Source organism: Epinephelus lanceolatus, chromosome 10, assembly GCF_041903045.1.
Source record: "Epinephelus lanceolatus isolate andai-2023 chromosome 10, ASM4190304v1, whole genome shotgun sequence".
Lineage (NCBI taxonomy): Eukaryota > Metazoa > Chordata > Actinopteri > Perciformes > Serranidae > Epinephelus > Epinephelus lanceolatus.
Window position 1 is genome coordinate 13314494 of NC_135743.1, and position 60948 is coordinate 13375441.

The 60948-nt window shown below is 42.1% G+C and overlaps 4 protein-coding genes and 3 long non-coding RNA genes across 9 annotated transcripts; 2 read left to right on the forward strand and 5 right to left on the reverse strand.

The window, feature by feature from the left end:
• Nucleotides 1-3852: 3852 nt before the first annotated feature.
• LOC117265791 (protein S100-A5) lies at nucleotides 3853-5044 on the forward strand. The gene is made up of 3 exons (XM_033640497.2): nucleotides 3853-4006; nucleotides 4339-4490; nucleotides 4601-5044. The coding sequence occupies exons 2-3, from the start codon at nucleotides 4347-4349 to the stop codon at nucleotides 4787-4789; spliced, it is 333 nt and encodes a 110-aa protein (XP_033496388.2). The 5' UTR covers nucleotides 3853-4006; nucleotides 4339-4346; the 3' UTR covers nucleotides 4790-5044.
• A 6749-nt stretch (nucleotides 5045-11793) lies between these two features.
• On the reverse strand, nucleotides 11794-12348 carry LOC144464415 (uncharacterized). The gene is made up of 2 exons (XR_013492117.1): nucleotides 12218-12348; nucleotides 11794-12080 (listed from the first exon to the last, which is right to left on the reverse strand). It is a non-coding gene; the product is annotated as an uncharacterized LOC144464415 (long non-coding RNA).
• Nucleotides 12349-20385: 8037 nt separating this feature from the next.
• LOC117265794 (uncharacterized) lies at nucleotides 20386-21627 on the reverse strand. Of its 3 annotated transcripts, none has more exons than XR_013492116.1 (4): nucleotides 21523-21541; nucleotides 21335-21412; nucleotides 20824-20984; nucleotides 20386-20693 (listed from the first exon to the last, which is right to left on the reverse strand). It is a non-coding gene; the product is annotated as an uncharacterized LOC117265794 (long non-coding RNA). The 3 variants fall into 3 exon arrangements; XR_013492115.1 differs by having other exon boundaries at nucleotides 21335-21429; nucleotides 21523-21537; XR_004502448.2 differs by having other exon boundaries at nucleotides 21335-21627.
• Nucleotides 21628-22977: 1350 nt separating this feature from the next.
• LOC117265795 (uncharacterized) lies at nucleotides 22978-24058 on the reverse strand. The gene is made up of 3 exons (XR_004502449.2): nucleotides 23940-24058; nucleotides 23426-23553; nucleotides 22978-23293 (listed from the first exon to the last, which is right to left on the reverse strand). It is a non-coding gene; the product is annotated as an uncharacterized LOC117265795 (long non-coding RNA).
• A 4608-nt stretch (nucleotides 24059-28666) lies between these two features.
• On the forward strand, nucleotides 28667-30142 carry LOC117265793 (protein S100-A6-like). Its single transcript, XM_033640500.2, has 3 exons — nucleotides 28667-28798; nucleotides 29581-29714; nucleotides 29800-30142. The coding sequence occupies exons 2-3, from the start codon at nucleotides 29583-29585 to the stop codon at nucleotides 29956-29958; spliced, it is 291 nt and encodes a 96-aa protein (XP_033496391.1). The 5' UTR covers nucleotides 28667-28798; nucleotides 29581-29582; the 3' UTR covers nucleotides 29959-30142.
• Nucleotides 30143-51279: 21137 nt separating this feature from the next.
• Nucleotides 51280-52473, reverse strand: LOC144464413 (uncharacterized protein F54H12.2-like). Its single transcript, XM_078171209.1, has one exon. It carries the CDS (start codon nucleotides 52471-52473, stop codon nucleotides 51280-51282), a length of 1194 nt encoding a protein of 397 aa, XP_078027335.1.
• Nucleotides 52474-58991: 6518 nt separating this feature from the next.
• LOC117266272 (protein S100-A6-like) lies at nucleotides 58992-60507 on the reverse strand. The gene is made up of 3 exons (XM_033641374.2): nucleotides 60350-60507; nucleotides 59467-59606; nucleotides 58992-59333 (listed from the first exon to the last, which is right to left on the reverse strand). Exons 2-3 carry the CDS (start codon nucleotides 59599-59601, stop codon nucleotides 59205-59207), a joined length of 264 nt encoding a protein of 87 aa, XP_033497265.1. The 5' UTR covers nucleotides 59602-59606; nucleotides 60350-60507; the 3' UTR covers nucleotides 58992-59204.
• Nucleotides 60508-60948: the final 441 nt, after the last annotated feature.

A 60948-nucleotide genomic window follows, 5' to 3' on the forward strand; every position in this document is an offset into this window, starting at 1 on the left:
AATCTAGTGTATTTATCAAATAAATACGATATCAGAAAGATTGTCACACTTAAATGTACTCAAAATATTATAGATATAATTTTGGAGGATGATAAGTAGGCCACTGAAGATAGCTATAACACTGAAAAGCAGTGATTTGGTCCTTTAAGCAGGCGCTTATGCATTGTCTTCAATTCACCACTAGATGGCACAACACTCTTAAAAAACAGTTTTCAGTCTGGTGGTTCTCTCAGGAATGCCTTCATGGCTTCACTCCAGTTCCACCACTACAGTGAGAGGAAACACTGGTTTATAGAAGTAAACGTTGGTTTCAGTGACTGTGCCAGTTCTGTTGTATGGTGCCATCTGCTTCTTCCCCATGCTCACGGTTGTTAATAGAAACAAACTCTTGAAAGTAACCCATCTGGCAAGCAAAATCATTCCTAACCTATCTGACAGTGTCACCTCATCTCTGACCCGTAAAGCACTTAGAATCACACAGGACCCAGACCATCTGCTCCACCAATACTTCATTCCCCGCCCTCCGGCCGTAGGTGCAGACTACCTCTGTGCAAAAAAGCCAAGTTCAGCAAGAGTTTCATTCCTGCAGCTATACGTGCCCTGAATGAATGAATAACATCTGTCTGACAATGTTCCAGCCTGCTTGTATGTCTATGTAATTGCTAACGTCATGTAACCCCCGATTGTCTGTTAATGTTTTGCACTGACTGTAAAAAGAATTTCCTTGCCTAAATGAGCTAAACTAAACTAAACTAAACACCAAGCAACAGATGGCGCCAAATCTACTCTCAACACATGTGTTACAGTGGCTATGCTCTAATGAATTGTGACGTTTCATCAGGATTGTCTTCCAGGTTAAACTGATCTATTTTTTGTCACTAGATAACAATGATCTATGTCGGCTATTTAAATTTAGTTTTACATAAAAAAGGCACACAAATGGTTTTGAGAAAAAATAATCCTCCTTTGAAGTACAAATGTAAAGTTAAACCTTCAGAAAGTGGGTGAAAACCTTCATTGGCATCCTGCCTCAAAACATTATTTAGTCAGTGGTGTTGTGTAGTTGAAGAAGTGGATGTACTACTAGGTAGATGGGTATGTTTCGAGGAGGAAGTGGGACCTTATTTTGGTTGGGTATGCTGTAAACAGTCAAAAAATTACCCCATATACCTGTGCATACCCTCCACTGGTGTGCCATGATGCAAATCCAGGTGTGCAGTGGGATTTTGTGGTAATCACACATTATTACTGCAATAATCAACTGGGCCTGTACAAAAGATTCTGAATGAATTTTTAACTGACTGTATCAGTATGTTGTGCACACACATTTCCTAATAAAGAGGCAAACTCTACCTAAAAAATGTAATTTAATTTAATTTAATTTAATTTAAAAAACCTTAACTGGGAACCTTTTTGTCACTGTTCGTGCGTGGGAATTATAAGTGTGTGACACATCATATTATTTTATATTATTTCCCGTTTAAATTGATGTATTATTCATGCTTTGATGCATTTTTAAAAAGTTTAAAATTAACTCTTGAATCATTTTGTTAAATATTTCATGAGTAGTAGCTGGCTGTCAATTGTTATTTGATATTGGTAAATAAAAACAAACATATATGGGGCATTATAGAGGCTATTGTGCACAGATATAAATACAGGTGTGCCTTTAGATTTTGGCTTTCCCTTTGGTGTGTCTTGGGCACAAAAAGTTTGAAAGCCACTGCCAGCTTGCCAGTGTTATGAGCTAGCATTGATAGCCCGAGTATCAGCCAAGTTGTGCAACCAGACGCTGCTCAAATAAATTCTTCCTGCCGATTTCCAGCTAAGGCAACAAGGCTTCAGATAATCTAGGGTTGTTATAGTTAGATATATAGTTTGGCCCCTGAGCCTCAATAGCGAGCAAAATCAAGTGTCAGCCTCCAGGGCTGAAAAATGAAGCCAATGGGGAAGTGCCCAAAACTGCAGTTCTTCTAATGGCCACTTGAGACTGGCTCCAGAAGCAAGTCAATCCTCACAGACCCCCATCTTAAAATGCCCAGCTTTATAGCAGAAATACATATGTTTACAGCCTAGTACAAAAAAATCATCTTGGTCCTTATAGCCAATTTCCCCATACATAACAGCTGTACGGGGACGGGTGTGAATTGTTACGTAACTCACCTGTTTACATTTTAGTAAGGCTTAAAGTTATGCATAGTAAGCGCGAGTTGCTTTGAGTTACACCCTGTCTGCAAGCAGTGTCATCTGCTTGTCAGTCAGATTTTGTTGGTTTATGCATCCTGTACGTGCTAAACTCATGTAAAATATTTTCTAATTTTTCAGTTAACTGACTTTGTCCTTAAAGGAGCAGTCTTGATGTACCCCACACCCAAACACTGTCAGAAAAAAATCATGCACCTGTTATGTGATGGGAATTCACTTTTTCTTGCTGCTGTTTACACTTTGACAGGTGATGTCATACTGATCATGAAGATATTGCAGCCACAACAGCATGCATCTGCTGAATTATATTAGAAAATGTAATATGCATGATGCATCTTTAAAAAACTGTCTTTTTAAACACTGACTTCTGAGACTGGACAGTAAAACAAAGAGTTTAGCTCATGTTCATGGCGCAGACTGCAGAGATACAGAAGCTCTCCAGCAGTGAATGAAACTGTAACTCACACCCCAGCCAGCAGACTGCGGAAAGATGAACTTTTTTTTTGTAATTAACACCACATGATCCTCCGTCTCTATTTTCTCCCCCCCACCCTGCAAGGAGAATCTGATCGTATTCAATAAGTGAAAGTAATATGGCCAAAGTGAAGAGAGGCTGGAGCTGAGCAGAGTGAACTGACCTATAAAAGGGGACTTGGCAGGGGGCAAGCAAGGGGAGGAGAGGAAGAAAATGCTTCCTTTCTGCTGCCTTGGAACAGACGAGTGGAAAATGGAGGTTGGGTTACATAACCCTAGAGCGGGGTGAATGGGGAGTGAAGAATGTGTGAGAACAGTCAGGACACTCACACTGACACACTTTGAGGCTCATACCCAGCAGACTTGTGACTTTTATTTAGTTTAGTTGAACTAAAGTTAAACATTTACTGCTGTAAAATGAGGCATTCAGTTGGTTTCTACTCTGATTTTTGATGACAGCAGGAGTGCAGTAACTATTCAGCCATCACAGATCAATTCAAGTGAGAAACATGCATTCATTTAAATACTAGTTTGAAATGGCATGAAAATACCCACTTTTCTTGGATGTTCAGAGTCTTTTGAATAAAATAAATCGCTTTTAGATTTGCTAGAGTTGCATGAAGCATTGTTTTGGTTGTCTTATCATGGCCAATGTTTTCAAAGCGTTTAAGGGGTTGCCAATATTAGATTGAATATAATCTTATTAATATAGAACGTTAGCAAAACTCTAGGATAGATGAGACAAACATGCAGGCATGCAGACAAATGACTTCAAACACAAACAGAGAGACAGTTACACAGACAGAGAGACAGACGGATAGACACACACACACACACACACACACACTTACACAGCTATGAGTCATTGCTTTAAATTCACCACTTTGGGCTGGGCTGAAACCCACTCACTGTAACTTTCCATTTGCCCTGACATATTTTCTCCAGACAGCGGCACTAAGCAGCTCCTCAATGAAGAGCCACGCCTTAGATGGTCTTAACCAGCTATTCACCAACACGCACATGCAATGTCAACAAAGGCAACCCTTTGCGTTATTGTAACACAAATATAAAGATGGTCTACGTCTTTTGGCTCAGTTTTGACACAAAACTGGTGAAGCGAGTTTGGGAGTGGATCACATGTCCTCAGCATGAATCACTGCTGCTGCTGTGGTGTATAAGCCCCTGCGTGTGTGTGTGTGTGGGGGTGTGGGTGTGTGTCGAACCTTTAAGAGGAGGCTTTCCCCCACAGTCTGACAACAGTCTCACCTGGGTTAGCCATTGACACAGACGTGATCTCTCTTCACTCGGGGGAAACGTGAACTCTGAGGTGAGTACTGATGGAAAGCTAGATGTCGCTGATGGTGGGGGAAAGAAAGAAAACAGCAGCATACAGGTCAGAAGCTGAGTGTGAGAGATGCAGTTGAAATGCTGGAATGTAAACTGACATGATTGCTGAAGCTAAAGCTTGAGAGTTATGTAATTTATTATAGCTTTATTCAATGCTCTGGGGATTTTTCAACCATGTGGTGTTAATTTTGAACCTCTGACTTTTACATCCTGAATGCTGTTAGTCTTACATGTTATCTGACAATACAGTTTCTGTTAATCCAACGTGTTCTAGGGGTATTTCCTCACTATAAATAACTTTTTTTTCTCCAGCTACAGCCATGGATGCTCGCCTGGAAACAGCCATTAGAAACATTGTGGATATATTTACGGAGTATGCTGATGATGTGGGCAAGAAAAACCAGTTAAGTCAAGAAGAGCTGAAGAAGTTGCTGGACTCAGAAATAAAAAGCGAAGAGTTCAAAGTAAGAGACTCAGCACACTCACTTTACATGATGCTATTCTTAAAATACATGCTGCTTTTTATTCGTCGCTCAGGTGTTCTGTTGTTTAACTCTATCATTGTGTTTTCCAGGAAAAAATCAATACAGTTGACATCGAGGAGGCCATTAAGTTGCTGGATAAAAACCACGATGGCATGGTCAACTTCCGCGAGTTCTGTCGGTGTGTGTCTATGCTCGCTAAATGCTACTTCCACGCGAAGACAGGCAGGGGTGGCAAGAAAGGCAAGGGCAAAGGGCAAGACGATGAAGCAGAGGACTAAAGAAGATTGACTGCAAAGCCTTAAAATGTTTGTAGCACCTTAATAGATTCATATGTCTTTTATACATATGACATTTACAGTATATATATGTTACATGTGACACAGCCGACCCTGAAAACAGATGCTGCAGGTATAAGGCCAGTGGAACATCCATTCATTTAAACATGAATGTAAAATGTGTTATTGTATCTCTGTAACTGGTTTTCAAAGATCAATTCAGTGCTTCCTGTAAATAAATTAAAACAGTGAAGTTGCTCTGGGCTTCCTTGTCTGTTTATGGCAGTTATTGCAGGTGTAGTTGATACAGTAGGTATCTGGTGTCACTGCTGTGGAGGGAAACAAGCATGGGCTTATTAAACATTCATCAGACATCACCTGCTGTGTTCTCCAGTGCACATATCCCTGTCAACGCTTCCTCAATGGAAATGTCTCTGTTCTTTCCAATACTAGTGACTAAAGGCACTGTAGGCTTATCCGTGCATGAATTAAACTCCACCTTTATATTGTTTTATTTGTTGTTGCCCAGTAATCCATTCATAAGTTTGATTAGCACACTTGACCTGCTCAGGAACACTTAGGTGCAATAATGGGAATGTGTCCACACTATTTTTAATATCATTATATATATATATACATCATGCTGGAAATCTTGCCCACTCGCAACACTGCAGGACTCCTTGCAGAAAAAAATATTATTTATTGCACCGTGATGTACGTTTCGAGCTGTGTGCTCTCATTCACCCTTTTTCATCTACGACTAACGACTCAGCACCTGCCCTCCCACGGTGAGATGTGCGTGCCTTTGGTTTGATGTTTTAATCTCCCCATAAACCAGCTCCACAGGTCCTTGAATGATCCAGTGTTTAAAGCCTGATTTATGGTCCTGTGTTAAATCAACGGCGTGCCTACGTCGTTGCCGTGACGCCGTCGTAAACCCTTCGAACTTCTCCGTCACTCCATTTCGTTGTGGTGCAATTCACCGCCAGAGCGGTAGGGGGCTGCGTTCCTTTCCTGAAAGGTTATCGTCATTTCTAGTTGATTCTTTGTTTAGCTTCCGGCTTTTCCGGTCACAGTGAACAATGGCGACCGAGAGAGAGAGAATCTTGCTGGAGTTGGAGTTGTTGGTGCTCATATTTTCTGACTTCCTCAATGAGTCACTCCTCGACTTGATCCATGCTCCGTCCGTGTACAACAACATGTTTAAAGATGGCGGGGATGGCGCAATCTGGAAATACAGAACCGGAAATGCGTTGCTACCAAGCAAACCAATCACTGCCCTCTCGGTCTGCGTTGGGTCTGTGTTGCCTCGACGACGTGTAGTTACATTTTTTGGGAGGTGCACGTCAGGCTATGCCGGGGGCTACGGCGAGCCTCCTGCGTAGCCACGTACCCTACGACGTAGGTACGTCGTTGATTTAACGCAGGACCATAAATCAGGCTTAACCCTATAGACCCAAACGATGCAAAGTGTGTCCAAACTCACACCTGTTTTTCTCTATGGATTTTCTCCGCAACCATACGTCATAGCGAGAAGCCACTCATATCACATGAAACAGCGAAAGAATTATAAAGTTACACTAAAATTATGTATAACAAAGCTTTCATACAGCTTTGCACACACATTACTCTTGTATGGATTACTCGCGAATGCAGGGTCGCACAGAAATGCCATGCATATCACATGATCAACTGTCTACAAAATAAAAACCTGATGAATTTCTTCACAATCCATTATACAGATCTTGTTATCAGTGACTTCATATAGTGAGGAATAATATCATTACTATTTTTCTATGATCTTAGATGTAAATATTGCATGTTTCTTTCAGATAAAACACATTTTTGACTTGTGAATGCGTCAATGGAATTTCTTGCAATAATGAAAAAATACTGGCAATCATGTCCGCCTGGCACAAACCACATGTTTTGGACAGCTGTGAAGTGACAGAATGTCCTACCATCATGGTTCTTATATTTAGTGTTGTGACGTTCACGAACGAACCGATTCTATTGAACGGCTCGTTAACATGAACGATGGGAACCGAGTCGCAGCTGGGAACCGTTCTTTTTTTTTTTTTTTTTTTTTTTTCAATATCACTGTGTGCTCCTCCTTTGCTCCTCCCCTGAGCAAAATTCATTGTAGCCTGCTTTGTTTTTTAATGTTTATTTGTAAGTGTTAAGGTCACGGTGTTGCATGAATAACAAGTCATGGTAGCTTTACACACATACAAACAGTTTGTATAAAGGGTAAATCCAAAATAGTGATGTCACTGTCAAAGCAGAGTGATATGGCGCAACCTTGTGGAATATTTACAATGAATCCAGATCAGACTTTAAAATCTAGTCCACACATGTCAAATGAGGTTATAATCAATATTTCAGAATAATTCAAACTCAGATATTGGTGGGATATCTTATTTTGTATTATTTGTTCCAAATCTTACCCCATCATACCTCCCAGTGATTATTTCCAAGATAAAATGAGTTACCACCAGGCTGGCTTCTTAAAACTTAATAAATATAAAAATCAGTCAAATGAGCCAGTTTTTTGAACGGCTCTTTGAAAGGAACAGCTCACCAAGATCCGGCTCCCCTCAAAGAGCCATAAATCCCATCTCTACTTATATTGCCAGATTCCAGAGAGTCTTCCCTATTCATATATGGCAGAATATGTCAACTTCCAACTTGCTATGGTGAGATACATGTAAAAATGTAAGAATTTAGTAACACAGATTTTTTTTTCATTGATATAAAAATTGATATAAAGTATACCCCAGCCACTCCCTCTGGTGGCTGCATTAGAACAGGAGGTGCAGGTTTACCATTCGGGTCCAGCTGTTGGCAACAACAGCCTAAAGCAGTGCAGGTAACATTAGGATGTACATTTAGTGTTAAATTTGTTCCAAGATTGATTTTCTAGCATGTCCAGAACTAAGATTACTGTCATCTGACTCCACCCAAGTGCACGGGTGTATTTGATGAGGTGTCTATAAGCCAATCACAGTGTCATCTAAAGTGGACTGCAGTGGAACCGCGTGCTCTTTTTCAACAAGCATGGCCAACTGTGAGGCAAGGAGGAAGTGCAAGGTACATTTTAGTCTATTAATCATATTGTTAAAGTACATAATTTGTGTTTATACTGTGTTTAAAGTTAACATGAAATGTTCTATTACTAACATATGTCAAAAATCATATGAAACATGAAAAACTATGGAAATACTGTTCTGATTTGATTTTCTAGAGAAACAATTATCTTATAATGCATTTTATTGATTATGTGCACACAATATTCATCTCAGGACAACACTTACAACATACTGTTTCTTGGAATACTTCAAAAAATAAGGAACCAGGTGCCACTCCTGTCAGCTAACAACAGGAAACTGAGGCTACAGTTCACACAGGCTCACCAAAACTGGACAATAGAAGATTGGAAAAACGTTGCCTGGTCTGATGAGTCTGGATTTCTGCTGCCACATTCAGATGGTAGGGTCAGAATTTGGTGTAAACATTATGAAAGCATGGATCCATCCTGCCTTGTATCAACGGTTCAGGCTGGTGGTGGTGGTGTAATGGTGTGGGGGATATTTTCTTGGCACACTTTGGGCCCCTTAGTACCAACTGAGCATGGTTTAAACACCACAGCCTACCTGAGTATTGTTGCTGACCGTGTCCATCCCTTTATGACCACAGTGTACCCATCTTCTGATGGCTACTTCCAGCAGGATAACGCACCATGTCACAAAGCTCAAATCATCTCAAACTGGTTTCTTGAACATGACAATGAGTTCACTGTACTCCAATGGCCTCCACAGTCACCAGATCTCAGGCCAACAGAGCACCTTTGGGATGTGGTGGAACGGGAGATTCTCATCATGGATGTGCAGCCTACAAATCTGCAGCAACTGTGTGATGTCATCATGTCAATATGGACCAAAATCTCTGGGGAATGTTTCCAGCACCTTGTTGAATCTATGACACCAAGAATTAAGGCAGTTCTGAAGGCAAAAGGGGTCCAACCTGGTACTAGCAAGGTGTTCCTAATAAAGTGGCTTGTGAGTGTATTTATGCAGTGTGTTTTAAAGCATCACATTATTCATTTATGTGAGTTAACCATTCATGACAAATAAATAATCTTGTGTTTTTCTGTCGACCAAAGGTCTATTCAGACAATTTGTTGTCATTTTTCATCAATTGGAATGGACAAGAAAAAAAAACACATAATTAAGTATCCTAATAAAAAAATTGCCAATGATTTATGAGTGCATTTAGAGTAGACACTGTATGTGTACACTGCTAGGAATATATTCTAAACCTGTGTACTAAAGTTTGTATTTAGAGGCTTTGAAAAGTCAGTGTAATTTAACACTGGAGAAAAGAGATTATATTTTTATGGAGAAAAACCATTAAATTGTCTCCTCACCACATCCTAAATCAGAATTACACCCTTTGCTCGCCCATGTTATATGTACTGCATTCTCCCGACTGCCTGCCAGGTGGAGCAAGTGTATTAAAATACTGTACATCCTGCAACAAGGTGAGCGTTTGCCAGCACACTGTTGGCCATATACAAGCATGTCCTGTTCTCTCATGCTCTCTCATGTAAGTGAGTCTAAATGTACTCAAGACAACTTGTTTTGAAGTTTCCATAGAATAATTACCTTATTTTTGACATATTCTTGGCTGTGAAAGCAAAGATATTTCTTGTGTGTGTTTCTAAAATGTGTAAGAATAAACTAACCCTAATCCCTCAATTCTAAAAGGCAGCACTTTCAAACATGTCGCTGCCAAACATTCATAAGACATTTGGTTCGCTTTTTTTAAAGGGAATTTTCATCCTCGCCACCAAGTGTTAAGTCACTCACATCCTGGCTTGTGTTGAAAAAAACACCCCAAACCTTCCTATTGGTTCTCCTTTGCCTCCCTGTGAGGCGCGTGTGATTGGCTGAGCGGCCTGTTTGTTGACAAAGAAAAAAAAAAATTGTGCTGCAGGCAGTGATGTGAAAAAAATAGACTCTGTTTAAATGGAAACAGCTGTGCAGTCAAACCAGGTCAAGCAGGTTTACCATTGGTGTTATGTAAGAAAGACAAACAGCCTAAAGCAGCACAGGTACCAAATAAATTGAATATTGAATTTGGTTCAAGATTGATTTCTTAGTGCACCACCTCCTGTTCCTTTACAGTATGTGGTTAGCTAACAGAAGGATGGATGTCTGCACGGCTATTGCATGTTCACTTCTTTCCGAGACGTTTCTTTTTTGCTTTTTTGGCATACGTGTTTACTGATAAGAATACATTCAAACCTGTACACAAAAGCAGAATGTATCGTAACACTGGAGGAAATTCAGTCATTCAGTGATGATATACTCTTTTAGAGGAGGAGCGGTGAATGGATTCTAATTTGTGCCCTTCTCACCACTTCCTGTATCAGAGACACACCCATTGCTCATCCTCGTATTACATAATGCATTCTCCCTACTGCCTGCCAGGTGGAGCAAGTGTAATAAAATAGTGTATATCTTCCAAGAGGTGAGCATCTGCCAGCAAACTGTTGGTCACACAAGCGTGTCATGTTCTCTCACATAGTTCATTTGTTTTAAAAAAGACATGTGGAGGGATTCTACAAACTTTCAGACAGCGGTGAGCAGAGTACTGAAAATCTTTACTCAAGTAAAAGTACATTTACCCCCATAAAAAATGACTCAAGTAAAATTTGAGGAAGCTACTAAAGTGATACAGTCGCTGGTTAATAAATAACTCATCATCTATTCTTGACTTTTTTTTAGATTTTGGTGTAAAAAGTTTGGCCAGATAAGGTCGGGAATCGTCTCTTGAAGCTGCCTCTTGTTGTGGATTTTGCTTTGTCATCATTGCATTGCAGTTAAAAGATAGGTGGTGCTTTTTTGTCTCCAGGCAGGTGCAATCTTGCAGTACAGGTGCTCCTTGCATGCTCTGCAGCCGACACCCAATCCTCACATTCAAAGCAGACTCATTGTGACGGTCTGAACAGCAAATGTAGTGATGTAAAAAGTAGGTAACTGGCTCAAAAGTATACTCGAGTAGAGACTATATTTCAAAAAGGAACATGAAAAGTACTCGTTCTTTAAAAACAAACAAAAAACCTTTAACTTGTGCGTTACTTGTAACATGTTACCACCCACCCCTGCATTCAGATACAGAATACTGAAATTGTTTTGACATAGTGCCAGTGAACAAGCATGTCCTGTTCTCTCAAGAGCTGTAAGTGAGTTTAAATGTACTCACCTGAAATTGAGATGACAGTGGTGGGCAGACTGAACATATCCACTCAAGTAAAACTACATTTACTCCTATAAAAAAAAAATGACTCAAGTAAAGGGGAAAAATACCATTTGAAAAAGCTGCTCAAGGATAAGTGATAAAGTCACTGGTTAATAAATTACTCATCATCTCTTCTTGACTTTTTTAGATTTTGGTGTAAAAACTTTGGCCAGATGTGGTCAGGAATTGTCTCTTGAAGCTGCAGCTTGTTGTGGGTTTTGCTTCGTCATCATCGCATTGTGGTAAAAAAACAGATTTGTTGTAAGAAAGTTTTTAAACAGCAAATATAGTAAAGAAAAAAGTAGATCACTGCCTGAAAAATATACTCAAGTAGAGACTAGAAGTGCTGTTAAAAAGGGAACACTAAAAGTACTCGTTCCTTTTTGGAAAAACATTTTTTGACCCATGTGCGTTACTTGTAACATGTTACTACCCATTACTTGTTTTCACATACAGAACCATTTGTTCTGTCACAAATTTTTGGCTGTGGAAGCAAAGATATTTTTTGTATGAAGCTCTAAATTGTGTATGAATAAATTAACCCAATTCCCTAAATGCATAAAGGCGGTGCTTTCAAACAAACTGATGCAAATAGGAGGTTTTATACAAATGGATAGTAAGGGAAAGAGGAAAAGCAGATTCCTCTACACATGCAGTGATTGCCAAAAAAGACAAAGAAGCCCACATACAATTAAACATCACAATTTTTATTTTTTTTTGTCTCTAAACAAGTATTGAATGGACACTTTTTTGAAAACCAATTTTTAGTCTAGAGTGGATTTAGCAGTAGGCAGTGCCACATATGCCATTCATCAAAGTTTTACATGCAAACTTAGAAGCCGTGTCACTGGCCCTTGTGTGCCACCCTCTTGTAGTGGAATCTGAGCATCCTACAGACACACACAGTGAACTCTTGGAAGTTCATCTGTCCATCAGCGTTCGCATCCAGCACCCGTGGCATCGTGTCACTGTGAGCTGCAGCGATGTTTTGCTGGAGAAGATATAATTACAACATGAAATGCATCTGAATGATGAATAAGAAGCATGACAACAAGTGAATGTGTTACGTATAGATTTCAGTGTGAATTGTAACTGTGTCATGTAGAGTGAATGTGTTGAGTTTCTTACTAGGAATAAAGAGTTTTCAATTTCTTTCTGAAACAGCCTCCCTCTTTCCTTGTTGTTTATATAGATTTGTCAGCGTAGTCGGAAAATACATCCACAATGGTTGCAATGGCCTGCTCCAGTCGAGCCATAACTGAAGCGGGACAAAAAGACTGATACTGATTTTGAGTAAAACCAAAAGAAACACATGAGTTAATGCTTCTGAAACACAAAGTGTGTAAAATCCCCTGCTAGAGGATGAGCAACATCAATGCACGCCACTCCTACTCTGCCTGAGAGACGTGTGTGTGCACGCAACTTGTGCAATTAAAAACTATTCGATCGAGTCAACAGCTCATCACCCTCACTCAGCTTCTCAGTTCTGCAATGATTGTTTCCTTTGTTGCAGCAGTATGCGTTGGTGACAGTATCACAAACCACACATTCATTCATTCATTCATCTTCTAACCGCTTCATCCTCTTGAGGGTCGCGGGGGGGGCTGGAGCCTATCCCAGCTGACATTGGGCGAGAGGCAGGGTACACCCCGGACAGGTCGCCAGACTATCGCAGACAAACAACCATTCACACTCACATTCACACCTATGGACAATTTAGAGTCACCAATTAACCTGCATGTCTTTGGACTGTGGGAGGAAGCTGGAGTGCCCGGAGGAAACCCACGCTGACACGGGGAGAACATGCAAACTCCGCAGAGAAGGGCTCCCACACCTGGGATCGAACTGGCAACACGCTTGCTGTGAGGCGACAGTGCTAACCACCACACCACCATGCCACCCCAAACCACACATATACAGGCTTATTATGTTTGCAATAAACAGTTCATCTGAAGGAGAGAAGTTGCTGCGTTTTCTCTGACCGGAAAATTAGGCCAGTTGTGCACAGCCAGACTACATTCAACCACACTGTTGTCTACACAGAGGATAAACAGAAAGTAAAGTTGTGGCAAAGAGTTTTGCAGACACTGTGGTGTCAGGTCTTATGAAATCTCTTGATATTGGCATGTGCTGAAGTTTAAAAGTAAAAGCTAACAATGTAAACGTCAGAAGTTTAGACTCAACACTGAAGGAGGATGGCAAATATTCAGAGCAACATGTGTTTACAGTAGCATGGAATAAAGCTTGTGTAAATGAGAGGAACTACTCTCAAGTTTTAGACTAACAATGCTGCCAGTTTACAGACAATATTTTGTCATGTCCGTTGCATGTGTCAGGCTGTTTAGCACTCGTCATGCTCAGTATCTGAACATATTGCAGATATTTTCTTTCCTCCCACACACATAACTCACTCCCGCAAAGTTGCTTTCTATCAAGACTCACTTCAGAGTTCAGGTTAACCAGGTGAACAGAGATCACGTCTGCTTGGTCCCAGAGGAGACTGAGAGTCAGACTGATGGGAAAGCCTCCTTTTATCAGGACACACAATATCGTACACATGTAGATACTTGTGCATAAAAAAGAACACAACTGTGGTGATTCATGGGAATTTGGTCTGCTCCCAACAAACCAGCTACAACTGACCTGTTTGTGCCGTACTCTATAATCATGGCATTTTTTATTGATGAAATGTGTATTTGTGCCCTTGCACTGATTAGTAATTAGCCTAAGCTGCCAGGACCCTATTGTTATCCTGCATCTTCTTCTTCTTCTTCTTCTTCTTCTTCGTCTTCTGAGAAAATCCTACTTCCCATGCGCAAAAAATCACCAAACTTTGCACAAAGGCAAAGGCAATGCCAGATTGCCTCAGCTGCAAAAACAGGCCAATAGTCCTGATGGTGGCGCTACAGCAAGCCTCTAAAGTTCAAAATTTTGAAAATTCACAACAAATCAACCATATGTGCTACAGATTTGCAACTTTCACCAGAATGTAGCCCCACTTTTGTACATTTAAACCTATTGCAAATTATGAAGTCCATCACTCTGTTTTTTTTTTTTTTCAAAAACTGTAAAACTTATTAAACCTATTTCCCCCCACTATTTTTGCTCAGTTGACACCAAACTTGCTACAGAGCATATAGGAGCCAAATATGTTATTGGGAGGTTTGCTTCTAACTGTGTAATTCACTGTGTTGGCATTGGGGGCGCTGTACTGTCACCTGGTGAGTTCAGGTATTCTAGGATGTGACCTCACTATGGTCATCAGGTGTTTGGCCCGGAAGGGCAAATGGTTTTTGACCGCAATGGCGCGGACCACTACAGTTTTGTTTGTTTGTTTTGTACTGAGCGTCAAATGTGGATGTAACAGATGGACTTTGCTATGCACACACAAAATAAATGGTACGGTGATGCAACGCAAGAAGCTTCATGGACTCTGATTCAACATTTGGATAACGAAGGTAGCGTAGCGTGTCCAGCAACAGGCGCGTCAACCCTGGTCAAATACCTCAGTAGCTAGTAATAGACTTAGCTCCTTTAACAGAGCATCTTCAGACTGTCCTACACAAACAATCCACACAGATTTTTGATTTATCGAAAATTGAGCCTACAGTGCATCAAAATGTTTGACTGTAAACGGTATTGTAAACATATATTTGCAAATTCTTGCTAAATACATTTTCAATGTTCATTAAAAAAAATTACAAAATTTTGGAGTCATGGTGATGATGTTTGGAAAATATCAGAATTTTATCTCAAAAACTAAATTTTTTACAGCATTTTGAATTTCGCTGTCATGCAAACAATTGGAGTCAATGCAAAAATGGCATTTTTAAACATCAGTTTTTCACTTATGGAGCCAATAAACCATTGTTAAAAACAAATTACCAACATCTCCATGCTGTCTAGATGCAATTTGTGTATTTTCGGCTCAGTGAGATAGAGGATGGTTCTTGGGGCTCTAGTTTCCCGGAGCAGCGCAGGGTAGTGCAGGGTGGCGCAGGGTGGCAAACCCCGCGCAGAGCTAGTTTCGAGCAGCGCAACCCGAGGCGCGCTCAGTTTGGTAGTTTGGCAGACCTAGGTGCGCTGAGATGGGTGTGGTGATGCAGCAGGGAGAGGTGTCGACAGATCCAGCTTAGCGCAGTGACAGTTTCGTGCCAAAAGGCTTCACCGAAGGTGCACTAAAAGCTCGCCAGCTGAAACCAGGTCAACTGTCAGCGCAGGGGGAGCGCAGCCGGTGTAAGCCGAAGTTTGGCTGACCGGCGGACAGTGCGCACACGTCACCAAAACCTCACAGGCAGGTTTCCAGAATATCAGGCACATTAACAATGCAATAAATATCCACAAAACCACTATTCAATGCAGCTATCTGCAATCAGCACATAAATGTATCTCTATATCAATTGTCCCGTCACATCTGATGTCAGATCAAAGGGGATTGGCACTGTTTGGCACCATTTGGCACCATTTGGCACGTTGGCACGCGTAATGGAAACCCAACCTGATTTGATTAACACAGCTGCAAACTAATGAGTTCACATCCCTCTCAGCCAACAACAAACAGCCACAGCATCAGATAGGGAGTATATATTCAGCATCTGTCATCTTAGAAAAGTCAAAAGAAAAGAAACAGAGTGAGAGTGCGAGAGAGAAAGAGAGAGCGCACACACGCACGAGAGAAATGCAACACTGATTTACAATTGTGGTGACCTCCTCCCAGGCTACCTTTGCATCATCAGCCCGTGGAGGTCTGCTCACAGTTCCGTATATTCGGGCACTGCAAGCTTGGACCTCCCCGACCAAAACAACAGTTTCCTCCTGGGAGAAGTTTGGCCGTCTGACGCTGCTGCTCTCTTGTGCCATGGCGAATTGAGTAAACTCTCATTACGCCTTCGCGCGGCGCATTTTAGGGCGAGGATTTTGCTTTTAATAAGAAAAAAACACTTGTTCCACTGGCAGATTTTTCTACTTATTTCAAGTGAAAATTTGGCGAGAAATGAAACATTTTGGTTAGAAATAAGACAAATATTCTTGGTAAGACTTTGAGTTTTTGCAGTGTAAACAGTGTTACCTCATGTAAACAAAAAATAAAGTGCAAATGAACATAAAATATGGGACCTTTAAACAAAAACATCCAAGCTAAGATTTGTTTGTAACCACTGTGTAATCTGAAAAAGCTTACACAGCTGTTTAGGTAGGTTGTGAAATTTGTATACATGTTTTTGTTTGCCTGAGTCTCCTTGCGAATTTCTTCCAGCCTCTAGAGTAGTGCAGTGTCAACTGGATTTGGTTCCTGGCTTCGCTTCCTCTTTTTTTCTCATGTGATGATGTCCCAAGTGGACTAGGAGCAGGAGGGAGGCTTGTGACATCAGAGGAAGATAGTGTATCTGAGCTTGATGCAGGTGAAGGAGGATGATTGACAGTGTGCAAACTTGAAGTACTGGCCTCTCCATCATCTTCTGGTGGCTAGAACAAAGACGCCACATGTAAAGGGTTGGCAGTGTAAATCAATAAGTGCCAAGTTATTTGTTGTGTAGTTCGTATTGATTTATGAACTAGTCAATAAAAACATGACTCATTTATAATCAACCTGGTGTCAAGTGACCTAATCTGTGACTATATTACCATTGGCACTGTTATTAACTGACGTTGGTTAACATTACTTTTGTCTTTCAATGAAGCTTATATCAAAGATGGTGGGAAAAACCCACATTATGAACTTTCAAATGGCAAAACATTAATAGTAAATTGTCTTTCAAAGCATTTGATATGCAGTTATTGTAGATGTATTCACCCATTGCAGTTAGCAGTGCCATGTTGAAGAAAGTCCAGCTACTTTCCAAATACAAACATTAAAAAAGAGAAATCCTTACCATGTCATTATTTGGGTAGTTGGTCGCCGTTGCTCGGTGATTTATATACGCCTTGAGCCATCCCAGATGCTGAAGAATTGGTGGATCCACCCCATCAGCAGCATCCCCACTCCGCTTGCTCATGGACTTGTTGTGGGCTCGAACAAATCTGTCTCGCACAGACCTCCACTTCTCCTTCGCTACTGACCAACTCACATTTAATTCCCTTCCAATCTCCTCCCAGCTGTTCTGTAGCACTTGTTTATCCCGGTGTCCAGGAGAAGTAACATCATAGAGATGTTTATAGTTTCTGACTAATTCGCACAATCTTTCTTCAAAAAGTTCCGCCATTGGTATTTCTTCTTCCTGTCTCACTAGAGCTACATATCGGGTAGTGACAGCAACACTGCCCCCACGGTTTCCGGTGGTACTGCTCCTTTTGGCCCGTATCAGAAAGCTTTATGGAAACGTGCAGAAATACGGACGAAATGAACGCGGAGCACGGACAGAAGGCTCTGTCCGTATCCGGATCCGTATTTAACGTTGAGCATAAATGGGCCTTTACGCGTGCCAAACGGTGGCAATCCCCTTTGATCTGACATCAGATGTGACGGGACAGTCAATATAGAGATACATTTATGTGCTGATTTTTTGGGTATTTATTGCATCGTTAATGTGCCTGACATTCTGGAAACCTGCTTGTGAGGTTTTGGTGACGTGTGCGCACTGTCCGCCGGTCAGCCAAACTTCCACTTACACTGGCTGCACTCCGCCTGCGCTGACAGTAGACCTGGTTTCAGCCAGCGAGCTTTTAGCGCACCTTCGGCGAAGCCTTTTGGCACGAAACTGTCACTGCGGCAAGCTGGATCTGTCGACACCTCCCCCTGCTGCGCCGCCACACCCATCTCAGCGCACCTTGGTCTGCCAAACTACCAAACCGAGCGCACTTCAGGTTGCGCTGCTCAAAACTAGCTCTGTGCGGGATTCGCCACCCTGCGCCACCCTGCACCACCCTGCACCGGGAAACTAGAGCCCTCACAATTTATCATGTGGACTTTTTAATCTTTGTTTCCAAAGTAATAAATCACAGAAAAAACAACAACAAAACGGTTTTTGACAGTTTGTGCAGAAATTCTTTTGTTATGCAAACCGATTGTTGCAGCAGCTGTCCGGGTGGCTGGTCTCAGACGATCTTGGAGGTGAACAACAACTTGGATGTACTGCCAAATTGTCTGAAACGCCTTTGGAGATGGCTTATGGTAGAGAAATGAACATTCAATTCACGGGCAACAGCTCTGGTGGACATTCCTGCAGTCAGCATGCCAATTGCACGCTCCCTCAAAACTTGCGACATCTGTGGCATTGTGCTGTGTGATAAAACTGAACATTTCAGAGTGGCCTTTTATTGTGGCCAGCCTAAGGCACACCTGTGCAATAATCATGCTGTCTTGATATGCCACACCTGTGAGGTGGGATGGATTATCTCGGCAAAGGAGAAGTGCTAAGTGCTACTAACACAGATTTAGACAGATTTGTGAACAATATTTGAGGGAAATGGTCTTTTGTGTGTATAGAAAATGTTTTAGATCTTTGAGTTCAGCTCATGAAAAATGGGAGCAAAAACAAGTGTTGCGTTTATATTTTTGTTCAGTGTAATTTTAGTGTAACTTTATCATTGTTCTTCCTTGTGAAAATGTTGGACTACCAACAGGTGCTTGGTCTTGTTGGAAAGCTGTGGGTCCGCGTGATATGGGTGGCTTCTTGCTATGGTTAATGGTTGCAGAGAGAATCCATAGAGAAGAACAGGTGTGAATTTGGACGCACTTTGCGTCGTTTGGGCCCATAGGGTTAAGGGCCTGTTTCTACGGTTCCGTATATTTCTGAAAACGGGAATTTATCTTTGCGTTTGCAGCTATCATTTACATGTAACCGGCGTTTTTCTTGACAAAAAAAAAAACAAAGTGAAAGTTTTTAAAAATATCCGTTTCTATGGAGATGAACAGGGTAACGATGACATTGCAACCCAGTTAGCGCATGCCCATTAGGCGCTCGGGAACAACAACAACAATGGCAGATATATGCCGGGTTGTTTACGTTTTGTTAGCACTTTTGTGACTACTGACGAGCTTACAAACTTAGCACTGCTGCATCAACATCACCTCTAAATCAGCGCACAAAGACGTCTGCTGTGCCCAATAGTAGTAAGTGCATAGCAGCTAAATGTAGTTTATCATTGTTTTTATTACTAGCGCCAAGAGGAAAACAAACCACTGTGCATGCGCACAACGTTCTTCTATGGTGTTTGACATATGGCTTATCACCACCTACTGCCCTGGCATGCTAATTGCAGCAAAAAGCTGCCGTTTCTGCGTTTCCATGTAAACAGGGATATCGTTTTCACAACTGATCGTGTAAACCCGGATTTTTTTACACTGGATAAATAAAAATCCGTTTTTATTTTTATCGGTATCCGTGTAAACAAGGCCTAAGGCAGGGAGAGCAGCAGCAAAGACCCCCAGGAACAGAACAGAGCAGCATCAATGACAAATAGAAATCACATTGATAAGTCAGACACAGCATGAAAAGGAGGAGCTGAGGTGGAGGTGGGTTGCAAAGCGGCTTGCAGAGGAAGCAGCAACAGTAGGCAGGCCAGAGCAGTTTAAATAGGGCACTCTGAATGAGATTCACCAGTTGATTGCATAGAAAGGAATCATGTGATTTTTCAGCTGACTCCCTTCCATCACTCAGCTGCTCCATCAGTTTACTGGGCTGTTTGAGATCAGCTGATGTAGCTGGGATGTGAGCTGAGCTACCTGAACTAACGCTGTGCACAATTCCTGAAGATTAAAGAAAATTCCTCTCAAGTAAATGATGTGTATCCATGTTTTGATGAATTACTCATCATGTAGATGTGGTCAGGGATTGTCTCTTGAAGCTGCGACTTGTTGTGGGTTTTGCTTTGTTATCATCGCATCGAGGTCAAAAAACAGGTGGTGCCACTTTTGCTTCCAGCTGGCAACATGGCATCTGCAGTAAAGGTGCTCCTCGCACGCTCTCCTGCCTACACACATTCCTTGCTTTAACAGCAGACTTGTTGTGACAAAGGTATAAACAGCAATGTAGTGAAGTAAGAAGTAGATTACTGGCTCAAAAATAAACCGGAGTAAAGAATAGGAGTACAGTTTTTAAAAGGAAAATGAATAGTCATTTTTACTTTAAAAAAATACATTTTACTCGTGTGGGTTACTAGTAAGGTGTAATTACCCACCCCCTGCTTTCAGATACAGAATTCTTACCATGTTTTGACACATTCTTCACCGTGACAACAAATTAATTTCTTGTGTGTAGCTATAAATTCTGTGAGAATAAATTAACTCTCATCCCTTGGTTCATAAAGGCAGTGCTTACACAAGTAATGATAGCAATAAAAAGACAGAGAAGCCCACGTCATATCAAACTTCATAGTTTTTATTTTGAAAAACAATATTAAAGTCAAATTAGATGGATTTAGCAGTAGGCAGTGTCACATATGACATTTGCACATTTTTGTTCAATTCGATTTTGATGGCAATCCTTTAAAGGTTTTATTTGCAGGCTTGTGCACAGCTGTCACCTTGTTGGCATTTGGCCTTACAGTATCTGGTGTAGGCCACCATATTCAACCACCTAGAGAAGACCTCAAAGTCCATCGTGTCGATGCAGTTCTTTTCCATCCATTGCTTCATCCTCTCACAGCCACCTGCTGCCATTTTCGTCTGCAGAACATATTATGACAGCGTGAAATGCATCTGAATGGTGAGTGAGAAGCATGGTAACAAATGAATGTGCTATGTATAGAGGTGCATTTGTAACTACGTCATGTAAAGTGAGCGCTGAGTTGCTTACTTTCATCATTTCATTGTTAGAGTCCTCCTGTACGAGCTTATTCAGCTGGTCCTTGGTCAACTTGCCGTCGACAGCGTGCTTGTCAAACAGTTTTTTAGCGTGGGTGTCATGCCAATTTATAGCGGCTTCTAAGGTGCAATCCAGAAGAGCCATCGCTGAAGCTGGACAAAAGATTGATACTGATTATGTGTAATAATTTTTCAAAACAACAACACAAGTTACTGCTTTTAAAACACAGAGGACGAAGAGGAAGTTTTGCACACTAGGGTGATATCTCTTGATATTGTTCAGTTAGATTCATGCAATTTTAGGCTAAAGTAAACAGGTAAGAGCTAACAAAGTAAAAGTCAGAAGTTCAGACTCAGCACTGTAAGGGAGGATGACAAATACTCAGAGCAACATGTGTTTACAGAAGCACAGATACAGCTTTTGTAAATATAAGGAACTACTCTCAAGGTTTAGCCTAACACTGTCATGCTCAGTATCTGAACATCTTTCTATCAGGACTCACCTCAGAGTTCAGGTTCACCAGGTGAAGAGAGATCAGGTCAGTGTCACCAGCTTGGTCCCAGAGAAGACTGATGTCAGACTGAGGGGGACAGCCTCCTTTTATAAAGGTGGACACAAAATATCCAACGCGTGTAGATACATAGATAAACAGAAGAACACAAATGTGCTGATTCATTCCAGATATCTGACCTGATTCCAACAAACCAGCTTCACCGGTCCTCTGTGCCAAACATGGCTTTATCACTGGAGAAATCTGTCTTTATGTTCATGCAGTGATTTGTGAAGTATTTTGTTTACAAGATGAGTGGAGCTGTAAGGTGCAGCCTGTTGTGGGGAAAACTACACCGCGACTACATTTCATCCCAGCCCAAAAATGGCGTGATTAAACCTCCCTCAGATACAAAGAAAAACCTGACATATTTTTATGCGAATACATTATCAGTAATTGATTTGATAAGTGGTCTGAAAGGAAACCAAAATCACTGGACATAGAAGCTGTTGCACCCTGAAGTCCCCATCATGTTTCCTTGTTTTCAGTTTTGTCAGTATTTCCTGTTTTATTTTGACACTTACCCTTGTCTCTTATTTCAGGCACTTCCTGCCCCTGTGTGTTTCCCTCCTGTGTGATTACCTGCCCCGCCATGATTGCTCTCACCTGTCCCTCATTACCTCTCCTCCCTTGTGTGTTCAGTCCACCTGCTGCCTTTTTGTCTGTGGCAGTTCGTCTCTGTAGTTTGGAGCACATGTTCTAGCCATGTGTTTGTCGTGTTAGTTTTTGATCAGGTATCTTGCATTTTTTGGGCTGTTTTTCTGTTCACCGAACCTTCATTAAAGTCCTTGTGTTTTTGAGTCCTGCTACTGAGTCCTCTCTGTTGGTGGTACCAGTCTGATAGAAGCAAAGCTTAACCAAAAGTTCTGTCAGCGTGCATGAACCTTATTTGACTCAGTTGCTTTCAAACAAACTGATGCAAAAAGTTGGTTTTGTACAAACAGATGGCAAGGGAAAGAGGAAAAGCAAATTCCTACACATGCAGTGATTGCCATGAAAGACAAAGAAGCCCACATCCATTAAAACTTTTTTTCTCAACAAGCAGAGAATGGACACTTCTGAGAAAACCAATTTTTAAACCCTGAGTCTAGAGTGGATTTATCAGTGGGCGGTGCCACATATGCCATTTGTACATTTTTGCTTTACATATTTTGATGTTAATTATTCAAAGTTTTACGTGTGAACTTGTGAGAAGTTGAATTGACGCATGCGTATCGACCTAATGTAGTGGAAAGTGAGCATCCTACACACACACAGAACTCTTCTAAGCTCATCTGTCCATCAGCGTTCATATCCAGCATCCGTGGCATCATGTCACAGTGAGCTGCATAGATGTGTTGCTGGAGAATATATCATTACAACATGTGTTTACAGTCGCACGGAATAGTACTCTTGTAAATGAGAGGAACTACTCTCAAGTTTTAGACTAACAATGCTGCCAGTTTACAGACAATACTTTGTCATGTCCGTTGCATGTGTCAGGCTGTTTTGCACTCATCATGCTCAGTATCTGAACATATTACAGATATTTTCTTTCCTTCCACAAATGTTTCTACAAAAATAATGATAGCCATAAAAAGACAGAGAAGCCCACATCGTATTAAACTTCATAGCTTTTATTTTTTTCCTCAGCAAGTATTGAATGGACACTATTTGGAAAGTGTAAAGTCAAATTAGATGGAATTGGCAGTGGTGTCACATATCACATTTGCACATTTCAATTTTGATGGCAATCCTTTAAAGGTTTTATTTGCAGGCTTGTCCACAGCTGCCACCTTGTTGGCCTTTGCTGTATTTGTTGGAGGCCACCATACACACACAACTACAGAAGTCGTTGAAATCCATCGGGTCTTTGCAGTTCTTGTCCATCCACTCCTTCATCTTCTCACAGCAACCTGACTCCATTTTTGCCTGCAGAACACATTATGACAGCATTAAATGCATCTGAATGGTGAATAAGAAGCATGGTAACAAATGAATGTGCTATGTATAGAGGTGCAATTGTAACTATGTCATGTAAAGTGAGAGCACTGAGTTGCTTACTTTCATGTCAGATTCCTTCTCAAACAGCTGCTTCAGCTGCTCCCTGGTCAACTTGCCGTTGACAGCGTGCTCATCAAACATTTTTCCAAGGGCTTCACAGACGCAATCCAGACGACCCATAGCTGAAGCTGGACAAAAAGATTGATGTTTCTGATAATAATTTCTAGTAATAATTAAAACAGGTGCAGACACCATGGTGTCAAGTCTTGTGAAATCTCTTGATATTGTAAATTAGATTCATGCAATATTAGGCTTAAAATAACAGGTAAGAGCTAACAATATAAAGTCAGAAGTTCAGACTCAGCACTTTAAGGGAGGATGACAACATGGCAACATGTTTACAGTAGCACAGAATAAAGCTTTTGAACAGTAAATGAGAAGAACTACTCTCAAGTTTTACACTAATAATGCTGCCGGTTTACAGACAATATATATATAGAGATACAGATATACAGATATTTTCGTTCCAGCCATAAAACTCCCTCCCTCCATGTTGCTTTCCATCAGGTCTCACCTCAGAGTTCAGGTTCACCAGGTGAAAAGAGATCAGGTCAGTGTCACCAGCTTGGTCCCAGAGGAGATTGATGTCAGACTGAGGGGGACAGCCTCCTTTTATAAGGGTGGACACACAATAACACATGTCAATACATACATAAACAAAAGAACACAAATGTGCTGATTCATTCCGGATATCTGGCCTGCTCCTAACAAACCAGCCTCACTGGTCCTCTGTGCCATACTGTATAAACATGGCATTTATCATTAATGACGTGTATTACAGTATTGTTCATGCAGTGATTAGTGAAGTATTTTGATTACAGGTTGGGTAGAGCTGTAAGGTCCAGCCTATTGTGGAGAAAACATGACTAGATTTCATCCCAGCCCAAAAATGGTGTGATTAACCCCCTCTCAGATACAAAAAACCCCCACACATTTTTATGTTTATACATCATTAACAATAAATTTACTAAGTATCTGAAAGGAAACCAAAATCACTGGCCACAGAAGCAAAGTTATACCAAAAGTTTTGTCAGCGTACATGAACCTTATTTGACTCCACAAAGATATCCTGAGGATGGAAGAGAATACTCTCAAGGAATGATGTATATCTATGTTTTAGTGAGGTTTTTATCCCTTATAAAGCTTACAGGTTACATACTTCATCAGGACCGCACCTTGAATGTCCTGCGTGTAGGGTTTAGGGACAAATTTTGTACTGGACACTTGGGGCATCTCAGTAGACTCAATCATAATTTTGGATGTATCTTTGGTGCCCTTTTTTGCAACTGAAAATAATGAAGTTAGATTTTCTTATAATCTTAATCTGAACCATATAGCATAGGTGGTGAAACCAGCATTAGCATCTTTCATCAGTATTATAATTTGAATTGGAGAGAACAAGGGTTGTGTCATCTGCAAACATTATTGGGGAAAGGATATTTGAGACATTAGATGAATCATGTATATAGATGAGGAATAATATTGGTCCAAGAATGGACCCCTGTGGAACCCCACAGGGTAATCTAGCCTTGTTGGAATAGCAACCCTGAAAACCGTATTCATACAGTTTTTCTAATAAGATGTGATGGTTTACTGTATTAAAAGTGACTGCTTTATTTGGGGTTTTACCTGGGTTAAATTATCTGATCCATTTTTTTTGGAGAGGAAGCAGCCTCTGTGGATAATTCGGTACCTGGTAATAAACTCATGAATGTCCAGAAATTAAGTTATAAGAGAAAAAAGGTGAGTGTACATTAGCAGGTGTAAGGCTGTCCGACATGCCAAACAGCATCAGAAAAACACTGATTTGTAACAAGAAACCACTTTATTCAGTGTTTTTACCCGTTTTAATAACGTGGTTTATTTGTTTTAGAGAAGAAGCAACCCCTGGATATGTTAAAGTAACAGTAAAAAAAATCTCCTGAACAATGAACATTGAAGGAATGTGAACCAGGGAAGGTTTCAGCTGGTTGCAATCTGCACTTCTCACTGCTAGACGCCACTTTAATCTTACACACTGGACCTTGAAAAATATTTCCAGCATTTGGAAAATTTTGGCAATGTGCTTTGTCTTTGTGCTATGCTGTCACATGAATTAAAGACACAGATTAGAGTTGATCATCTCATCTAGGGATGTAACGATTACCAATATTACGGTAAATTTTGGTTAATTTTTACACGGTAAGAATTACCGTTTATGTTTAAATTAATTGCATTATTGCGGTGGATTATCAGGACATGTAATAACAGCCTCATTCAAGTCTCGCAATGCAGGCGCTGCGTGAATGCATACCATGTGTAAACTAGGGCTGTCAACGAATATTCTAAATTCGAATTTAAATTCGAATTTGAAAAAAAAAAGGACCTTCGAATGTGAAAATTGATATTCGATTGTGGAGAAAAAAAAAAAAAAAACACCACCGCAGCTGTCCTCTTTGCGAGTGGGCGCTGGCATCAGACGCGCATTTCTCCAGCCTGGTCGACAAGCGGTTCTGCTCCCAGCTGTTGTCTCCGTCACCCGGCTTGACACATTCGCTCGCGGCTCGCGCAGAAAATAGACCAGACACCGAAACGATCGCTGCAGGGCGCGAGCTGGTCACGGTCCTGCGCTTCGAGGCTATTCGCAGCGCTTCTGCGGGCGGTGTGGCCACGGGTCAGAGAGGGGGGGCGAGCGAGAGGTCCGCGGTCGTTTATAACGTGATGTTATAGATAATTGTTTTATGTGTTTTAATGTGTAGGTATGTAAATGTTTTCAAAGATGTTTATGTTGAAATAAAAATACCTACAAGTAGTTATGTTTTCTTGTATTAATACATATACAAGTATGTTTCCTTGTATTAGTTTGCCCTCTTGTGGACATAATGCGGAAAAAAAAATATTCGAATGGTTCGAACCTTTGAGTTATTTTTAGAAGGAATATTCGAACGTCATTTTTGAGCAATTTTGACAGCCCTAGTGTAAACACAAAGAATGAAAACATGGCGGAAGGTGGTGACAGCAGCACTCAGGACATTTCACCCCCCAACTAAACGCACAAAGTCTGAGATCTGGGCGTACTTTGGGTTTCTGAAGAATGCCAAGGGACAGCTGGTGCAGGACAACTATCCTGTGTGCAGAACATGCAGAAAGAAAGTTGCTGCGAAGGGTAGCAACACTACAAATCTGCTGGCTCATCTCCGTGACCATCATCCACAGCTTTACAGCCAATGCAAGTTATGCCATGCAAACGTCAGTTATTGTGTGAGGGACTTCGGTTTTACTAAGATTGTCATAATGTGTAACTCTTGACGTATACGGGACATTTGAGCCGTATCTGTCCTCCTAAACGGCGACTAGGTTTTCCGTTTTCGTTTAAGACACTTAGGAGCTAATACTAGCTGAGTAGCTAATAGCTGTATTAGCAGCTATGTTGCTAACGTTAAGTGTTTCAAAACAAAACGGAGCTGAGAACACTGAGTGGGGCCAACAGAATATAAACCGACGTAACGTAACGCTAATTGAGATCAACTATGATTGAATCACTATGATTATGGTTATTGTATGGCGAGCTAGAATCGATACAGACGGCCAGTTATGCTTTCTCGACATAAGCTCAAGGAAACAACATAAAACGCTGCTGTGTTAACCTTTGACCGAGAGCTTGCACTCCTTTTCTCATATAGGTAATCCTCTGACTCACATGCACACTTCTAATGTGTGAATTATTCTGTGTAATGATGACCATGGGAACTGCCCATTGGTTCGACAGCCCATTGTTCCGACCATATTAAACTCAGTATTCCGAAGTCCGTTCTGAAATCATCATGATGCCCTGTGGTTAAGGTCTGGTTAGGTTTAGGCACAAAAACCACTTGGTTAGGGTCAGGGAAAGATCATGGTGTGGGTTAAAATGAAAAAGAAAGTGACAAACACATAAGCCGTGAGCCTGCTCTGCCTCAAGCCGGTCGCGGCGCACCATACACCCGCCGCGAGCCGTTCAGCACCGCGGACAGTCGGACTAATGGGATGTCGAACCAATGGGCTGTCGAACCAATGACATGGACCTGATGACCATTGCCCTCAGGGTTTTTTTGGTTTCTCCTGCACATTTGTGATATCTGTTCTATATATTGTATGTCTTTTGTTCTACTCTTGCATTGTTTTGTTTAATATATATTTTTCCTCTCGTGCTAATAAATAAATAATATATAAATTGTTTACATATTTTGCTGACTGTTAAAATGCACCAGACAAATAAACTTTGCTCCTGTAATGTGTTTACATATTTTGTTAATTTAAAATAAAATTTTCTGTTGCTGTGCCAATCCCTTGCCCCTTTAATGTGAAAGTTTCATTTTAATATAAGATTTTGGCTGTTAACATTTTAGTATGATAAGGAAGTTACAAGATTTAGTGAAGTTATTTCAATGTATCTATTTTTTGGACATTTTACAGCGCTTAAAAAAATATCACAATATTATCGTTTACCGTGATAATTTGGTCACTGTAATCGAGATATCAAATTTTCCATATCGTTACATCCCTAATCTCATCTCTCTTTGTAAGACTCCACCCAACATCTACCATGTATGTAGTAACACTGTAAACTGGTGCTGTAAAAAGTTTACAAAAAAAAAGGTTTTAACCACTATAACATAATTAGTTAAGCAGGACTTACTCACATAACAGTAACAGTGGCAGAGGATGACCCAAATGCAGCAACAAAGAGGAGACAAGGCAACATTCAAAGCTTTAGCAAGCAGAAATCAGGAAAAAAAAAAACCCATCAACACACTATAAACCTCAGCAAGATAATAAGGCAGGAACTCCATTGCAGCATCATCACAGTCAAACATAGACTAAAGGAGAAAAGGGTCTGCTATACTCCCACAGGCTGACGAGTTTAGTTTTCATAGTTGAAAGGGGTTTATACTCACCATTTTTGGGCTAGGAAGAAAACTACTCACTGTGTAGTTTTCTATTAATGACACATTTTCCCCACAATAGGCTGCACCTTACAGCTCTACTCCACCTGTAACCAAAACACTTCACACATCAATGCATGAACATACACACATATTTCATCAGTGTCAACGGATCCAAACTTTTGTCAATAGCCAACACAAACATGAGTCCACCTTTTGAGCAATGATAAATGCTCCATCTATACAGTACGGCACAAAAGAACCTGTGAAGCTGGTTTGTGGGGAGTGGGCCAGATTTCCAGTACATGAATCACTACATGTGTGTTTCTTTGTAAATGTATGTAACTGCATGTGTCAGACATTGTGTGTCCCCTCTTATAAAAGGAAACTTTCCCCTCAGTCTGACATCAGTCTCCTCTGGAACCAAGCCAACGTGATCTCTCCTCATCTGGTGAATCTGAACTCTGAGGTGAGTCTTGACAGAAAGCAACATTGAATTTGTGAAAAGTACAGAAGTGTTCTGTGTGTGAAAAGAGGGGTGGGTAGAAACACAAGTAATGCACGAGTTAAAAATAGTTTTTCCGTAAAGGAACAAGTGCTTTTCATGTTCCTTTTTGAAATTGTATTTTTGAGCCAGTTATCTGCTTTTTACATCACTACATCTGCTGTTCAAACTGTCATTACAATGAGTCTGCTTTGAATGAGAGGATTGGGTGTAGGTGAGAGAGCGTGCCAGGAGCACCTGTACTGCAAGTTTGCACCTGCCTGGAGACAAAAACAAGCACCACCTATCTTTTAACTGCAATGCAATGATGACAAAGCAAAATCCACAACAAGAGGCAGCTTCAAGAGACGATTCTTGACCACATCTGGCCAAACTTTTTATACCAAAATCTAAAAAAAGTCAAGAATAGATGATGAGTTATTCATTAACTGGTAACTCTATCACTTCTACTTGAGCAGCTTTTTGAAATGGTAATTTTAACTTTTACCTGAGTACAGATTTTCCGTACTGTCTGAAAGTTCATAGACTCCCTGCACATCTCAATTTTAAAACAAATTTGAGCAGATGAGTACATTTAAACTCACTTACAGTTCTTGAGAGAAGAATTATTCTAAGACTTGACACCATAGTGTCTGCAAAACTCTTGGCAACGACTTTATTTTCTGTCCATCCTCTGTGTTTTAAAAGCATTAACTCATGTGTTTCTTTAGTTATTACTCAAAATCACTATCAATCTTTTTGTTCAGCTATGTCTCGTCTGGAGCAGGCCATTGCAACCATTGTGGATGTATTTGTGGATCACGCTAACGGTGATGGCAACTTAAACAAGGATGAGTTAGCAAAGCTGTGGGAGAAAGAAATCGAAAACCCTGAGATTAAAGTAAGAAACTCAATACACTCACTTGTTATCATGCTTCTTATTCACCATTCAGATGCATTTCATGTTGTGATTCTATGTTCTCCAGGCTAAGATCAGTTCAGCCAACTGTGCCAAGATCATGGGGAAGATAGACAGGAACCGCGATGGAGAGATCAACTTCAGAGAGTTCATTAAGTGTGTGGGTTTCATGGCCAAATGCCACTACCGTGAGAAGACTGGCAGAGGCCAAGAAGATGAAGACTGAACAGAAGACTGAATATGAAACCTTTGAAAAATTACCATCATAATGTGTGAAACTATTTACTAGTATCGACACTGCCTACACTGGCAACAGAAGCTACAGAATGTGACTTCTATTGTCTCTGTGAATAGGTTTTCAGTAGTGTCCCTTCAATACTGTCTGAAAATAAATAAAAAGTTGAAATCAATATGGCTGTCCTCATTTGTTTGTAACAATCACTTGCATAGTAGCATTCAATCTCATTGCTTTGGATGAAAACAAGCATGCACTCTTATTGTTGGAAGTCCTCCGCAGGCTAAACCTTTGCCTGATGCCTTGTTGTATCATCTTTTCCCCAGTGGGAGTCATTACAACTCTCTGTCTGACTCTTACTTTCTCTCTGTCCATCTATCCATGTGAAACCACGGACAGCCTATTTGTCTATCTGCATCTATTTGTTTGAAACCAGCATCTATATTGATGTGTCAGCCAGTTGAAGCTGAATAAACAGTCTGTGTAAATGGTTCGACCATCATGTAGGTAAATCAAGACAAAGGCATGAAAGTAACCTAACTCCTTCTCTTCTTTTCAGTCAGAAAGAATCTCATTTGACATGTAATGAATTTCTCAAAATCTGAACGCACAGTGGATTTATTGTGTAAAAGGTATTATGAACAAAACACGGAAGGCACTCTTGATGTAAAACTCCACATAACCCTAACAAAGAGAGCTACACAAAAGAGTCAGAGAAACAGGGCAAAATAAGAAGAAAATGAGAAAACACAGGCAGAGGGCAGAGTCTCTGCAGAAAAATATGCTGACACACACTTCTTTTGGGCCATACGTGATTATTGAGAGGGATTACTCTTGTTTGAGTCTACTGGGTAAGAACGCATGGTTCAGACAGGGGGCGCTCTGTGCCTGGCTTCATGGCGCTTTGTGACAGCAGAGCTCAATGGAGCTGCCGTGTTCAGAAAAGAGACGAAGCCACAGTGAACTGCCCTGAAATTGAGAAGCTGGTCAAGGAGCTCCGTGGGCAACGGAAACGATCACTAGTCTATCTGACGTGTTTTCGTACTTATTGCACTTATTTGTCAGTCAGTTGTGCCAGACAGATAAGCACACACACACACACACACACACACACACACACACACACACCCATCTTTGGCCTGGTCCGTCATGGCGATTGCAGCTTCACACTTGTAAGGTTTTGTTGCTACATACCTGTCAGCTTTTGTGACATTACTGCTTCAACAAAAATCTTGCCAAAGAAAGACAGACAGACTCACAAACACCTGCCAAAATAACCAAAACAGCTTCTGTGGTAGCTCCAACTAAAGTAGTTGTGACCAGGATCACATTTTCTGTGAAGAGACACACACCCAGTTGCACAACTTGTAAACAATATTGGCCGTTGCAAAGTTCTGGCAGCAGGTAAAAACTGGATTGTGTCCATACCACCTTTCTAATAACATGTAATTGTTGTTGCTGCCTAAGGGTGGGGCGTAACACTAGCACACAGATCTGGTACTAAAAGGTGGAGCTGTGAACACCGCAGTCCGTTGACTGGTCAGTAGAGGACGGTCACTCTGCTCAGGGCTGAGTTGTGGCTGGTTTTGAGGCTCATGTAACCACTGTTCATACCATGGAGAGTTTTACATATATTAGTAAACTGTAACTATAATATGAAAAGATGTTTGCTGTCTCTCAAAGCAGCTCTAGTCTGAGAAAAATAATTCACTGGGCCAACTGCCAGCAGCTTTTAAGGTGGAATATTTACTTCTAACGTTACTCAATGCATGATTTGGCGACGTGTTAATTGTGACAGTTTGATCACTACTTAAGTTGGCATTGTCTCTCTTGTATCACATACACTTTTAGTAATGAGTGGATCTTCAAGAGGTTTAGAATTTATATTATTTTCGACCAGATTATATTAACTGCACATGTCCCAATCCTCACTCGGAGAAAAAAGTATCATGGAGCATTGTTCCTGTGGGCTACAGCAACACTAAACTCCTGAGCTTGCCTGAGAAGGACTAAATGCACAAACCCACTATCCCGCCAAGACAGACTCTCACTGCAGCCTGTTCTATTTTGTTCTGAAAATGGTGGCTTGCAGCCTCGTTCTGTGGATGATAACTGAGGTGCAGACTGATAAAGGAGGAAATACAGTGAGTGCTGGATGGAGCAGTGAGTGACAACAACTCCGCCCACATGACAGAGTACTGTTTGCGGTGGAAACACTAAGTGGACCAAGGGTCTAGGTACCATGTCTGAAGGGTTACTTTTGGTTCCAAAGGTATCATACCGAAAGTGTTTGGTGGAAACGAGGCAGTTAAAATGGTGAAATGTGAGTCTTTATGCCATGAAGCCTCCGGATACAGGCACTTAACATATCTCTGTGGAAACCCACTATAACAGATGAAGTTAATAAGTAGTGTGCAGGGGACCCTAATTACTGGATGCAGAAGCAAAGCTGTTCCAAAACTAATGTAAGCATCAATGGTAAACATGAATTAACCCTAACACCTATTTTACTCCACAAAGGCATTTAATTTATCCAATAGACCAGAAGAGACAACACACTAGTAGTGAATGTGTGTATGAATGAACATGAAAGCATGTTTCAGTAATTATGTTACTTGTTGTAGTCGATGGTATCACTGTTACATCTGAATTTCTGAGGTGAACTCAACAGAAATAAAGTGGGGAAAAAAACAGGAAGGAAGAGTAGTGACTGGATTTCAGTACAGCGCAAGTTAGTTTTTATGAATCGTGCTTTGATGTAGTCTGCTGCAGTATATGCATGGATGGATTACTAAATGAGCGAATCGTACACAGTCAGTGGTCTCCATTCACCTGTAAAATGACACTCAAATGAACAAATACTGACGAGGAAGAGACTCAAAATGACCACAAAGAGATGCAAAGGAACTGCAAAGAGACACAAAATAACTACGAAAACATGCAAAACAACTAAAAAGAGACACAGAGGACCACAGAGACACAAAACAAAACAAAACAATGACTACAAAGTGACACAAAACAACCAACAACAGTATTACCCCAGTAAGACAAAAAAAAAAAATACTCCAGAGACCTAAGTGACTACAAAAAGACACAAAACAATCTCAAAGAGACACAAGACAACAACAAGGAGACACTTCATGGTCACAAACAAACACAAAACCACCACAGAGTGTGTGCCAAAAACTGCAGTTCTTTAAACGACCACTTGAAGCCTGGCTCCAGAAGCTGGTCAATCCCTGAGATCACCATGTTGAAATGCCCAACTTTACAGCAGACATAATCAGGTTTACAGCCTGGTGCAAAAACAGTTTTGGTCTTAATAGCTTATTTCCCCTTCATCACAACTGTAGGGGATACATTTTTATATAACTCAGCCAAACATTTTACAAAGGCTTCAAGTTACGCATATTTAAGGGCGGGCTGCTTTGATTACAGGCTGTCTGCTGATGGTGTCCTCAGCTTCTCAGTCAGATCCACCCCTCGCTCCTCCACAGCGCCGGCCTCTCATCCAAATATGGTCACATCTGGCTCCACAAAGGCCAAGATGGCAACGGCTGAAATGCCGAACTCAGGGTTTCAAAATGGAAGTCCACATCAACAGGTGGCATCACTGAAGCTATTTCCACTATTCTTACAGTCTGTTGCTGGGGCCTTTTGCATACCTGTGTCCAGGTGCCCACTGTCTCGTAGTCAGGCTCAAGTATATGGAGTTAAACTGTACCTGCACATGTAAAAGGAGGGGTAGTGTTTAATAGTACACTGCAAACAGTCTAATTATCAACAGTTGTCAACAACAGATACAGATGGAAAGAAAAAGGAGTGAGTCACAGAACAAACTTGAACTACATTGTTTCCAAGCTTCTCACATTTCCTGCTGTTCAGCGGTAACTCATTGTAAACCGAGCTGCGTGGTAGCAGCAGCATTATTCTTGCTCATTCTTGCTCAAAACACACAACTGCCGAGAGATCTGAGCCCCAGTTTGGATCTATCATTTCTTTCGATACATTCAGCCAAACCATAGCTCATAAACTCTAATGAACTCAACAGGGTTATGACACACTCTTGCACAACTGGAGCTTTTTTTTTTTTATCAAGCTGCAATAACTGGATGCACATGTTTTTTGTTGAGTTACAGAAGTGAATAAGAGAAGTGAATGATTTGTTCACTTGACACAACTTTGCATTTTCTGTGCATGTTTGAACTAAACAGAGAAAATTACCAAAAGATTAAAAGAGCTGGGCGGAGAAAGAATGAAGAGCTATTTAGCTACTTCCTCTGTGAAATCCTCAGCTTGAGGTAAACAAGCATTCTTGCGCACACACACACACACACACACACACACACACACACACACACACACAAACAATCACTGGGTTGTAGTGGAAAATTGTTTTGGCATTGCTACCACAGAAGAGGCGGAGACTGCACAGCACACAACAGCAGCCTGTTGTGGCAAAAACAGAGAGCTCTGCTCTAAACACTGATGTATTACACTGCAGGGTTTCATGTGATCGTGAAAAAATTGGATTTTAGTAAATTATTCATTCACCAAGAGTAAAAACTATGCTCATGCAGCACACGAGTTGAACTTAATTGTACTTAAAATAAGCTTTACTTTTACTTTTATCAGTATTTGTCAGAAGTCTCCCAGTGTTTAACATCTACTTCTGCTGCTGTGTGTCACATCCAAGTCAATGATTTTCCTGTTTTCAGATTTATGTTTTCCAAACTATGTCAACAAGACTAACAGTCTGCAGCAACACTGCAGCTCTCAGGGGTTCACGTGGGCACAGCAAAATCCTGACAAGGAAAGGGTTAATTATCACAATCGCTCTGAAATCATTACATTGTCTTTTAATGGCTGATTTACTGAGCAGATATTTTTTCAGTAGATGTTGGTGAGTTTTGTGGTGAGGACAGTATCATCTACACAGAATGCAGAATATATTTGGTGTCTGCAAACATTCTTCACCAGTGAATTACTCTCCACACCTATCCTCTGCTATTGTCTCCTTCTCAGTAGCCCCTTTTACACTGCCAGATTTTCCGCAAATATTACGCCGTTTTGCCAGCAAGCTGTGAGCGTTTAGACACACAGGATTGGCGAGTTGATCCGAGGTGCCCAATTTTCCGCCTCGTAGGGTAGTCATATTGGCAGAACCCTTTTAGTTTAGTTTAAGGCGTCCTTCCGCAATGGGAGGGGCTGTTGATGACTTGTAGGAGGAGCTACACCGCATGTGCGACCCACTGGCGGTGGACTAACAGCAAACAGCTGATAGCAGGAATTAGCGAGCAGCTAGTAGCAAGAGGGAAACGCAAACCTGACAGACACTGTAAAGATGAGCAACTGGGGAGACAAGGAATTGCGCGCCCTCCTTGCCCTTGCAAACGAAGACGCCACTAACCTTCAGATGACGGGGACGGTGAAGAACGGGCCGACTTACGAGAGAATCGCCAAAGGACTGACATTCCGTGGCCTCCCTCCCACGCCACTAGTTAAGTCACACACTTAGCTACAGATTTTGTTACTTGCTCATGCCCCCCCTTGCCCCGAAAAAGGCACATTCTGTATAAACAAAAGTAGGTAGGCGGCATTTTGCCGCACTCCATGATTTTGTTTTCATACTGCCAATGCTGAATAAAGACTGATTGGACTTTCCTCCAGATTTGCACAATTCCTATCTAAAAAGGGCTAGTGTCTGTACCCGCGTCTTTGTCTCTCATTACACTGGCAGTACCCCCTCCCTCTAATCATCAGATGTTTTTACCACACAGCGACAGGATTTGTATGAGCAACATATTTTGTGTACATGCAGAGACAACTTGTTTTGCTGAAGGTCTCTCAAAATCTTCTGCACTTGTTGGTTTGTTTATAATAGTTCGTATTCCTCTCCTGGGACACAGTGCTGCATGAAAAAGGCTGTATTAAAAGGCATTTAGAAACAAAGTTGGGCTGACATGGAGTAGTATAATAAACTGAGACAAGAGTTATACAGACAGACATATAGACAGACATAGCTTTAGGGAGGATAAAGTTTGGTATGAAGCTTACTTTTTGGTATAATGTTAGCAAGATGCTGTGCTGCCACAAATTACCAGTATAGTTTTGGAAATAATACCCTGTTCTTCTGTTTACACGTTTCTTATTTTACCAGCTCTTGAAGCCCTGCTGTAAATTATTATATTATTCGTGGGTGGCACGGTGGTGCAGTAGTTAACAATGTTGCCTCACAGCAAGAGGTTTTCAGGTTCAAATCTGCTGGCCTGTGCAGAGTTTGCATGTTCTCTCCATGCCAGCGTGGGTTATCCAAAGACTTGCAGGTTAGGTTAACTGGTGATTTTTAAATTGCAAGTAGGTGTGGATTTGAACGTGAATGGTTGTCTGTTTCTATGTGTCTGCCCTGTGACAGTTTGGCGACCTGTCCAGGGTGTACCCCGCCTCTCACCCAGTGATAGCTGGGACAGGCTCCAGACTGCCCGTGTCCCTGTACAAGGATAAGCAATATTGTCAGTGTTTGCATCATGTCATTACAGATGGAATGCCTGTCAGGGTTATTGTAGGCAATAGGTTTTGTTCTTGACCTGGGATCCATCCTGCAAAACCAGTTTCCAAAAACAAAAAAAAAAATCTCTTTGAAGGCAGTGGCGCCCCCGAGGGAGGCCGTCACTGCTGTTTTTTAAGAGGTCATGATGCACTCCCTTTAAAAGCTGACAAAAATATGCCTCCGGAGTATGAAACGACACTGAAGACTGTGGTTGCAAAAAAAAAATTCTCAGAGAACAGATACAGGCTCAGTTTAATTAAGTTGAGTGTTTACGCCTTAGGCAGGGAGTAGGACACACTCTGCCCAGATGGCTCCTTTGCTCTTTGTTTAGATTCCTTGCTCTGTGTTGTTTCTTGTGAAGTTAAAGTAGGGTGACCATATTTTGATTTCCAAAAAAGAGGACATTCGGCCGGCCACATCATAGCCTACTTAAATGATACTCGCAGTTTACTCAAACATGCCTTATCATTTTAATATATTTAAAATTTATATGTATGGATAGAAAATTCAGTTATATTACAAAATAATATCTCTCAAAGACAGAAATTCAGATAGGCCCCAATAGGGACACATACACACACTAGAGTGTGGTGATCCGAGCCCAACGGTACCCGACAGGTCGGGCCGGGTTTGGTCAAAAATGTAGCTATAAATTGTATTCGGGCTCGGGTCGGATTCGGTCAGCTTTCAGTGAAAATGTAATGTAAAAATAAATAAAATCCTATTGTCTGTCCTGTTTATTGCTTGGACACTATTATTTACGTGACAACACCTGAACATAACACACACAGACACACATTGGCTGTTTGTTTCTACCTCTCCCCTCGCTGGAAGTCCGCCTTGATTAAACGCTGAAAACAAAATAAATTATTTTGTTTTATTTCTTCCTCTCCTCTTGCTGGAAGCGTCGGACCTCCCGCCTCCCGCTCCCGTCTCAAACACACAGGTCTCCCTCTCCACTGAGCACGCCCGGCCTGTTAAATAGCCTGTAACCGTAACAACTGTGTGACACAAACTCAGTGCTTTGGTCATTAAATAATGTCGGGCTCGGTTCGGGTTTGGACAGAAATATGCGGCCTGTGCCACACTCTAACACACACACACAAACACACGGAAAACCGGACATTATCATCAGTTTATAAAAACCCCCCAGACGCCCTGGATGGGATGTGAAAAGTGGACATGTCCGGGCAAAAGAGGACGTTTGGTCAGCCTAGTTAAAGTGATCAAAATCATCCACGGTATTACTGTTACACCTGTGTTTCTGAGGTCAACTTAGGTGTCAGGCCCTCATTTTTTAAGATAGCGCAAAGGTAAGGGTATATCAGGAAACTACACAAAGTAAGGTGGTTTGACCCACATGGGCATAGTTTGTCTATATAATGCTTCAAAGTTGGATTATATATTTTAGTGAGGGAACAACTGGCATTTCAAGGGGGTTCTTTAAACTCTCATCCCTAAATATCTGCATGAAAATGGGTTCTATGGGTGCCCACACAGTCTCCCCTAAGCTTGAGAAAGCTTGTTCCGAGTAAATGTTGTGTTCCTTACTGTTGATATACTCCTTCAAATTAAAGGTGTACATTTGTCTTTTTAAAGAAAAAAGAACTACCAGCCTATTTGAAGAACAATGAATTACCAACATGTGTATACAGATACATAACACATTAAAACAGGATTGCTGTAGGACTCACAACATTAACTGTACTGGTATTTCAAATAGGAGAGACAAGTGAATGATGCAAAGATAATTGTTTATTACAATACCAAGTGCATGGATCAACAGATGATGTGTGATGATTAAGACTTGACAGGAGACTTTGGCGCTTAGACTCCACAGGTGAGATTTTGTAATTGAGGGGCATCTGAGCAGCATCAAGATAAATCCCCCCCATGAAGTCCAGACACTGGTGGTGGTGGCTGTGGCAGTGATGGGAAGGTGAAGGGTGTGCCCAAATGCAGCACGACAAAAGTACAAGTAGAAAGAGACCATATTTAGAACAAAAAGCAGTTAGATGATAGGCTAACAGAGAGGGTGTGTCAATGTGCTATTGGTTAACTGTGATCGACTGATGTCTCAATTGACAGCCCCCATCAATGGCAGCAAGAAATTATGACTGAGCGTGCATGTGAGGAGTGAATGGTAGATGGTATGAGAAATAAATGAAAGGCCTGCAAAGCATGCAAAGTACTGACTGAACTTTGGCTAGGGCTTTATTACTCTGTGCACATCAGATCATTAGTAACTGTAAAACAAGAAACCAAAGCATAGCAGCATTAAAATCCTCAACTCTCATATTGACATATATGTTTCAACTAGTCTTTACACTACATCGGTCATGTTTTGTAGTGCAGGTCGCATGATTGGACCCAAATGCAGACAACAGATGAGCAAGCAGCCAGGCAAATTCAAAGGCTTACAGGCTAGAGTCCTAAAATCAGGAAAACAGGCAACAGAACTCCAAATAAAAACTGAACACAAAGAACAAAGGAACTGGGATGGTTTAGGAAGGACACACATACTGGGGGAGTGACAACAGGTGAGCATGTGATGAACAGACTGCAGGATTAGGGCATGGTCACACATGAGCGAAATTAACTGCAGCAAATATTTGCCTAGAGTTCACTTCCTTTGAATGCAAGCAGAGGGACAAATAAAGTATTAACTTCTAGTGGCAGAGCAAATTCACATCGTGTGGAGTTTTGTGAACTTTGACTGGTGAGGACACAGCCTCAACCAATAGCAAAAAAGTATGTGTGGAGGAGACACTGATTGCTGCTGTGTTTTATTGTTTTTCATGGCTAATATCATACAATATTGGCCACAAAAAACAAATTGCTTCACATGAGAGATTCTGCCTGGCTGACAGTGAGTCGGGAGACAGGCATGGGATGTAAGAAAATTGAAAATGTACCAATAACATCATAAACACAAGGGCAGGAAGTAAAGTGATCTGAAACAAGAGGAGATGTGAGTGACAAAACAAAACAGGGGAAAAACATGACCTCAAGAGGAGATCAGGGCAGATCAAGACAGTACACCCTGCCAAGCCCACCCCAGATGGGGTCCAGATGTCCCACCAACACCAAGCAGGGTGAGTGGAGGGGATCCAGGGGAGTGATTCAGGTGTGAGTGATATAGGAACTGAAGATCAAAGAACAGGTTTTGGCTTTAGAATCTCATGGGACGCCAACACTGCTCTCTCGGGTGATGGTCAGTGTTTGTTGGACCCATCCACCACCCCTCCCACCCGCCCCACTCCGACATTTGCCGCCTCAACGTTTCCCCCTGACACCACCAGGCACTGTTATAGTGTAATGGCAACCGAATGCATATCACGCTGACGTTTAAGGACGCCTTTTTTTCATTAGTTTCTGACACTGCAAGTCACTGCCCAGTCACTGATTTCGATGACAACTGATTTCACTGGACAACAAAGTAATTTAAGGACCTGCAGGTAGGAGGGGTGGTGGATGGGTCCAGCAACACTGGACTTTCACCCAGGAGGTCAGTGTTCACTTCCAGTATGAATGTAGAGCCAAACCATGATGTTTTCTCCAAACCTAACCACATGCTTTGTTGTCTAAACCTAACCACATTTGTTTGTTGCACAATGAAATAAACGTAATTACAGAGTTTTACTGATGTTGCATGTTTATTTTTAAAAAGACTGTATGCATCTAATGAGCAAAAACAGTACACTTTGTGTGAAAACAGAAGACTGTTTTGAAAAGACGCAATGCATGCTACAGGCATAAATTGACATGGCACCCCAGAATGTCAATAACAGACGAACACAGGATACCTAGCACGTAATAAGTAGACATGAAAGTCCACTGAACAAGCAGCAATACGTGGCATGTTGGGAGTGTGAATGTGTTGGTAGGATGGACATTATGTAGACCTGAACAGGAAGCTAACGACCTGGAGGCTGATGGCTGGAGAGCAGAACTGCAGTCTGGTGGAACTGCGGAACCAGAAGACTGTTGCAGCGCAGTAGGGACTTGGGAGTGCTGCAGTTGGCAGGGATTGACTGACTGGGAGTGAGGAGCAGATGTCAACTGGACCGCTGACTGGTAAACAGGAAAAGACAGGATGTTGGCTGGAACACCTGCCTTGGAAACTGACGAGACAGGACACCCGATGTAGGAACACTCAGGAACTGACCTGGTGATGGCGGGAAATCCCAACGTAGGAACAGACGGGACATTAGCTGGGACTCCCAACACAGGAAGTGGTTTGACATCGGCTTTGAAGCTGGGCTGCAGAGGCTCTGGACTGCTGAACAGCTAAGGCGTCACCAGCTTGGAAGCACAATGGCTTACTGGCTGCTGGGGGCTGATAGACTTGGGAAACTCACGCTTTGTAGCCTCCTTACTATCCTCCATCAGGTGTTTAGCTAGGGCTGGATCTTCTTCATGCAGAGAGCCACAAAACATAATAATTAGCTTACCATCTGAGTCCATAGGGTGAAAAAATGGCTGAAATGCAGGAAGCTTAACAGAGACTTAGAAACAGGCAGTGGAGAAGTGTATACTGGGTCCATAATTGATCAGTTCCTACTGTGATGTTTTGGAGAGCAGGTAGCAGGATTGGACCCAAATGCAGACAACAGATAAGCAAGTAGCTGGACAAATTCAAATTCAAAGATTTATTCAAATAAAGACTTCCAGTCTAGAGTCCCAAAATTGGGTAGGCACAGGAAAACAGACACAAGGACTCAAATCAATAGATGAAGACAAACTGAAAAAGAACAGAGGAACTGGGCAGGTATCAGTCAGTAAACACTAATCAGGGGAGTGAGAACAGGTGAGCATGAGGAGAGTAGACTGCAGGACTAGTGAGGGACAGGTGAAAATAATGAGGATGAGGCAGACAATGAAAACTAGCAAGTTGACACAAGGCCTGAAAGTAAAGGGGGTTGCAACAGATTGAGCAAGAGAAAACTCACAGACCTGCTCCACAATGAGCAGAAAAGATGTGGTATTATTGCAACAGAAAGCTGTGAATGTCTGTTGGGTGTATTTTTGTGTTTTGACAATCTACTTACAGTTCCTACTGTTTGTCTCTATTTCGCCCACAAACCAAGCTGAAGCAGACAAATTCTTAAGCATGCTGAATGAAGATGGTAATGCTGTTGTTGACTTTGAGGACTATGTCACTTTTGTAGCTTACTATGATTTGCAGTTTAAAATAAATAATTTGCCCACAGTGCCTCAGAACTTTCAGAACTCTCACCTGTTTAATTGTGTACTAAATTTTCAAAAGTTTCACTGATTCTGAATGTGAGAAGTGACAAACTGACTCGTCAACTACAGCTGTGATATAAAAGTAGTGGTGAACAAAAGTAATAAAGTCTGTTAATAATACTTTAAATTGTAAACAGGTACAGTTGGGGAAAGCTACAGTGGGTGTTGTCAGTAAAGGACTTTCCAGCTCTTATGACAACATGGTTGTCAGGGTTGCCTGTCAGGTTTACTGCATGCAGGAGTTCTTTACAGTCCTGGGTCCGCCCTGCAAAACCAGCTGTGTGAGTTTGACTGATGAAGGAGCTGATACCCAAACTTATACTCAATATTTGCACCAAAATAAGTAAAGGAAACGTAGCAAATTTATTAAAAATAAAAAACTGAAATCTCTCATTTATTAAAGTATTCAGGTCCTTTGCTGCGGCACCCCAAATTGCGATCAGGAGCATCCTGTTTGCTTTAAATGTCCTGGTTATGTGTCTAGAACTTGATTGGAGTCCACCTGTTGCAAATTGAACCGATTGGACATAGTTTAGAGAGGCACACACCTGGGTACATAAGGTCCCACAATTCACACTGCATGTCAGGACAAAAACCAACCACTGAAGTCTAAAGGAACTCTCTGTAGACCTCCATGATAATGTTGTGGGGAGGCAAAGATCAGGGCAAGCGTATAAAACCATTGCTGAAGTTTTGAGTGTTCCAGGGAGAACACTGGCCTCAATTAGTGGTCTATGTGATACGTAGGAATACGCCATAAACCCACTAAGAAAGCTCCCAAATTTCCGTATTCTGTATATTTCTGTATATGCTTAAATATATTAGAAATATAAAGGACACGTAACACTGTGGTTTTGTGACAGAACTTTCACTTCAGCTATTTACTTTTGCGGTCGGTGAGGTCGGGTGATGGGAGCAAACTGAACAAACATTGCAGAACATGCAAAGATTCTCTATTTATGCTGGCTACACACCAGAGGATTTTCAAATCTTAACTGATTTTAAAAACACGAGAGACCACAGACATAAAGACAATTTCAACTGATTTTTAACATTTCAATCGCCTGAACACACACAGTAGACGATTCGGCTAGACCATGAGACCACACACCTGCCATTTGTAGTAACAACTTCGCAGCGGCTACTTTGTTAGCATTAGCATTTGTTAGCATTCATTCAGTCTACTGTTACACCCAACGCCTCCGCAATTTCGACCCATGCCTTTTCCTTATCCGTCCTGTTGTGGTATGTTTTACTCGACATATTATACAGGCACTCATGCTGTTGCCATAACTCGACGAGCATATCTTCTCTCTGGATACTCCAGTGACGTGTTCGGTTCCTCTTCGCTGCCATGTTTGTTGTGACTGTGAGCTCTCCACGACCATCCGGGGATGACGCGTCCCGGTCTGCTCGCTCTCATTGGCTGTTGTGGGTATTCAGTCGGAGGCGGCTCGATCAAGCGTCGTAAATATCAAACACGATTCGAGATCGGGCAGGCTCCGATTCGACCGGGAGCAGTGAAATAATCGTATTGACACCACACACTTGAAAATTATTTAGTCAAACAGTCGGTTGAGACAAGCCTCTATTCGGCCACGCCCCCTTGAAAGGGAATCGGGCATTAAATCTGGCTTTTTATCCTCTAGTGTGTGGCCAGCATTACCCTGACCCCACCCCACTGAGCTTAGTGTGTGCATTGAACAGAAGAAACAGAGACACGGTGATGGTGTATGCGCCGAGAACAGCCAGGTGTAGGCCATCAGAGCAGAGGGGAAATTAACAGTAAAGCTGTCAAGTAGTAGTAAATGTTGGTTTGACCATGGATAAACACTCAACTGACAACAGGAACTAGTAGATTCCAGTGTTGTCATTTTGACATTGCTGGGGAAAAAAAGAAAAAGAAAGACAATGGTGGCTTGGAACGAGGGTATGTCAACCTGTAATTAAAAAGGATTGTGTCTGTCTCTATTCAAATCCCTCTCTGCTACCATTTCAACCTCTCAGCCTCTTTCAAAGTTATCATATAGTTTGAGTAAGAAAAAATATGCTTTTGAAACCCTTTCTTAAATGCAGCAGTAACTACTTTGTATTTCATACCTGACCTGAAGCAACATGTGGCATGAAGTGCACAAGTGAGCTCCTGTGTGTGGTTTGTGTACTGTGTGGCGCTCTACATTACCTCACCAATCTATGACAACTGTGTCATTGGTGGGAATTCAGTAGATAAAAGCAACTAAGGATTCTGGGGCAAAACGTTAGTGACTGAGGAGAAAAAACAGTCAGTACAGTTATTGGGAAAGCAGCGTTTAGATGCTTTAAGAGGCTTGCCTGTGATAAACGAGGACATGTGTTGGGCAGTAACATTCCTGACTTTAACAAGCTGATCCAACTCCTCCCAGTGTTTCAAAGCAGTAGAGTAGAGTTTCTTGTAGCTTGAAGCATTGCCACAATACCTCATTACCACAGCCATGTAAAATATGTAAAAATAAATAAATAAACACTGGAATACAGAGTCAGTATTGTGTTCTCGTCCCAGCTGACATGGGAAGGCTTACACAGGCAATGGAGCTCGTCAAGGCTACATTTGAAGAGTACGCTAGAAAAGAAGACAGCACTTTGACCATGATGGAATTTGTTAACCTGCTCTGCAAATAATACCCTCTACTGCACACACTTTGATTTACTGTTGGGCCATGTTTATATTCCAGTCCTGCCTTCAAATCATGCTTCATAGTTGCTCCCACAGCTTATTGGACTGAAATTTGAAACGCTGTGCTGTAGAGGGTTTAAAAAGGTTTGTGTCCATGCTCCCTTTACAAATCCCTCTCTGCCTCCATCTCAACCTTTCAACCTCCTGAACTGTCATACAATTTTGGTAAGTGGAAATATGTTTTATCCTTTTTAAAAATGCAGCATGAACCATTTTACATGGTGTGGGTTAAAATGAAAAAGAAAGTGACAAACACATAAGCCGTGAGCCTGCTCCGCCTCAAGCCGGTTGCGGCGCACCATACGCCCGCCGCAAACCGTTCAGCACTGCGGACAGTCGGACTAATGAGATGTCGAACCAATGGGCTGTCGAACCAATGACATGGACCCCCGTTCCGCGTCGTGTTTAGCCAAACACAGAGAGCCCATAAAGAGGCCCGTGGCTGAAAAATACGTCAGTAATTGCGAGCTGATTAAAAGATGCAAAAAATGCAACATGCGCTACAGCGCTATGAACAGTAACGGTAAACAACACGCGTGTCCAAAAGTCAAATGTAAAATCTGCGGAGTAACCGTAGAAAAAGACGAGAGCGAGGAGCACCTGTGTTACATACAGCGTTTACCCGTCGAGACAAAACATACAGAGAAATTGATTTTCTACGATTTCGAGACGTACGTAGACTCGTCGGGAGCGCACGTCCCTTTTCTGGTGTGTACGAAAACCCTCGACGGCAAAAGGTGGAATGCTCAGGGCGTAGATTGTGCCAAACAGTTTATTTTGCATTTCAGACGACCCCTGTACAGAAAATCCGTCTTTATCGCTCACAACGCTAGAGGATTTGACGGATACATTGTGCTCAACGCCATGCTGTCTCTGAACCTGAAGCCCGAGGTGCTCATAATGCAGGGAAGCAAAGTCGTACGTTTCACCAACCCCGATTACGAACACAGATACATCGATAGTCTCAGTTTCTTGATGTGCCGTCTCTCAGCTCTGCCCAAAGCCCTAGGTTTTCCCGATAAAAACAAGGGTTTTTTCCCCCATCGATTTAGCTCCGAGAATCATTTAAAGTACGTAGGCCCCTACCCCGAGCCAGAGGCCTACGGCGTCAAACAAATGAGTAGAGAGGGCAAGAGAGAATTTGAAGCGTGGTACGAGACGGTGTGTCACGGCACGTTCAATTTTGAGAAAGAAGCCGTCCACTACTGTCAAAATGACGTGGATATTCTTGTGCGAGCCTGCGACATTTTCAGAAAAGGTTACATCGACGAAACGGGCGTGGACCCTTTCAGTTGCACCACCATCGCTTCGGCCTGCATGAAAGTGTTTCGCACAAATTTCCTATGTCCCAACACCCTGGCCATTCCTTCTCCCGTCGACTATCGAAGACGTTGCAAAACCTACTCAAACGCCGGTGTTCAGTGGTTAGAGTGGGTGGCGCATACCGAGGGCGTCTTTATTCAGCACGTGTTGAACGCAGGTGAAAAACAGATCGGTCGCTACTTTGTAGACGGTTACGCCGAGGTCCGAGGTGTGAAAACGGCTTGGGAGTTTCTGGGTTGTTTTTATCATGGTTGTCCGTCCTGCTTTCAGCCCCACGACACCTGCCCTCTGACGGGCAGACCGTTTGACGAGTTGCACGCCTCCACCGTGGCGCGAATACAGACGTTAGAGTCCGTCCACGGTCTCAAGGTGAACGTGATGAGAGAGCACGATTGGCTCGAGTTGAAAAAATCCCATCCGCCTCTGAAAGATTTTCTCAAGCGTGCCAAATAGTTTACCGAGATTTCAAAGAGCCGCAAAACTACTTTGGGTTAACCAGGGCCGTCGTCTACCCTCCTCGAGGTTTGTTTTTCCCCGTGTTGCCCTACAAAACACCCTCGGGTAAACTGGTGTTCACCCTCTGTCAAACGTGCGCCGATCTTAATTTTCAGGCCGGCTCGTGTACTCACGACGATGAGGGCAGGGCGTTGACGGGGGTTTGGGTCACTCCCGAATTTAACAAAGCCTTGGAGTTGGGGTACCACCTAGGTAAGATCACAGAGGTGTGGCACTTTGATAGACGCAACGACGACGTATTTGTAGAGTACATGCACACTTTTCTCAAGGGTAAACAGGAGGCCTCGGGCTACCCCGCCGAGGCCTCGGGTCCGGAGAGTAGAGAAAAGTACATTGCGGACTACGGGGCAAACCAGGGCATTTTGCTGGACGCGGACAAAATTCAACCGAACCCGGCTAAAAGACAGGTGGCTAAGCTCTGTCTAAATAGCTTATGGGGAAAGTTTGCTCAAAGAAGTAACCTGAACCAGACCGTGCTCGTCAGGGAACCGGAGGAGTTTTTCAGTTACATGTTTTCAGAAAAACACAAAGTCAAATACTTTTCCTTCCTAAACGAGACCACGGCTCTGATTCAGTGGTGTCACGGCAATCGGTATATCGCACCCCCCAACAAGACAGACAACGTGTTTATTGCGGCATTCACTACAGCCTACGGCCGTCTAAAGTTATACGACTATTTGCATCAATTGCAAAATCGGGTACTTTACCTCGACACCGACTCTCTACTTCATGTCGCAAAAGAGGGAGACAAGGGGCTCAAACTGGGTAATTATATGGGAGACTTGACTAACGAGTTGGGGTTGACACCATACAGGAATTTGCGGCGGCGGGTCCTAAAAGTTACGCCTACTTGACCAGAAAAAACAAACGAGCCGTGTTGCGGGTGAAGGGCATTATTCAGATGCACGAATGTTGTGAAAAAATCAATTTTGACAGTGTCAAAGATCTGGTAGAGGGTTACCTGCAAAACCACCGTACGGGGGAGAGGGAGGAGGAGGAGGAGGAGGGGTTTATCGAGACTCTTCAACACGGTACAAAGAGGGATAAAAACGGGTTTCTGCTTAAAAACTCGTCCTTTTTAAAAAGGTTTCGTGTGGTATTTGACAAGAGACGGCTGCTTTCCACAGGTGAAACTTTGCCGTTTGGCTATTTAAATGTTTTCCGCAGACCACCGGCCGATTGACTTTGATCCTAGACTGCAAATGCCTTTCTCATGTCAGATTGTGGGACCCAGCGGTTGTGGAAAAAGTGTATTGGAAAACTGTCAAGATGTTTTGTCTCAGGTGCCTGAAAATATTGTATGGATATATACTTTGTTTCAGTCCATGTACAGTGAACTGCAAAAGATGAATAAAAAGATTAAATTTGTCGAAGGCTTGCCTGATTCTTTTGATGATGAGAACCTGTTTCCCCCCGATCAAAGTCACTTGATTATCCTGGACAATGTCATTTTTCAGGCCTCCGACCATCCCGAAGTAGTCAAGATTTTTACACAATACAGACACCACAGGAACATGAGCATCATGATGTTGACGCAGAATGTTTTTCATCGGGGCAAACACAGTCGGACCATCAGCTTAAACAGTAATTACCTGGTCTTGTTTAAAAACCCCAGAGATAGATTACAGATAAATATATTGGCTCAGCAAATTTTTCCTTTGAGAAAAACTTTTTTTTCAGAAAGCTTTGAAGATGCCACCAGAAACGCTCACGGTTATTTAATCGTAGATCTCACCCCAAATTGCCCAGAACAATACAGACTGAGATCGGGGTTGTTACCGGAGCAGTGGCCCGTCGTCTATCTACCTAAATCACAGTCTTCCTGAATCATCATCATCATCGTCGTCATGTCTGCGCGTTTAAAAAGGAATGCTCCTTTACTGCGTGCTTTGTGTCACACCACGCCTCAGAGGCTTAAAGATATTCTTAACCACGGCTCTTCTGACTTTCTTCAGTCTTTGTGCGAACTCTCTTTAAATGTTTTGAAAGGAAACATTCCCCTGACCAGGGCTCAATATCAAAAACTCAAAAGGCAAAAGAAAATTATCAAATTGCTGGCAAATAAAAAAGCTGGTAAAAAGGAATGAAAGAAAAAAGTGGAAAACGGCCGCTCGTTGGATTAATTATATGCCGTGATAATTACTTTAATAAAAGAGTAGTACAATAACAACAACAACAACATTGACGTTTGTCTTGTCTTTTTTTTAATTCTTAAACAAGTTGTAACAATCTTTGAACATTTCTAGAGAACAGGCGGTGTGGTAAAAAGAATCTGCTCGTTGAATCCTCGTACAACGTTGATATTTTTTCACAAACTTTGATACCATTTCATCATTTTTTACGACGTCGTCATGATACAGAGATAGCTCGCTCTCAAAAGGTAGCCCGCAGGCCCTATGACATAAATAATAAACACAATGCTGTCCGCAGGCAGTCGACGCGACGTCTTGAAGTTGTCTTTTCTGGTACAGTAATTTTTTCTTACAACGGCTTTTTAAAAATTGTAACACGGTTTTCGAGTAATAGACAATGTCGGGCGGTAGTCCGAACGAGTCGAAAAAAGTGGCGCTCCTGTCTTGGTCCAGAGTGAGCGCTAGCCAGTGTTCTCTGGGCTGATGACTAGGGTGCGTGTTGACAATCATGTAGGCGGGATGTCTGAATGAGCGCGTCAGCGCCGGTAGTTGGTCCGAAGCCCACATGCCGCAAAATGCATCTCCCAGTAAATGTCGCATGACACCTTCCAGTTGGTGGTTATTCATATTCTTTCTTTTCTTTCTTTGTTTTCTCAATAATAATCCACCAGCACTTGACGTTTGGAGTTGATCTCCAAAATACTCTCATAACACCAGGGTGACTACAGGTATGAGGAAGTTATATTTAAGACTTTTTAAGACCTTTTTAATACCACCTTAAAAAAAATTTAAGACCAAACTTGCGATGGAAATATGGACCAAAGTGAAAATATATTCTTTTACAATTAAAGGCATTGATGTCAGTTAAAAATGTACAATTAGGAAAAATGAAAATAATCAGTTGTTCAACAACATCCTTCAAATGTTTTTATTAATGTGGAAAGAGAACAGTTATTTAAACTGAGCCAGTAGGTGAAGTTTGTGAATTACCTCACCTGAAGTAAACAAATGCAAATTAAGACAGAAGGGGATATAGTACATTGTTTATTTTTGTATCTCTACTGTAAAACAAAGACATGAAAAAGATACAAAAAAAGAACACATGTCCAAATAAGTTAGAGCTATAACGATTATGCCACCCACTATTGTAATTAAGGAAAATTTCGCTAATTCCAGCTAAATGTGACTATTTTCTGGTTTCTGTACCTCTCTATGAGACTTAACTGACTGTATTTGGATTGTGTTAAGGACGTCACCTTGGGCTTGTGGGACACTGTTCGGACATTTTTCATCATTTTCTGACCTCTTTCAGACCAACAGTTTAATCAGACACTATCTTCTTTAAAATTTCGACATCCATAGATGAGGGGATATTGGTGGCTCGTTCACTTTCTTTTGTCTTTTCTTTAAACAAGAGTCTCATAAAATGCCAGTGGCAACAGAACTAAATAAGAAGGTAAGATAACAATCTAGATAACAACTAAAAGCTCATATTAAAGCTTTTTCCACAACACAGCTGTTCCTCACTATAGGACGAGCTCTGCAAAAATGAGTCTGAATAAGATCAATCCCTGCAGGTTCAATGACTATAATCTAGACTCATTTAACTCTGAACAGACAGATGATCAATGTGTTGAGAACCTCCACTTTGGCAGTGATGAGTTTAGCCACAGACAATGGCTTTTATTAATGTGGAAAGAGAACAGAGAAAATGTAAATAACTAGAATAAAATTGTCTTTTGAAGAAAAAAAAATCAATAAATAACAACAAAAATAATTCCAGCAAAGAAGCCACTGTACCATACTACTTGCTAATATGACTTGTCACTGACCAACCCACAATAGCAGCTTAATTTCTGTCCTTTGTCAGAGGAACTTTGAGAACCCCACCACAGACAGAAACATAGTCACATATCATTCTCTGAGCAACAACTGTGTCCTCCTGCATGTTATCAGCCTCTACCTCCTTGTTTACAGAAAAGCCCCTCTCAACTGTCGCTTGACCATGAGACAGGAGCAGAAGTTTCTTGCAGAAAGTCCAGAGCTCAGGGTAGGACTGATGGAGGAGTCCATGCAGGAAAACATCCAGTCTTGTCCGCACAGGTTGGAAAGAAGAGAAGGATTCAGCTTTTTCACACATGTAAATGTCTGTACAAGCACAGAGTCTGGAAACATGGCCTTGAACACGTCTTCTATTCCCTCATTTGATCTGTACGAGTGATGGCTAGTCACCGTCCTCAGCACCCAGATCACTTCTGCTCTAAGTGTTGGCGTAGAGCCACAAGCTGTGCAAATGTCAGATGATGACGATGTTGGCTGTGGATTTCCCACCGTAACATCCTTGGTCGTAACATCCTTGCTGGCGGTGGGTAGAGTGGAGCAGAAACGGGCAATCGGAGTCTGCTGGCGGGCTCTGGTATAGTCCACCACTTTGATTCCCATTGTCCCAAGTTTGAAATTCCTTCGGCACATAATGCAGTTGGTTTCATAAACATTTCCATGAACGGGCCTTAACCACGACGAGTAGTCTGTGTTTTCAAGCCACTTGTCATTAAATCGGCATTTTCCCATTTCGTGCAACCAAGAAGGCCACGTTAGCTAGCAAAGATGCAGCACACTCTTCTTCTTCTGCGGGTCTGCAGCAGACTCATTGCGTCACGTGATCTAAACGACGGGGCGAGATTTAGATCATTCCGTGCTTACCAGAAATTTTCGCAAGCACATTTAAGACTTGTCTGATCTGAATTTAAGACAATTTAATACTTTTTAAGGTCTTAAATTTGAAAAAATTTATTTAAGACTTTTTAAGACTTTTTAAGGACCCGCGGTCACCCTGAACATGCGTACATGATCAGAGTGGTTGTATGCGGCAGGGGAACTCTGAATCTCATTTCCAACCTCAAGCACCCGTTGGAGACGGGGGACAAGGCGTCTGTGTCTTCGGCCGCGTTGAGATTAAACACAAACAACGAGTACCCCTGGTTAAAATCCTCCCTGACGATGCCCAGCGGCAAATCTTTCAGGTGTCTTCCCGGGGCCGTATACATGTTGTAAAACTCTCTGACTGACTGGCCTTGGTCAAATTGAGGCTGGAAAGCTTTGGCGGGCACCTGTCTGCCGTCCTGACAGAGGGCCAAGTATTCCACATCGTTGTGAGCAAAGTTGAAGGGCGACAGGTCACTTTTTCCCGTAAAGGCTTCGTGGTTCACCATAGCCAACACTACATATTTCGGCATTGTGCCCAAAAAGAGATTTTCTTGATTACATACTCGAGTATTTTCCGGGATGGAGTACGTTTTCACGTTGACACGGGACAAAGGATAGAGCGCGTTACCCCTCAACAGGGCTGCCGCGTGACCCAGACGCACCGCGGGGGAAACGGTCGTTTTCTTGACAAACAAAGAAGCGCCCAATATTTTTAATTTAAAATTAGCGTTAGCAGCTTGCATGAGACAGAAGGCGTCGCTAGCGCAGGTCAGTTTAATTCTCAGATCCACAGAGTTCAAGAGAAGCCTCTCGCATAAAAGTATGTCGGCGTGGAGAGGGCCCAGCAGGTGAAGCTCGCGGGAATCAGCGGTGAACCGAGCTCTCTTCACCAGACCTTTGTTAGGTCCGTTATTTGTCACCACAGAATCCATTGAGCCTGCCGTGTCTTTGTAAAATAACCCGGCGGTAAACTGACTTTTTAGAGAATCTTCTAAAAAGTTGAGGAGGGTTTCGATCATGGCTCTGTACGGGTGAGTGGCGCTGGATTGCGATATCAATCTATCGCCGAGAATAACGTCGCACTGACTGAAAATGGTATTCAGAGGATAATTCACGAGGCCTACAGGCACGTCATTATCCAGTTTTGTACCGTCCGCTTTGGTAATTTTCAGTCGCAGGTGTAGCAAGGTGTCGTTCAAATCCAAATATTTTTCGCTGTCTCCAGGAATGAAAAACTCTATAGGCCCCGAGTCGGTAATGGCCGATAAAGGCAAAATCTCTGCGTAGAGCTTTTCGTCTATAGACAGCTGCGTCATGGGGGCTGAAAATAAATCCAGCTCCACCATGCTGCACTCGGCCGATTTGTGATGTAAAAGAGCCATGTTTTGGTTTTGTTTTTGTTTGTTTTTTTTCCTAAAAGATATCGCTGGACCTTATCGCCGCTGCTGAGGAGCTCCGGGTAGACTTGTTTCCCTTAGCGCCTCTCATACCGACTGACTTGCCCTTGGCGGAGTGTCGATGTTTTTTAGATCCTCGTGAAACGCGCTCCCCCGGAGGTCTCTTTCTCACTCTTCTGGCCAAAACCATAATACCCCCGGATCCTTCTTGAGACGTCTGATCAGAGTTTTGACCCGTTATTTTACCTACGGCGTGGCTTATGATCTCCGAGGCTATGTTTTTAGCGGCCGACCTGAGATGAGGCTTAGCGATGGCAAAAACTTTTTTCACGATAGGGGACACGAAACGGAATAATCTTGAAAATATAGACCCTATCCCTCGTCTGTACATGACGGGGGAGCCGTAAAAACCGGGGAGCGCTCCGCCCGCTTGGTTTTCATAGTAGCTCACAAAACGACGAGGATCGTGGTAAGGGGTCATGGTTTCAACAAGGTCTTTGCGGGTCTGAAATGGAGTTTCACGATAGTCTTGCCAAAGGTAAAGTTTACCGGCTTATTTTGATCGGTCTTAATCTCAACGTGGATTCTTTCAATGTGTTTCTTGATGACCGGTAGATACGAGGCGGGATTAAAACACTGCGTGATGACGTCTCCGTACATCCCTTGTATAGGGACGGTCCTCAGGAGCGGAGCGTAGGCGTTGCCTACGAGCTGATGACTTACCACGTGGCTGTAGCAGTAAAGGTGGTAATTCCCCGCTTTTATATCGGCCGGGTGGGGCGCCAACCTGGCGTCGAACGTGAACCATTCTCCCGATTTCATGCCCAATATGTAAGATGCGGGCGGAAAAATGCGCAGATGATACTGACCGCCTGCCTGAAATTCAAATCTTTTTTGGATGTTGTTAAACGCTAAAAAAATGTCGCTGTTGACGACTCTAAGATGTGTGTTTAGCTCGGCCCTGAGCTGCTCAAAGTTGGCGTAATATCCCCCTCTGAACCTTCGACGGTTGACTACGGTCTCCCCGTCGCGTGTCGCGGGTTTCTTTCTCCACTCAAAGTAGGTCGTGTCTTGAGGAATGTTATGCCACGTGTGCGGGTACGAAATCTCCGTCAAGGCCACTTGCCACGGGCCCTCCAAGTCAATATGTTGCACCAAGTCGACGTGGAAACTGGAGCCGGTATTATTTTTAAATACGTGCGCACTGGCGTCGGAGGGCAGGGTAATGTAAAACCCCTCGCCGCCTGAGATCTGAGACATGATGAAATGAAATGAAATGAATACGAATCTGACGTACGGTGCGTTCTTGTAGAGTTTTCAGCTCACCGACCTTGACCCAGCTGTTGAATTTCTCGGGCCAGTTTTTCCAGCGTACCAACGCTTGTTTTTTTCCGCCGACGACGCGTCGGTCCAAAATTTCTTCCACCGCGTAGCTCTTGTCTCACGGTATCTTTACTTTTTGCAGCTCCACTCCGTAAAACGTACCCCGGATAGGTTCTCCGTCATAATCTTTCAGTTTGTACACGGGGGGTACTCGGGGTACGCACTCGGCCACCATAAACACCTCGTCGGTATAACTCTGATCATATTTCTTATCAAACACGCCTCTCACTTTAGATATTCTCACGAGATCTCCCTGTTTAAAATTCATCTTTAACTTTTCTTGGAAGCTCAGGGGGATCGAGCCGTACAGGTTTTGAAAAACTTGCAGGGTGTTCTCGGACGTCACTTGCATAGGCGTCATTTTTATACTTGTGTGATAGCCGTTATTATAGCTTTTAACCAAGTCCTGCAGGACGTCTACGTACCTGCGGGTGTTTTCGGCTGTAAAATATCTCCACATTCTAGTTTTCAACGTACGGTTAAATCTCTCAATCACCGAGGCCTTCAGATCACTGGCCGTGGCGAAATGTTTAATACCACGTTTATCCATCAGCGCCTTAAAAGTCCTGTTAAAGAATTCTTTACCCGCGTCCGTTTGTAACTTTTCAGGGGTCTGACTGTCGTCTAAAACAGAGTCAAACGCCCTAGCGACTTGGGACGCCGTTTTGTTTTTTAGTGCTCACACATATGCTTTCTTTGAAAACACATCGATGACCGTCAACAGATATTTAAAACCGTCGTTGTGCTTGGTCAAGGCTTGCATGTCACAGAGGTCTGCTTGAAATTGGTTCAGAGGTCGCGGTACAAAAACCCTATTTCTGGGAAAATGTATTCTGGCAGGTTTATGCAGAGTGTATGCGTCTTGCTCGGCTAAAAATTCTCTGACTCGGTCAGGGTTTACTCTTTTCCCCGTCTCATCTTGTACGGCCCTGCGGAGTCGTTCGACTCCTCCTAAACTACCCGGGTGAGACGGGTCATAATAAACCTTTTTCATGACACTTTTCTCCGACATGTTGAATCAATAATGAACACAACCGCTCGCTTACCAAAACATTTATTTTAAAACAATCGCAAGTTATACGAGGTATACATGATTCAAACATTTAAGTAATATGAGGTATACATGATTCACACATTTAAGTAATACGAGGTATACATGATTCAAACATTTAAGTTATAGGAGCTATATACATGATTCAAACATTTAAGATATACGAGGTATACATGATTCACACATTTAAGTTATACGAGGTATACATGCTTCAAACATTTAAGTAATACGAGGTGTACATGATTCAAACATTTAAGTAATATGAGGTAAACATGATTCACACATTTAAGTAACACGAGGTATACATGATTCAAACATTTAAGTTATATGAGCTATATACATGATTGAAACATTTAAGATATACGAGGTATACATGATTCAAACATTTAAGATATATGAGCTATATACATGATTCAAACATTTAAGATACGAGCCATACATGATTCACACATTTAAGTTATACGAGGTATACATGATTCAAACATTTAAGTAATACGAGGTATACATGATTCAAACATTTAAGATAAATGAGCTATACACGCTTACAAACAACAACATAGCATTAGGCTAAAGCAGACGAGAGCAAATTCATGGCAGAGGTCCCGTGGATAATGCGAATATAATATTGCAACCTTCTCAATTCTGTCAAGGTGTCCACAGGTACGAGACAACACACTGCGTCTACAAACAAATCGTACAGAGTAACCAAATGGCTTATGTTTGAGGCATTCATCTCTTTAATGATTTTGTAGAATGCATCGGCCACCGAACCGTCTTTTACAAGTTGCAATGTGGACCGTACCAACACATCCCAGGGTGTATGTACAGATTGGGACCTAACTATATCCAACATGCATTCCAATTGAGTTACTTTAACGTCCCTGTTCAAACCCGCGTGATTTACAGTCATTTTGTTTTTAATAACCTGATCCAAAACACAGATTAAATGACAAATGACGAAATTACGAGTTTAGTTCAGTAGTGACCCATTTTCACTCTATAAGCCAAAACTCCAGAGCTTGGTCTACGATTTCAATCTTTTCCTCGTCTCCTTCGGTCATCGTGTTGTAAATCTTGGCAATTGAGTGTTCGGTGCGTCTCATCGTCTTAAAGTCATGCAGCAGGAAATCACAAGTGCCCTGGACCCGGTACTCGGACACGCAGAGACGGCGAGCGTTAAGAGCTCGTTGGATGGTAGGGATAAACCGTCCCGTCCAAAGTCTTTCCATCAGCTGGGAGTGGTGTACCTCGTAAAAATAGTCCGGCGTCTCTTCCAGACATTCGTGCTGACACTGACTCGGATGGTTGATTTGACACCCGTTGCAGATTTCCTTTCTGTACCGGGCCAAAACATACAGTAGCAGTTTACTCACTACGGCTCTCACCGTATTCAGAAATACCGCAGACAGCACCGAGTCCGTTTCATCGTGCATTCCTTTACAAGGAGGTCCAGTTTGCATGTCTGCGGCGGGAGCGGGCCGTGAAGAAGAACCATCGCTGTCGGGTGAATCGGGCGTTGTTGGAGTCGATGGAGGAGGACTAGGAGGAAAGCCCTGGGACGGCTGCAGCGGCGGAGAAGGAGAGACCCAACGCCTCAGCGACGGCGGTGCAGAAGAAGGCCTGATAAGGCCGGCCTCAGGCGATGAAGGAGCTGGTGAAGGCCTGATAAGGTCGGCCTCTGGTGTTGAAGGAGCTGATGAAGGCGGGAGAGACATGATTTTTCAGAGTCCGTCGGTCGTTTTTTAACTAGTCCGCCCCCAGTCGTATTCAGAACTGAAATACTCCAAAACAAATTCGTCCGTGTTTGTCCTTCAGCGACACCTGACGGCTGGCTCGATAGATCCATCTGCCTGAAGCCGAGCTTTTTGTCTCCCACACGGTGCTGGCCACAATTTTCTACTTCTCTGTACCCGGCAGGCTTTCTTTCAGGCTGTGTGAGGAATTTGCTTGTCTCGTGTCTCTTGTCTCGGGCGCTCTAAGATCAGTCAATCCCACCATATTTAACACACTCCAGTCTACTGAGGTGAGTGTTGCTTGGGCCACAAGAGATCCAAAAGTTTCCCCTTTCTCCAACTGATAGAAACACACTTCGTTAGCTTTATAGTTGAACTTGTAACCCCACGCACCTCCGGCATCTAAACTCCATTCCTGCATAAGAGTGGAGGCCGGAGGCATCTGAATGCGTCCGATATGCCTGACACGCTTCTGGGGAGCTGGCCACGATTCATGAAAACTCGTCATAATGGTGCTGCAGATGACGTTTCTCTCATCATTGTACATCATTTTCCCTCCTCTTCCCGGCGTTTCTTTTTCATTCGCCGCAGCATTCTCGGAGGCATCCAACGCTCTCTTTGCCATGTTTGTTTTATCTTAGTTTATTGTTTTTTCTTGAATAAAAATCCCGAGTCTTTTTGCCCTCTTTTAAACACATTTGCTCAACGTAGCTTCTTAGGAGAGGGGGGTGGCGGGGTCCGCGGATCTCAACAATGATTGGTGTTTAGCTGAGATCTAATAGCATAATATTGACGGATCTCAACACACACACGCATGGTCTCTTAGCTGACAGAAGGTTCCAAAAAGGGAGGTGTAAGTGAGCAGGAAAAACCTTATGATGATGTCACACATCCGCACTCAGGAGGGTGGGGAGGGTGGGGCGGCTGGGGGGCAGGAGTAGGTGAAAGGTCACCATCCATCATCTTTAAATTTGACAGAAAGTGTATTATTCATTCTCTGCCAGGTGCGGGGAAAAGGTTTTATAAGACATTTAACAGAATTGATTCAGAATTGATTCTGTTTCTTGTGCACGCTGAGGAAGGGTTTCACCCGAACCGTTCATGTGGCAATAAACATCATTATTGGAGTGCTGTCCTGTACTTTTTGTACACATTTTTGTCATTTTTCACTGAGGATTCAGCACCCATTCATACTTCTGAGGGATGAGCGTGTTTTTTTGGACTTCTGATAAGACATTTTATGAAAATATTTTGGTTATTTATGTTTTTGTATGTCAGTTATATATGTTGAAACCTTATAAACATATACACATTAATTTCTTACAATGACGCACAGTACAACAGCCAAGGTGAGTGGAGGTGGTGACATCATCAAGTTCACTGCTGTTCCAAAAGCAGAAATAACTGTACTCCAGTCCTCCTGTTCTTGGGAAGTCCGGACTCTCACACGGACTTGCCAAGTCAGAACTTGTCAAGTCCACAAGTCCGAACTGCTGAACTTGAGTGTTGAGAAACGCCCCATGGCTCTACTGTGGTCCACCTTTGATGATGTGGAACACTGTGATTGGCTCATAGACATTCCATCAAATAGATCTGTGCATGCTGGTTGAGCCAGATGACAGTATTCATAGACCTGAATGAGTTAAATGTATGTTCTTTACCATATGGTTGCCTTGTGCATCATATCATTTTGGTTGTATTATATCCCTCATGAGACAGGTGAGATTTAGCCCTCTCCAATATGAACATAATATTAAGATATAAATTTTACCGAACCGGTCCGACTTCAGTCTCTTCCATGCTTAGTTGTGTATAATAACTACATTAACCATTATACAATATACATATGTTGGAGTAGTGCCATATGAAGTGGCAAAAACTTACTTTGAGCAGGGCCCCCAAATCCAAATCCACTTAGCCAGCAATAGAATAATCTTTCACTTTAAAAATAAAGTACCAAAAGTAAAGGCACTTATTACACAGAATGGCCCATTTTAAAATAATATACATTATATTAGCAAATTCTACTTATTGACACCATAATGAAAACATCACTTTCATTTTGCAACTGCAAGGTGTGGCTAATTTTTTTTATTTTACACAGCTGGGTACCTTGTCATTTTCATCAAGGGATCTATTCAATTTTATCTTCATCCATAATAAAACATCAGGATCTCTTTGTTGATTACATTTGTATTAATAATATTAATCTGCAGAGTAACTTGTGTTGTAAAATAAATAAGTGGAATAAAAAGAACAATCACAAGACATTCAAAAAAATGTGACGTTTATTTTTGTTTCTTTGTTAATGATTTCTGACATTCAGAATCAGTGAAACACATCCAGTCAGCACCCATGATTCATCTCTGTGTGTTAACTAAGTTTTCCTGATCAGAACATTTAATAATGTGTATTTCATAGATGTCTCTGAAATTTTGGGGCAAGTTGGATCAAGAAAGTTCTGAGGCAATGTGACCAAATCATTAACACATTTCTTTTTGTATAGCAGCTAAAGCTGCAACAAAAGTGACATACTCCTGGAAAGTAACAACACCATCATTATCGTTATCCAGCGCGCTGAAGAATGTATCCAACTCAGCGCTTTTCGTGCCCTTAATTTAAAAAAAAAAAAAAAAAAAAAAAACACAGTTAGAGATGTAATTGGACTGTAAAACAAACAAATAAAAATGTCCAAGATCCATTCATAGCTTTCTGTTGTAATACTGCTACACCTTTTCTACTTACCTTTGGCACAGAAAACTCTTTGTGGAGCAGGTTGGAGAGTTCTGCCTTACTCAAAGTCTTTTTGTCGCCGTCTTGTCCAGCATACTTGTCAAAGACGTTCTGGAGCTTCATCATTGCATCACTGAGCTCTGACATGTTGGCTGGAATGAGAAAATATTGGTGACTCCTTAGTCGGGTGTTTATTGATTTAATTGTTTATGTATTTGTTCAGTCAGTCATTCATTTTAGGTGGCTTTGGCAATGCTGCACTTTGGTAATGCGAGAAGCTACACACACGGGCTGGACTCCACTGCTTTGGATCATCCAGTAAAAACACTGGGAGGAGTTAAATGAGCAGCTTGCTATGGTCTGGAAAGTTACTGCCCAACACACGTCCTCATCTGACTCATGAAAAGAAGTGATTCTTAAAAAAAAGAAAGAAATTCACATTTTCATTCCCTCTAAGTCTTGCTCTAGTGCTTGCTCATAATCTCCTCTGTCCCCAAGAGTTACTACATTTCTAGTGCCCGCTGGTTATAAAAAAGAGACGAGTAAGTACGGGTGTGGCACAGTCTGCTTGCCAACTCCCTTCCCTGGTTGTTTCCTCTGAATGCCACTACATACAGTACATACATACACTGTCCTAACTCACTGATTTTTAGTTCCTCTTGGTTTTCTCAGCCTACTGCATGCCTGCAGATCTTTTAAAACAGCTTTTCATTGTCCTTTCCTAATCCTATTCAGATGCAGCACTCCACACATTACACAAAAAACACCCAGTAGCTCACTCATGCATCTCATGTCACAAAATGCCACACATATATCAGGAATCAGTTACGTAGATAAATAAAAAGCAAAATGTTGAATGCAATACAGGGAGGTATACAAACGTGTTTCCACTTACCAAAGTTGTATGAAAACTTGAGTAGGTCAAGAAATTGAGATGGTGGAAAAGAGGAATATGAGCAGAGATCACGGACACAATCTTTATAGTAGAGGTTGACACACCCTCTTTCTAAGCCCCCACCCCTCTAACGTCATTTTTTTCCCCTTTGTGCTTCCCTTCTTTCTTCTCTCCTGGAAACTAACAAATTGTCAGAATGACAACATTACACTTTCATGCTTTCTCTTTGACGTAAGCCCCATCTCATACCAGTGATACCAGTGTGGCAAAGCTACAAGTCATATTAGCATATAAGCAGTAGCAGATCCTGATATGGGCCGAATGGCTGTTTGCCCAGGGCGGCATTTGTCACGACGTGTGGGGGGGGGGGCCGCAGAAGCGGCAAGTGGTAGAATTTGTAATTTAAGTGACAATCAAAGGAACATCAAGTCATGTAGATGCACATGGGTATCCAGAACCTGTAAGAACATCTTTTTTTCTGTTTCTCAGCCTTTAAACAAATTCTTACAAATATTGACTCTCACATTCAGAATAATTTCCTTTATAAGTAAAATTAACACTGGTTTTACAGGGTGTATCCCAGGTCTCATAACGCACTG

What these genes read in the sequence shown, in the direction of transcription:
- LOC117266272 (XM_033641374.2), bottom strand. Translation starts at nt 59,601, where the DNA reads ATGTCAGAGCTCAGTGATGCAATGATGAAGCTCCAGAACGTCTTTGAC. An exon ending in AAGAGTTTTCTGTGCCAAAG is followed by an intron (nt 59,334 to 59,466) that starts GTAAGTAGAAAA and finishes TTTTAAATTAAG; the next exon opens with GGCACGAAAAGCGCTGAGTT.
- LOC144464413 (XM_078171209.1), bottom strand. Translation starts at nt 52,473, where the DNA reads ATGACGCAGCTGTCTATAGACGAAAAGCTCTACGCAGAGATTTTGCCT.
- LOC117265791 (XM_033640497.2), top strand. Translation starts at nt 4,347, where the DNA reads ATGGATGCTCGCCTGGAAACAGCCATTAGAAACATTGTGGATATATTT. An exon ending in TAAAAAGCGAAGAGTTCAAA is followed by an intron (nt 4,491 to 4,600) that starts GTAAGAGACTCA and finishes TGTGTTTTCCAG; the next exon opens with GAAAAAATCAATACAGTTGA.
- LOC117265793 (XM_033640500.2), top strand. Translation starts at nt 29,583, where the DNA reads ATGTCTCGTCTGGAGCAGGCCATTGCAACCATTGTGGATGTATTTGTG. An exon ending in TCGAAAACCCTGAGATTAAA is followed by an intron (nt 29,715 to 29,799) that starts GTAAGAAACTCA and finishes TATGTTCTCCAG; the next exon opens with GCTAAGATCAGTTCAGCCAA.